The 72,089-nt window shown below is 41.9% G+C and overlaps 1 protein-coding gene across 1 annotated transcript; it reads left to right on the top strand.

Moving 5' to 3' along the window:
- Positions 1-43,551: 43,551 nt before the first annotated feature.
- Positions 43,552-48,737, top strand: LOC149185332 (uncharacterized). Its single transcript, XM_089415629.1, has 2 exons — positions 43,552-44,187; positions 48,687-48,737. Exons 1-2 carry the CDS (start codon positions 43,552-43,554, stop codon positions 48,735-48,737), a joined length of 687 nt encoding a protein of 228 aa, XP_089271755.1.
- The last annotated feature ends 23,352 nt before the right edge of the window (positions 48,738-72,089 follow it).

The raw sequence follows: 72,089 nt of genomic DNA, 5'->3' as shown, positions 1-72,089 counted from the left end.
ACCTTGCTCCTTTAGGGTATGAAACAACACTTTTAGGGACTTAGAAGCCCTTGGTTTATGGACATATGTGATTGGGGTTGCAATGCCCAAATATGTCTATAACAGTTGCCCCCTAAAGCATGAGGTCGTAAATCTTCTGATGTTGGGTGAAATGCTTTATCATGACGATCCGAGGTTTTTCGAACTGGAAGGTGACCTATAATAAGATACAATACAATACATTATCTTCGTAATATTTTCATGATCTAGCTGAGGCGGGCATTCCCATGCTCAGCTTTATAAATTCATTTTCATGTACATAGGACAGACAACCATCTATGTGGCAGACTGATGATTCTAGTAGAGCCATCATCCCTTAGCTTGGACAATTATCTATGCAGCAATGATGTACATTTGATGTCTTTATTTTCCTGAATATATCGCAACTTGGATGGATGAAACTAGATCTGGGGTCTTCAAAAATCGTTCAATCTTCGCCCGAAGTACAAGTCGATCCATGTGAAAAGATGTTCTGATGTCGAACATGGAAAGACATTGCCTGATTACCAGCCAATGATGTAAGCTGTTAACAGGCACGAGAGGAATCACCGATAAGGATAATGACCCTCAAGGTACTACAGTACAGTTCACGTGGTGTGAATACATGAGTCGATGTCGAACACCACGCAAAATCTTTCGGTCGAAGGCCATTGATGTAAACTTGTCGCCGGAAGTGAGAAACTTGCCATTGAGGCATGCAAGCTTCAAAGTACTGAAAGGGTTGTTCCTAAGTCAACTTCTTGGATAATGAGCTGATGTCGACAAGAAGTGACTTGTCATGGGAGGGCCTTAATGAATCCCACATCTACGACACGAAACAGAGAAAATGATTTTGTGGAGGTGAAAACGATCTGATGATACAAGGTTCAGGGTGGCGGTCATGAAAGAATGAAGCGTGAAGGTATTGCAGCAGATGAGACATAAGCTGGGTTGGTGAATTCTCTGAGCGACTTCTCTTGAACATATCGGTGACACTAAAATGGATTGGTAGCATTAACCCCAAAAATGGATGGTACGGAGGACCAATGGTGATATGACCGGTGAACGGAATAACCCAACCAGACTCAATCATGGTGATGAAGTGAAAGTGTCATGTTCAAGACCGACCTGCTACCAATAAAGTTTCTTCAAGTTTTCTTCCCAATTTTTCCCCAGTCATTGCTGACCAGTACCTCTTTATTTTTGTCAAGCTTGACGAGGATAACATATGCTTGTTCTATAATTTTCCCTTCGGGAAAACCCATCGCTATGTTTTAACGAGCCTAGCGACAGTGAAACTCGCTCTTGTCTGCATGGACAAGTTTGTCGCTATTGTTTTAACGAGTTTAACGACAAAGATAACTCGGTCCTTTTCAATTTTAGAGAGTCTGAAAAGAGACGGAAAGGAAACTCCACTATTCCTTTTTCGTAATATAATCCCTTAAGTCTGAAAAAGTTTAAAATAATACGAAAGGGATGACTTTTCGATAGTTTTAATGAGCTGAACAAGACAAGCGCTCGATCTTTTTGTGTAATGATCCCTCAGGTCCAAAAAGAATAAAATCTAGAGGAGGGATGGCACTTCCAATCACTTTAACGAGCTGGAGAGGCCAATTGCTCGGCAATCTTTTCATATTTTACGAGTTAGATGAAAAGAGCTTAAAGAAGACTCGTTTTTTGAGGAACGAGTGATGTTTTTGGATAGAAGTTGGTTCCAGGTAAGGATTGGAACTTTTTCAATCACGACAATGTAAAGAAGATGTCTAATAGAATCACTTGTCGCAGCTGTTCCTCAAAATGGGTAAACAATCAAATGGAGGCATATGATCAACTAAAAAAAAGTGGAGGTGATGGTAAGAACATGACCAAGGCTCAAAAGCTGATAATTATGTGCTCGCAATGGTTATTTACCAAGAGTGGGTTCATTTTTTAATGAGCTTAAACTCTGATGGAACATATGCTCATTGCTAGGTTTATTTTTTAATGAGCTTGAACTTCGCGTAAAACTGCTCATGCCAGTCGTATAATAAGGATGTCTCATCGATAGGTTCATTTTTTAGGGAGCTTGCCCCATTCGAAACTTTGCTCCGGAGCCTTTCGTTATGCAAGCTAGGAACGACCAACCTACGAGTCTAAAGGGTTAAGAGCCTACCAACTAAGAAAATAAATGGTCGCTTTTCACTTGCATGCAAAAAGGTTTGCATACCCCCAGGTATAAAGTAGAGTTTCGGAGGTCACCATATGGAAGTTCTTGCATTAGCAAGATTGCTTCCTCCGTGTTGCAGACAAAACACTTCCTTGGCGATGTCCATCGAAATGGACAAAGGTGACTGTTTTCAGTTCCAATCACATAACCTTTAACGAGGGAATCATTTTCCAGTCTAATCCCATTTTCTTAAATGGACAGGTGTGTCAGACTAGTCATATATCCTCCACGGAAACCTACCCTATACCTAAGGTTTTCCTGTCGAAGCAGACCAGGGCGCATGCCCCTTGGGTTTCAGTCACAATCACCGAATCACTCGCGCTCATCAAGTGGACGGACTAGAGATTGATGAGACATTCCTGGTCTACGAGCTGGACCACTCTGCCTTCATGCGGAAAACATCACTCGAAAGAGTGAGGAAACAATAGCTCCCATGCTATAAATGTAGTCATGCCCAAGGAGTACATTGTAATCTAAAGGTCCTTGGACTACCATCACATTTAGATGAACGATTTTTCTTCTCAAAGTTATAGGAAAATTTGGAAGGATCCCTAACGGTCGACTGGTTCCTTTGTTGAAGCCTGTCAGATTTCGAATCTCAGGCAGAAGCGATGGCGAACCAAGCGCTTTCCAAGCAGTTGAAGAAGGATACTCACAAAAGCCTCTTCATCTATTATAGTACCAACCATGATCATTTTGTAAGCTTGTACTATGATCCAGAATGGTACATTAGATGGTAGGCGGGGTCTGCCTAGCAGATTCCAATCGAAGGAAACGACTAGATTGCTTGGAGGTGGGACCAAATAAATGGCTGGATAAATCTCTAACAAACTTCCTTCCTGCGGTAAAGGGATGGGTAGATTTCCCCCATGTTCATCGGAGTCGTGTTTACGAAAAGAATTTGAACAGTGTCATTCTCATTCTCTTTGGTGATAGTATCATCTGAAGGTGGATCCTCTGAAGACAAGATGGAGTCGATTGCCGTCTCGACCTGTTGACTTTGGTCTGGTGTGGACTCAGAGGGTTTATCTTCAATGATAGGTGCTTTGACCGACAACAACGGTGCGTCAGTCGGATTTTCAACTAGCGATGGACTTGGCAAGAGTTTCTTGTATCCAGGAGGAAATCACTGCGGTGAAGCAGGATGGTTGTCTAAGACTCTTTTAGCTTCATCCAAGAAGGGACAACGGTGGAGGGCATGATCACCTTCACACATTTTATAGGGAAATTTAGATCTTCCTTTCTATCCATTGACTTCATTTTCACTAGTTGATGGTGTACTCTCAACATGATCGTCAGAGGTTGACGACAGCGGATTGTGCAAGCGGGGAGACCAGTCCCTTAAGATCTGTGGGATGCAAGGACAATCTCGATGATAGTGTTCCCCTTTGCAAATGACACATGGAGATTTAGGTTTGGACGGTGCAGTGTGTGGATTTTCACTAGACGATGCTTGGTTGCCCCCTTTTTCCATTGGCTTCTTCTTCTTCTTCTCCTCCTTCCCTTTCTTCTTCTTCTCAGTTACTTGGTTTTTAGTTTTACTAGCTTCACCAAGCGAAGAGGAAGAAGGAGAGGGAGAAATAAACGAAGCAGAAGGTTGGGGGGTAACTCTAGCATCATCCGGTTGCTGATTTGATTGCTCAGGAAACACGGCGTTTTGAACGACAGAGGTTGAGAAGAGCCATACTGGCAGGCCAATTGTCAGTCCTGGAAGGGACAATGTGGCCATATGAGGTGCACCAACATCTCCCCAAGAGGAGAAGGGACTAGGATTCCCCCCAAGGGGAAATCCTTGATTGGTGGACTCCATTTTCTCAACCTAAGACCAATGAGGGAACAGTGACATTATTCTGATTAAAATAAATTTTATGATGCTTTGACACAACTTGCTTTTTCAATTTTTAAGAGTCGAGAAAAAGCTAAAGGTGACTCTAGTCGCCTTCAATTTTTAATGAGCCTGAAGTGACAAGTGCTCAGATGGACCTTTTCTGTTAAGGAGTCTGAAAAGGAACGAAAGTGACTACTCTGGAAATCGAGACAGAGGGATTACCAAACTAATCGCAAAACTGTAGAATACTTTTTACGGTACAGCAGTCAATCTTCCCGAATGCTGTGTTCAGTGCATTGCGATCGATAGGGCGACAGACATGGCTTCCTAAGGATAAAGGATATAGCCTATTGTGGTCTCCCAATATATACTCGACGGTATGTGGGAGAACAAGTCCATACTGGCATTTGTCGTCTCAAAGAGGAGGAATCACCCAACCTACAATGAAAGCAATAGTTACCAGGATTTACGACGCCGGAATACGTCTCTAGCCTAGACTTCTAAATGTTGTGCGTTAGGTTCCAAAGCGTTTTTATGTTCATTGAAATTTATTTTACAGTTGATCTTTCTTAAGAAGTTTGCCTTTAAGTTTCACCGCGTGATGTAGATATACAATTCCTAAATATGCAATCTAAGATGATAAACAGTCATTTATTTCTCTTTTTGCAATGAAAATCCTAGCTACTAAGGAAAGAAAAGCAAAATTCTTTCAACATAGAGCAGAGAGCACACACTAAGATGCACTGTCCTAAATCAATCTCCACAAGTAGTCTAAATGCAAATGCACATGCATGTATTTGTTTTCCACTTTCTTAATGTGTGAATGAAAAAAAGAATGCTAAGTATAGATCTGAACTATTCTTCTTTCAAAGCGACAGTACTAACAATTTTCTTTTCGAAAAACGGAAGGAAGACTATGACGACACTTTGCGACTTCGAATTCAAAAATTGCTTTCGACACTTGAAATACTATTAATCCAAATCAAATACAATGGAAAAAGTGTAATCGACTATCAACAAGAGGAAGACTCTTTTCTTTGACTGAAAACGACACTTGCGACACTTTCAAATCAAAAGACGACAGTTCGATTAAGCTACTATTTGCAATGGAGAACTGTAAATGGAAAAAAATACATAAAAACATTCACAATTCTTTACCAATGGAGGTTGAATAATGCAAAGGAAGGGAGTTTCATCAGTGATATACTGATCACAGACAACAAAACTACTAAATAAAGCTGAAGACAATGAAGAAAAAACCAAAATGTGGAGGCAGAAACAGTCTTATCTGATCATCGCACCTGTAACACAGGGAAATAGGGATGCATCTCACCTACAACACACGGGAGGTGCGATGCATCCAGACTGCCAATGGGAGATAGTGCGATGGTCTAGGGATGAGACTGAGCTTGGGTTTTGCTCACATTTTGCAGCTAAGTTCAGGGGTTTAAGCTGAGCTAATGATAGGCAATAAACAAAAAGTATAGGGGCTGATCTAATGAGGTTACTAGAGCTACCACCAGGGCACTTAGGATGTTCGCAAGTCAGTTGTTCAGTTTATAAATAAAACCTGGAGATGGACTGAAGCAGCATTGATCTACTTTTCACTTGCATAGAAAATGCAGTTCGAAGGCTAGCTGGCTTAACTTCAGGCTCCGTTTGTAGTTTATAAAGAAAACAAATAGAAACAAGCAAACAAGCTATTCTCTCCCCAGCGGAGTCGCCATTTTGTTATTGGGAAAACTAGTGTCCATTCAGAGCTGTTAGTCCCACTAAGACGGGTAGCTATCTTAGAAACAAACAAACTAAAGCTACTTGTGTTTTCCTTTATGAGAGATAGATGAGAGAGAAGCAGAGAGTACCAACCTCAGTCTTTTGCTTGGCTCCTTGCTTGTTTCCTCCCTCCTTTGATAGAGCTTCGCCACTCTTTCCTCACTTGTCCCGCTTCAAATAACACCTGTAGAGTCAAAGCAGCATAATACCATCAAAACATAGAGATCTATCACCTCTTCACCTCCCAGCATGAAAGCCCTCTTCACCTCATGAAAAACTTAGATCACCCAACAATACTATGTTGCATAGAGAAACCAACAACACTTCCTTACAAAATACAAAATTCCAGCCTCTGGATCTCTAGGATGAGGGATCCATATATAGATGTTTGTAGGTGGGTGAGTCAGCTTTTGGGATTTTGATTAGTGTCATCTCTCTGATAGTTCTTGGTTCCACTTGGAGATTTCATGATCTCTTACTCATCCCTGGGCAAATTCAGAGAGGCAAGTATCAAATGGGCAGTTTCTAGAAGATTCTGTGGGTTTCCACCTAGCCAACTGCCTCTACCATTTGTCTGCTCTCACTCATCGCACCCTACAGAAGGGCTTTCCAGTATGCATCACACTTTTTGCATGTGGTAGGTGAGATGCATCCCACCCTTAGCACTGAGCAGTCTGTATGGTCCTGTTTTGACCATTGCTGAGTAGTTTTATAGGGAGAACTTCTGGGAGATGATGTAATCAGCTGACCTTGCTCCTTTAGGGTATGACACAACACTTTTAGGGACTTAGAAGCCCTTGGTTTATGGAAATATGTGATTGGGGTTGCAGTGCCCAAATATGTCTATAACACACTTGCCACGATTTTATAACACATACTCGGTGGTCAAGTTTACAACAAGATGGACACAATACTTCAGCTACGAAAACAAGGCCAACATATCATTGTTGCTTCAATAAGTGATGGAAAACACATCATCACTACAACACATGATTTACAAAGATAAGGCCAAACGTTATTGTTTCTTTGACAAGTGATGGAAACACGACATCACTTTCAGAGTTTAACATGCAACTCAAAATAATATCAAACATGATTGTTGCTGAACAAGTGATGGAAACACGTCATCACTTTTACATTTTAAAATGCAACAAATCATTTACAAAAGCACGACCATGACAAGATAACATATCCAGAAACCATTTTTCACATATCAATGTGAATGGGTCATCTCCTTGTGGTGGTTTTCCTTGTCGAACAACTGCTTCATCAGGTTCGTGCACCGACACTTTGTCCTTAAGGCGCTACTCTAGATGGAGCCTCCAACATGTGGCTCCTTGATGGTCACTTCTATCGCAATGACTGCAATAGGTCTTCTTCCTCTAGATCTATTTAACATGTTTCTTTACCTATTGTTGAGAGGGACTTTCACGCATCCTCCTTTTGTGTGCTGCCATTATTTCTCAACACTTAGAAAATGTATGGTTATGTAATCCACAAAAGGTACATTTTTTTCGATTCCATGTTTTACGTTCATCATTAAAAACATGATTATAACCAAAATGAACATTCAAAGGTTGAGACTAATTATACATTTCCTTGCTGTCTTTGGAGTAAGTATGGCAATGAGATCTTGTCTCAGCTTCTTCCCTGCCATGGGCACTGCCATGGGATGATGGGGATGTGTTCCCATCAGTCTCTTTCCTCGACGATTTTGACAATGCCTCGGAATATTTTGACACCTTTGAGCAGTTTCCCTTGGTGTATCTCAATCCTGCAAATTGAGGTCTCTGCTTAACCTTCAATTGTTGAGTTATGCCTTGGTTATTAACACCAAGTTCTTTTTCCTCCTCGTGCCTCATATTGGTAAGGAGCCTCATGTTTGTCCCTGTAATTGAGATCTCCACATCTCCAACAGAAATCATACTATGTGATGACGAAACCGAAAGGAAGTCAACGTATTTTACCTCCTTTGTCGATTTGGAAAGAACTAATGAGGACCTGTCATCATCTATTGTTGGTGGTTCGCTAGTTGTCTCGGCGCATTCCCCAACTTCTTTTCTGACATACCCAAGTCCTATCTGACGGGATAATTCCTCCACCTTGATGGGGTTGATAATGCCTTGGCCATGAACGCCCAATCCTTTTTCTTCACACCCAATTTTCTTCAATAGTTTGGAGCCAATTCCTGTGGTATGATTTTCAAAAATAGTGAAATCATCATCAATAAATATACATGAAGATGGAGAACTATATTTTACCTCACATGGGTCACACAACAACTTTTCCAAGGCCTCGTTCTTTGCTTGCAACTTTCGTACCAAACTATGTTTCTCCTCTTTCTCTTCATGTAGACGCATCTTCAATTCAGCGTTATCTGTTTGAAGACTTTGGTTGTTATGCTTCAGTTCTTCTAGGGCTTCTTTCGTGGCTCGCAACTGAAGCTGCAATTGCTCTTTTTCCTCTATCTCTTTCTGTAGATTTTCATACATTATCTCCACTCTTTTGGAAATTTTGATCATGGTCTCGTACATCGCTTTTTCATCCTCTGTCACTTTACGTTCCATTGTTCACACTGCAATTCACATCAACACAAAGACAGCTCTGATACCACTTGATCCAGGTCCGGGTGTGATAAAGGACGCTTCCAAGACCTTTTACTTTCATGACGTGTTAAATTTCATTTTTAAAAGAACATAAATGAATACATCTGCAATCTGTAAAGAAGAGGAACATGAAAATCATCAAAACACAAGCCGTTGATAACAGAGTTCATTCAGGAGGGACAACATCTCCGGGCCCTAGTGTCAAGATAGTGTAGGCCGCTGCATCAAGTGTTGTCAATAGTGATGATGTACATAAGAGGAGATGTTGCTGTCATACAAGGAGAATGCCCTCACACAGGAGTGGCTCGAAGAGATGTTCTGCTACAGGAACTCTCAGTCAAAAAGGACTCCTACCAGTATGACACAAACTCATGGATGATAAGCATCCCACCAACATGGCATAAAAGGGATCTCAATGCAAACATACATGAAGACAAAATGAGTATCCCATCAACATACAACAAAGGGATCTCAAAACATAACATGACGAATCATGAAAACAATTACATCACATAGATGATTCCGCATCACATCAAGCAGGAATCATGAAAACGAATAAGAAACAAGATCCCACATCAAGCATCAATAAGGATCTATACAACACAATGCATAGCAAACGAAGTACATGAATACACTGCATATACCTCACAACTAGGGGCCATCTGAAGAAGTGGATGTCAAACTGCTGAAGCTGTTTGTGCCATCGATCTCATGGCATGAATCGCATGGAAATGACTACTCGCACATGAATGCTGACACCTACACTCCACTTAGAAAAGTGGCCGAAAAATGAAATGAGCAAATGGAAAATCAGAACACACCATCAGATTTGTGGCATCAAATAGTGCAAAATCGATTGTCATATTTCTCAATTCTGAGAAAATGAAAGTCTGGGGCTCAAGGAATCTTTTAGATTCCCCTTAGATTCCTCAAAGATTCCCTCCTCTGAGTCCTCTGCAAATCTGCTGCTTAGATCAGGAAACTGACTATGCCATCAGGTTTGTGTCATTGAGAGGTGTAAGAGCGACATAAAATTTGTCCAATTTGGACACTGCAAAAATTTCACCCTGCTGAAAATTTCACCTAATCATGGTTCTGCCCGCCTTTTCTCTGGGCTCATGGTTCCACCTGCAATAAATTAATAAAAAAATGGTTGCCTCGAAAAACACACTAGTGTTTGGCCTCTGTTCTGTTCTGCATCACGTGGCTCTGTTCCCGTTCCACACCTCCATCCTCAAATCCTTCGTTTGGTCCTTTCTCCTCCCCGTGCAAGTAAATTTTAAGGGTTTTTATAGAAAAATATGGGTGGAGTTTACCAAGGAAACCCTGTGGTCCAATGGTCGGTGGATATATTTTGAGCGCGGAGGTCGGGGGATCATATCCGACCCCCGGCATGTATAACAAAACATTTTTTTTAAACATGCGTGGTTTGTTAAGTTGTTGATTCATTGTATTAATTGGTTGGTGTGCTCAAATGGTTGTACGTTGTATTCATGGTGCCACCCGCTTGGAGGCCAGCCATGTGGGCCAGGTGGGTTCGACGCCCACCGGCACCCTTACCAAATTCCGGAACAGTTGTGATTTTTGGGGGTGTGGTCTAGGTCCACCGGAGGTGGCCCGCCCACCCCATAATAATGTGGTTAAGTATATGGTGGAGGGCTCAGCGGGGTGATGGCCACCGAGCCATGTTTAATATTTTTGTTGCGGTTCCGGGGTCGGCGGGGTCATGGCCACCCCCCCTTTTTTAATATATTTGTTGGTTATATGGGTATGAGGGGTGGCAGGGTTGGTGGCCCGCCACCCCAAATTATAGGTTTTTTTGTTTTATTTAAAACAAATTTAGTCATTTTTGAAAATTTGAAAAAGGACCAAAGGAGGCAAATTAACTAGGCCACAAATTCACCTGGAATCCGGTGGCTGGGTACTGTCCAAATTGTGGCCTCCTTAAGCCTGCCCAGTCAGCAAAATTCAACCGAACTTTGACTGCTTCTAACTTTCACATACGGACTCGGTTTGACAAACCATTCACATCACCATGATTAGGACGATGAGATCTACGCTTTGGTCCTAGTCTGAAATCATTTTGATCACTTTGATTTTTGAGCTTCCATCAGCCCTCTTTGTCTTGTGTGTGTCTCTGGAGCCACCTGGATCAATCCTCCCCACCGAGGAGCTTTTGGTCCTCCAAAAGCATGACAAATAATTTTCAATTTCTTTGTACCTTGTCTGCACCACAAGCGTTCTGAAAGGTCTCGCTTCCATCTCCTTCACCTTTGTTCTTCAGAGCCTTAAGCAATGATTCGACTCCTGCAATCTGTAGTACATTGTTTTGCAAATTACATGCTTGTCTTAACTGACCAACTAATTACCCAAGCATCCCACACTTGCCACGATTTTATAACACATACTCGGTGGTCAAGTTTACAACAGGATGGACACAATACTTCAGTTAGGAAAACAAGTCCAACATATCATTTTTGCTTCAACAAGTGATGGAAAAGAAATCATCACTGCAACACATGATTTACAAAGATAAGGCCAAAGACTATCGTTTCTTTGACAAGTGATGGAAACACGACATCACTTTCAAAGTTTAACATGCAACTCAAAATAATATCAAACATGATTGTTGCTGAACAAGTGATGGAAGAACGTCATCACTTTTACATTTTAAAATGCAACAAATGATTTACAAAAGCACGACCATGACAAGATAACATATCAAGAAACCATTTTTCACTTATCAATGTGAATGGGTCATCTCCTTGTGGTGTTTTTCCTTGTCGAACATCTGCTTCATCAGGCTCATGCACTGACATTTTCTCTTTAAGGTGCTACTCTGGATGGAGCCTACAAAATGTGTTTCTTTGATGACCACTTCCATCGCAATGATTGCAATAGGTCTTCTTCATCCAAATCTGTTTAACATGTTTCTTTACCTGTTGTTGAGAGGGTCTTTCACGCCTCCTCCTTTTGTGTGCTTCCATTCTTTCCCAACACTTAGAAAATGTATGGTTATGTAATCCACAAAAGGTACATGTTTTTCGATTCCATGTTTTACGTTCATCATTAAAAACATGATTATAACTGAAATGAACATTCGAAGGTCGAGTCTGATTATACCTTTCCTTGCTGTCTTTGGTGTAAGTATTGCAATGAGAGCTTGTCTCAGCTCTTTCCCTACCATGGGCACTGCCATGGGATGATGGGGATGTGTTCCCATCATTCTCTTTCCTCGACGATTTTGACGATGTCTCGGAAGATTCTGACACCTTCGAGCATTCTCCCTCGGTGTATGTCAAGCCTACAAATTGAGGTCTCTGCTTAACCTTCATTGGTTGAGTTATGCCTTGGTTATTAACACCAATTTCTATTTTCTCCTCGTGCCTCGTCTTGGTAAGGAGCCTCATGTTTGTCCCTGTAATTGGGAGCCTCATGCTTGTCTCTTTCTATAGACTTTCATACAATATCTCCACTCTTTTGGAAATTTTGAGGGTGGTCTCGTACATCACTTTTTCATCCTCTATCGTTGCATGTTCCATTGTTCACATTGCAATTCACATCAACACAAAGACTACTCTGATACCAATTGATCCATGTTCGGGTGTGACAAAGGACCCTTCCAAGACCTTTTACTTTCATGACGTGTTAAATTTTATTTTTAAAAGAACATAAATGAATACATCTGCAAATTGTAAAGAAGAGGAACATGACAATCATCAAAACATAAGCCATTGATAACAGAGTTCGTCCAGGAGGGACTATGTCTCCGAGCCCTTGTGTCAAGATGGTGTAGGCCGCTACATTAAGTCCTATCAATAGTGATGATGTACATAAGAGGTGATGTCACTATCATACAAGAAGAATGCCCTCACGCAGGAGTGGCTCCAAGAGATGTTCTGCTACAGGAACTATCAGTCAAAAAGGACTCCTATCAGTATGACACAAACTCATGCATGATGAGCATCACACCAACATGGCATAAAAGGGATCTCAATGCAAACATACATGATGACAACATGAGTATCCCATAAACATACAACAAAGGGATCTCAAAACATAACATGACAAATCATGACAACAAGTACATCACATAGATGATTCCGCATCACATCAAGCAGGAATCATGAGAATGAGTAAGAAACAAGATCCCACATCAAGCATCAACAGGGATCTGTGTAGCACAATGCATAGCAAAAGAAGTACATGAATACACTACATATACCTCACAACCAGGGGCCATCTGAAGAAGCAGATGTCAAACTGTTGAAGCTATTCGTGCCATCGATCTCACGGCATCAATCGCATTGAAATGACTACTCGCACATGAATGCTGACACCTGCACTCCACTTAGAAAAGTGGCCTAGAAATGAAATGAGAAAATGGAAAATCAGAACACACCATCAGATTTGTGGCATAGAATAGTGCAAAATTGACTGTCAAATTTCTGAATTCTGAGAAAATGAAAATATGGGGCTCAAGAAATCTCTTAGATTCTCCCTAGATTCCACAAATATTCCCTCCTCCGGGTCCTCTGCAAATCTGCTGCTCAAATCAGGAAACTAACTGTGTCATCAGGTTCGTGTCGCCGAGAGGTGTAAGATTGACATAAAATTTGTCTAATTTGGACACTACAAAAATTTCACCCTCTTGAGAATTTTGCCCAATCATGGTTCCGCCTGCCTTTTCTCTGGGCTCATGGTTCCACATGTAATAAATTAATAAAAAATGGTTGCCTCGAAAAATGCACCAGTCTTTGGTCTCCGTTCTATTCTTCATCACATGGCTCTGTTCCCGTTCCACACCTCCGTTCTCAAATCTGTCGTTCGGTCCTTTCTCCTCCCCGTGCAAGTAAATTTTAAGGGTTTATATAGAAAAATATGGGCGGAGTTTACCAAGGAAACCCTGTGGCCCAATGGTCGGTAGATATATTTGGAGTGCAGAGGTCGGGGAATCAAATCCTACCCCTGCCATATATAACAAAACATTTTTTTTAAACATGCGTGGTTTGTTAAGTTGTTGGTTCGTTGTATTAATTGGTTGGCGCGCTCAAATGGTTGTACGTTGTATTCATGGTGTTGCCCGCTTAGGGGCCGGCCACGTGGGCCGGGTGGGTTCAACCCTCACAGGCACCCTTACCAAATTCCGACACCGCTGAGATTTTTGGGGGTGTGGGCTGGGTCCACCGGAGGTGGCCCGCCCACCCCATAATAATGTGGTTACGTATATGGTGGAGGGCTCGGCAGGGTGATGGCCGCCGAGCCATGTTTAATATTTTTGTTGTAGTTCCGAGGGCGGCAGGGTCATGGCCACCTGCCCATTTTTTAATATATTTGTTGGTTATATGGGTATGAGGGCTGGCCGGGTTGGTGGCCCGCCACACCAAATTATATTTCTTTTTGTTTTATTTAAAACAAATTTAGTCATTTTCGAAAATTTGAAAAAGGACCGAAGGAGGAAAATTAATTGGGCCACAAATTTTCTCAGAATTTTTCCCAGGTTGGCCGCAGTCTGGCGGCCGAGTTCTGTCCAAATTGTGGCCTCCTTAAACCTACCCAGTCAGCAAAAGTCAACCGAACTTTGACTGCTTCTAACTTTCACATACGGACTCGGTTTGACGAACCATTCACATCACCGCGATCAAGATGATGAGATCTACAATTTGATCCTGGTCTGAAATCATTCTGATCACTTTCATTTTCGAGCTTCCATTAGCCCTCTTTGTCTTGTGTGTGTCTCTGGAGCCACCTAGATCAATCCTCCCCACTGAGGAGCTTTTGGTCCTCCAAAAGCATGAAAAAAAATCTGAAATTTCTCTCTACCTTGTCTGCACCACAAGCATCCTGAAAGGTCTCGGTTCCATACCCTTCACCTTTGTTCTTCGGAGCCTTAAGCGATGATCCAACACCTGCAATCTATAGTACATTATTTTTCAAATTACATGCTTGTCTTAACTGACCAACTAATGACCCAAGTGTCCCACACTTGCCACGAGTTTATAACACATACTCAGTGGTCAAGTTTACAACAAGATGTACACAATACTTCAACTACGAAAACAAGGCCACCATATCATTGTTACATCAACAAGTGATGGAAAACACATCATCACTACAACACATAATTTACAAAGATAAGGCCAAACACTATTGTTTCTTTGACAAGTGATGGAAACATGACATCACTTTCATAGTTTAACATGCAACTCAAAATAATATCAAACATGATTGTTGTTGAATAAGTGATGGAAACACGTCATCACTTTTACATTTTAAAATGCAACAAATCATTTACAAAAGCACAACCATGACAAGATAACATATCCAGAAACCATTTTTCACTTATCAATGTGAATGGGTCATCTCCTTGTGGCGGTTTTCCTTGTCGAACAACTGCTTCATCAGGTTCATGCACTAACACTTTGTCTTTAAGGCACTGCTCTGGATGGAGCCTCCAACATGTGGCTCTTTGATGGCCACTTCAGTCACAATGACTGCAATAGGTCTTCTTCCTCCAGATCTGTTTAACATGTTTCTTTACCTATTGTTCAGAGGGTGTTTCACGCCTTCTCCTTTTGTGTGCTGCCATTATTTCCCAACACTTAGAAAATGTATGGTTATGTAATCCAAAAAAGGTACATGTTTTTCGATTCCATGTTTTATGTTCTGTTAGCGCTTGAAATTTCACCTCAGGCTAAGAAAGGTAAACCTCAAGGAAACATCAAACCGCTTAGCCTCGTAGCTAGCCCTACGGGGCAGGAGAGGGCTCTCTCCGGTCTATCTCGGTAAAGATCTTCAATGGGCGAGATAACCAATAGGGAAACACTGATTTTAGGCTAGTAAACTGATCAAGAGGTTTGATTTGGGATTTTTTGGGTTTTGGTGGAAAATTGGGGAATGGCAATTTCGGGTGTGGGGATTATACATAGTTTTCGCAGGGGGTTCTTTGGGGCAAGGTAGGAGACTGTATTGATGCCTTTGAATTAAGTGAATGGATAGGAATGACCGGTGAGGGGCTAAAGAGAGCAAGAAACCTTCAAGATTTCTCTTTAGACATATGAAAACATAAATATTAAGCAAACTTAAAAGCAGAGCATGGCAATCATGAATTCTACTTTAACACTTCATTTGCCTAATTTGCAGAAGGAAAAGTAAGGAGATGATTCACATAACAAACTTACAAGTACAAAGAGAAACACACCATCAATTCATGTAACCACAGGAATCCCAAAAAGGACTGCAAAACCCTGGTCTTTCTTCCTTTGCCACTATTGCAGAGATACAATGAGTAATACAATAGAGCTTTCTCCTTCAAGAGTCCAACCATGAAAATGACCAAGAAAGTACATAATATAGGCAATCTAACATATTTCCTTGCCTCTAGGGGTCTAGCTCATCATCCTAGGAGCTGTTTCAACCAATTCTAAACTGAGCACTACAATCTAGGCAGTCAAAACAACTTGCCTCTATAAGCTAGGAAACCAATTCATTCATTAAATGTTTACTATTTCATGAATGAATCTTCTAGAATAGGTAAACAAGTGTTATTTCAACATGAAAATACATTAATTACATCAAAGAGGGTGAAAAATCCCATCACAAGTCAAAACAGGTCAAAGCTGGGCGAATTCCTGAGCTGTAGATGAAAAATTGTGAAAATTGCCCAACAGGTCGCGCTACTTGGGAGCTACTTTTGAGGCACTTCTAGGTGTCAAAATGAGGAAAAAGTGGGCTTGTTGGAAAGTTCTGGATGTCTACGTTCCAACCCAAGTGGAATTTCTGAATTTGGTGGCCATTTGCCCCTCCACAATTGCAATCTCCCAAGACTGCTTCCTGTGTGTCAAAAAGGTGGCAGAAAGTCATTTTTTGCTTGTTTTTTGACCTTCTGGAGACTCAAAACTTGATGAAATCTCTTGGTAATTGCTGAGCAGGTGTATCTTTGCATGAAAAATCCAAAAATTCTGAGTTTTCCCGAAATGGAGTTGCCCATCGAATAGGTCGCGCGCGGCGCGCGACCTATTGGGGAAGAAAACCTGTGTTTGGCACAAAAAATTCACAAATGACAAAATTTTCTCCAAATTTCTTGAAATTTGGGCTGGAAGTTCCCAATCAAGTGCCATGCTTATTCAAAGAGGGTTTTGATCCAGGTGGATGTTGGTGGCCACCCACCAACCCATTTGGACCCCCACAACTGTCTCTTTCAGTCTTTTCAGTTTCCTAAATTACACCACAGTTTACTATTTTTAGCAGTTTTTTCGGGTCCCGAACTTCCGGAGCCGTTTTGAGGCCCTAAACGACGTTTTTTTGGGATTCTGGGGCAACATGGGTCGTAGACCAATGTTGCCTCCCAAAGTGGTAGTACTCGGATAGATCTTTCTAACGAGCTATCGTGCGCGTCAAACGGAGATCGTATGCCAAAGTTACGACCCCGGGAAATTGATGTACCAATTTACCCAAACGGGGCCCACAATTTGGCGTTTCATCTTCTAGGGTTAGGTTTCGGGATGTGAAGGGTTTTCCATTGTTTCTCAACAATAAATAGGCCTTCGAGCCTCATTGTAATACAGTTCGGAACAGTTCAGAGGCATGTAGCCGCCACATCTCTTCTCAGAGATAAGCTACCATCGCCCTAGCTGGTTTCTTTCCATTTCTGTTTGTAAACATATTTCAGTATTTTACAGTAATGAAATGAAGTATTATTTCCGCTGCATCTCTGTTTTTATGGTTATCGCATCTCTGTATTTATGGTTATCTCTGTAATCTATTGCGTTCCTGTTTAAATTCGGATCAGTGGTATCAGAGCGGTCTGCTTTTTCTCTGTTTTTTTTTGCATGTCCCCAACGAGGTCGGGATATAAGGAGTTAGGGCTTGAACTGGTCGAACCTTTGCAAGACCAGCCTCGCAAATCCCGACGGCCTCCCATGGCGGACGAGTAGAAAGACGAGGGGGCAGGAGATCCCATCAAAATCTTGCTCGAAGAAGCGCTCGAGCGGCAAAGGAACGCGATGATGGATAGCTTTGCACAGATTCTTCAGCGGCTACCCAGAGGCGACGCATCGGCTTCCAAAAGCGACTCTGGAAACGCCACACCCTTCAAGGTACAAGTTAATTTTGAAATCCCCATCTTCGAGGGTCAAATAGACGCAGATGCCGTAGATAAATGGTTAAATCTGCTAGATGGGTATTTTTCTGTTCATGAATTTTCAAGTCGGGAAAAGATTGTTTTCGCTCTTCTCAAAGCAGCCCCCCACGTCAAGGACTGGTGGGAAACCTACTGCGAGCAGAAGGATGAAAGTACAGGCTCACTATTTTCAGCCGCACCCACTTGGAATGACTTCCGAGATGCCATCAAGGAGCAGTATTACCCTGTCGGAACCTATGAGGACAAATACATCAAATGGACCACACTGCGGCAGGGGCGAGACCAAGATGTGCCGGAGTTCACAAACATTTTTCATACCCTTCGCACACAGTTGGGTATCAAAGATTCTGAGCTACATCTGGTACTCAAATACCGTGGCTGCCTGCACAAATACATCCAGGAAGAGATGGTGTTCTTGAACATCTCCTCACTCGGCACAGCATACCGATATGCTGTCAAAATCGAGCAAAAGTTCAAACAGAAGAAGCGAGACTTTGGATCTGCAAATCCGAAGCCCAAAGGACAAAGCCAAGGCGGGGTGACCCAAGACAACCCATCAAAGCTGCAAGAAAAGAACAACACCACGAAGCCGAAGAAGGACACAGGAAAGTGGTGTGAGTTCCACAAAAGTCCCACTCATAACACAAGTGAGTGTCGGACCAAGCAGTCGCTGGTGGCCGAGTTGAAGGCTTCCGAATCAGATGCATATTCTGATCCTGAGCCAGAACCCGACAAGGGGAATGGCAAAGGGAAGCAGATCATTGATGCGGATCCCAGCGCCACTGTTGCCACCGCCAAGATCCAGAAAGATGAGCCCGAAAATCCAGAGGAAGGGGAGCGTCTTTTCCACTCACAGATGTGGGTGAAGGGTTCGCCGCTACAATTCATTGTCGACAGTGGCAGCCAAAAGAACCTCATTTCAGCAGAGGTCGTGAAGCGGTTGGGCCTACCGACTACACCACACCCACAGCCGTACAGTATTGGGTGGCTTCATGAAGGACGAGATCTCAAAGTTCGCCAGCAGTGCCGCCTTCCCTACAGTATCAAACCATTCACAGACGAGGTATTGTGTGATGTTACACCTCTGGATGTTTGCGATGTATTATTAGGCCAACCATACTTATGGAGGCGACATGCTGTGTATGAGTCAAGGCCTCGTGCTGTCATTATTTCTTTAAATAATTCATTATACAGGATACCGGAGGTAGCCCCACCTACTGCCACATCCTTGATCACTACCAAGAAAGGCAGCAAGCTCATATCACAGACCAGGAAATTCATCTGTCTGGTTCACTCCCAAAGTAAGGGGAAGATCGTTGCTACATCCATGACCCCTGCAAAGGGTTCCTCCACGCAGCAGCAACAACAAAGGGATACGGTCATGACAAAACACAGGAACAACTTCTCCTCACGGACATGGGTACCACACAAGTTTCAGGTGGGCAACAAAGTTTGGTTACATCTGCAGAAAGAACGCCTTACAAGAACCCATCAGAAGCTCAGACCACTCCGACATGGTCCTTACAGTAGTACCAAGGCTATGGGGAACAATGCTTTGGAGCACAGCATTCCTCCATTCCTTCGCTTGCACCGAGTATTCAATGTGGACCATCATCGACCATGCTTCCCACCATCACTGGACACATCACAGATTGCAGGACAAGTTCAGCAGATGGAGGAACTCAACGCAATGGGGACCATTGCTTCCTAAGGGGGGAGGAATGATCCAGGTGGATGTTGGTGGCCACCCACCAACCCATTTGGACCCCCACAACTGTCTCTTTCAGTCTTTTCAGTTTCCTAAATTACACCACAGTTTACTATTTTTAGCAGTTTTTTCGGGTCCCGAACTTCCGGAGCCGTTTTGAGGCCCTAAACGACGTTTTTTTTGGGATTCTGGGGCAACATGGGTCGTAGACCAATGTTGCCTCCCAAAGTGGTAGTACTCGGATAGATCTTTCTAACGAGCTATCGTGCGCGTCAAACGGAGATCGTATGCCAAAGTTACGACCCCGGGAAATTGATGTACCAATTTACCCAAACGGGGCCCACAATTTGGCGTTTCATCTTCTAGGGTTAGGTTTCGGGATGTGAAGGGTTTTCCATTGTTTCTCAACAATAAATAGGCCTTCGAGCCTCATTGTAATACAGTTCGGAACAGTTCAGAGGCATGTAGCCGCCACATCTCTTCTCAGAGATAAGCTACCATCGCCCTAGCTGGTTTCTTTCCATTTCTGTTTGTAAACATATTTCAGTATTTTACAGTAATGAAATGAAGTATTATTTCCGCTGCATCTCTGTTTTTATGGTTATCGCATCTCTGTATTTATGGTTATCTCTGTAATCTATTGCGTTCCTGTTTAAATTCGGATCAGGTTTGGCCAAAATTTGGAGTGGATCGGGCCTTTTTCGTTGTTTTAGTGCCTTGGCCAACCGCCCTTGGATCTAGCGATTGTATTTTTGACATTTGTCTAAAACCATGACACCTGTGAAAAAAGTGAAGGAGGTTTTTCGTATCTGGTATGTTGTGGACAAAAACCTCTCTCCGTTTTCCAAAATTCATCTTTGATTTCTCTGAAACATCATTTGAGTGAAACTTATCCCGATGTGTGAAACAAGGAATTTTGTCGAAATGAAGCGGAATGAAGGGGATAAGGGGCTTCTAAATTCTTGGGGAAATTTTGGGGAGTAGGGAGGGATGGTAGGAAGTAGGGGAAAGTGGAATCGTGGAGATCGAGTGAGGGGAAGGGGTCCAAAAGGGTAAAACACAGGTCCAACCTAGAAAATTGCTAGGTTGTACCTCGAAACTAGGGTTTGTGCGAAAATGAGGAATTTGGGGAATCTCAGTGATGGGAAGCATTTGGTAGGGTAATTTAAGGATAGGGGAAGGTGTATGAACATCAGGATACAAGTTTTGCCGATGATTTGACCATCCAAGAGAAATTGGTTTCAAAACCCTAGGAGAGGGAAATGACCTTGCCTAGGCGCAACTGAAGCATAGATAAGCTGTAAAATGACCCTATGGAACTTGAAATGATGATGAAAAACCTCTGAATGATGATAGGCTCAGCTGAATAGTGACATAGATTGGCATTTGGGAAACTTTGAAAAGAGTGAGAGCAAACCCTAGATCTAATGTCTAGTGACCAAATTTTGCTTGAAGACTCACTGAAATGAAAAAATTTGACCTTGACACTTCAAAATCACTTTGTAAGAGCACGTTTGATCACTGGAGGAAGGCTGGAAAGACTGACACTAACATGTTCATCATTAGAAACATGATTATAACCAAAATGAACATTCGAAGGTCGATACTGATTATACCTTTCCTTGCTGTCTTTGGTGTAAGTATGGTAATGAGAGCTTGTCTCATCTCTTTCCCTACCATGGGCACTGCCATGGGATGATGGGGATGTGTTCCCATCATTCTCTTTCCTCGACGATTTTGACGATGTCTCGGAAGATTCTGACACCTTCGATCATTCTCCCTCGGTGTATCTCAAGCCTACAAATTAAGGTCTCTACTTAACCTTCAATGGTTGAGTTATGCCTTGGTTATTAACACCAAGTTCTTTTTCGTCCTCGTGATGGGATCTCCACATCTCCAACAGAAATCATACTATGTGACGATGAAAACGAAAGGAAGTCAACATCTTTTACCTCCTTTGTCGATTTGGAAAGAACTAATGAAGGCCTCTCATCATCTTTTGTTGGTGGTTCATTAGCTGTCTCTATGCATTCCCCAAATTCTTTTCTAATATACCCAAGTCCTATCTGATGGGGTAATTCCTGCACCTTGATGGGGTTGATAATTCCTTGTCCATGAATGCCCAAGCCTTTTCCTTCATACCTCATTTTATTCAACAATTTGGTTTCTTTGATGACCACTTCCATCGCAATGATTGCAATAGGTCTTCTTCATCCAAATCTATTTAACATGTTTCTTTACCTGTTGTTGAGAGGGTCTTTCATGCCTCCTCCTTTTGTGTGCTTCCATTCTTTCCCAACACTTAGAAAATGTATGGTTATTAATCCACAAAAGGTACGTGTTTTTCGATTCCATGTTTTACGTTCATCATTTAAAACATGATTATAACTGAAATGAACATTCGAAGGTCGAGTCTGATTATACCTTTCCTTGCTGTCTTTGGTGTAAGCATTGCAATGAGAGCTTGTCTCAGCTCTTTCCCTACCATGGGCACTGCCATGGGATGATGGGGATGTGTTCCCATCATTCTCTTTCCTCGACGATTTTGACGATGTCTCGGAAGATTCTGACACCTTCGAGCATTCTCCCTCGGTGTATGTCAAGCCTACAAATTGAGGTCTCTGCTTAACCTTCATTGGTTGAGTTATGCCTTGGTTATTAACACCAATTTCTTTTTTCTCCTCGTGCCTCGTCCTGGTAAGGAGCCTCATGTTTGTCCCTGTAATTGGGAGCCTCATGCTTGTCTCTTTCTATAGACTTTCATACAATATCTCCACTCTTTTGGAAATTTTGAGGGTGGTCTCGTACATCACTTTTTCATCCTCTATCGTTGCACGTTCCATTGTTCACACTGCAATTCACATCAACACAAAGACTGCTCTGATACCAATTGATCCATGTCCGGGTGTGACAAAGGACCCTTCCAAGACCTTTTACTTTCATGACGTGTTAAATTTCATTTTTAAAAGAACATAAATGAATACATCTGCAAATTGTAAAGAAGAGGAACATGACAATCATCAAAACATAAGCCATTGATAACAGAGTTCGTCCAGGAGGGACTATGTCTCCGAGCCCTTGTGTCAAGATGGTGTAGGCCGCTACATTAAGTCCTATCAATAGTGATGATGTACATAAGAGGTGATGTCACTATCATACAAGAAGAATGCCCTCACGCAGGAGTGGCTCCAAGAGATGTTCTGCTACAGGAACTCTCAGTCAAAAAGGACTCCTATCAGTATGACACAAACTCATGCATGATGAGCATCACACCAACATGGCATAAAAGGGATCTCAATGCAAACATACATGATGACAACATGAGTATCCCATAAACATACAACAAAGGGATCTCAAAACATAACATGACAAATCATGACAACAAGTACATCACATAGATGATTCCGCATCACATCAAGCAGGAATCATGAGAATGAGTAAGAAACAAGATCCCACATCAAGCATCAACAGGGATCTGTGTAGCACAATGTATAGCAAAAGAAGTACATGAATACACTACATATACCTCACAACCAGGGGCCATCTGAAGAAGCAGATGTCAAACTGTTGAAGCTATTCGTGCCATCGATCTCACGGCATCAATCGCATTGAAATGACTACTCGCACATGAATGCTGACACCTGCACTCCACTTAGAAAAGTGGCCTAGAAATGAAATGAGAAAATGGAAAATCAGAACACACCATCAGATTTGTGGCATAGAATAGTGCAAAATTGACTGTCAAATTTCTGAATTCTGAGAAAATGAAAATATGGGGCTCAAGAAATCTCTTAGATTCTCCCTAGATTCCACAAATATTCCCTCCTCCGGGTCCTCTGCAAATCTGCTGCTCAAATCAGGAAACTAACTGTGTCATCAGGTTCGTGTCGCCGAGAGGTGTAAGATTGACATAAAATTTGTCTAATTTGGACACTACAAAAATTTCACCCTCTTGAGAATTTTGCCCAATCATGGTTCCGCCTGCCTTTTCTCTGGGCTCATGGTTCCACATGTAATAAATTAATAAAAAATGGTTGCCTCGAAAAATGCACCAGTCTTTGGTCTCCGTTCTATTCTTCATCACATGGCTCTGTTCCCGTTCCACACCTCCGTTCTCAAATCTGTCGTTCGGTCCTTTCTCCTCCCCGTGCAAGTAAATTTTAAGGGTTTATATAGAAAAATATGGGCGGAGTTTACCAAGGAAACCCTGTGGCCCAATGGTCGGTAGATATATTTGGAGTGCAGAGGTCGGGGAATCAAATCCTACCCCTGCCATATATAACAAAACATTTTTTTTAAACATGCGTGGTTTGTTAAGTTGTTGGTTCGTTGTATTAATTGGTTGGCGCGCTCAAATGGTTGTACGTTGTATTCATGGTGTTGCCCGCTTAGGGGCCGGCCACGTGGGCCGGGTGGGTTCAACCCTCACAGGCACCCTTAGAAAATTCCGACACTGCTGAGATTTTTGGGGGTGTGGGCTGGGTCCACCGGAGGTGGCCCGCCCACCCCATAATAATGTGGTTACGTATATGGTGGAGGGCTCGGCAGGGTGATGGCCGCCGAGCCATGTTTAATATTTTTGTTGTAGTTCCTAGGGCGGCAGGGTCATGGCCACCTGCCCATTTTTTAATATATTTGTTGGTTATATGGGTATGAGGGCTAGCCGGGTTGGTAGCCCACCACACCAAATTATATTTCTTTTTGTTTTATTTAAAACAAATTTAGTCATTTTCGAAAATTTGAAAAAGGACCGAAGGAGGAAAATTAATTGGGCCACAAATTTTTTCAAAATTTTTCCCAGGTTGGCCGTAGTCTGGCGGCCGAGTTCTGTCCAAATTGCGGCCTCCTTAAACCTACCAAGTCAGCAAAAGTCAACCGAACTTTGACTTCTTCTAACTTTCACATACGGACTCGGTTTGACGAACCATTCACATCACTGCGATCAAGATGATGAGATCTACAATTTGATCCTGGTATGAAATCATTCTGATCACTTTCATTATCGAGCTTCCATTAGCCCTCTTTGTCTTGTGTGTGTCTCTAGAGCCACCTAGATCAATCCTCCCCACTGAAGAGCTTTTGGTCCTCCAAAAGAATGAAAAAAAATCTGAAATTTCTCTCTACCTTGTCTGCACCACAAGCATCCTGAAAGGTCTCAGTTCCATACCCTTCACCTTTGTTCTTCAGAGCCTTAAGCGATGTTCCAACACCTGCAATCTATAGTACATTATTTTTCAAATTACATGCTTGTCTTAACTGACCAACTAATGACCCAAGTGTCTGATACTTGCCACGAGTTTATAACACATACTCAGTGGTCAAGTTTACAACAAGATGTACACAATACTTCAACTATGAAAACAAGGCCACCATATCATTGTTACATCAACAAGTGATGGAAAACGCATCATCACTACAACACATAATTTACAAAGATAAGGCCAAACACTATTGTTTCTTTGACAAGTGATGGAAACATGAAATCACTTTCATAGTTTAACATGCAACTCAAAATAATATCAAACATGATTGTTGTTGAATAAGTGATGGAAACACGTCATCACTTTTACATTTTAAAATGCAACAAATCATTTACAAAAGCACAACCATGACAAGATAACATATCCAGAAACCATTTTCACTTATCAATGTGAATGGGTCATCTCCTTGTGGCGGTTTTCCTTGTCGAACAACTGCTTCATCAGGTTCATGCACTAACACTTTGTCTTTAAGGCACTGCTCTAGATGGAGCCTCCAACATGTGGCTCTTTGATGGCCACTTCAGTCACAATGACTGCAATAGGTCTTCTTCCTCCAGATCTGTTTAACATGTTTCTTTACCTATTGTTCAGAGGGTGTTTCACGCCTTCTCCTTTTGTGTGCTGCCATTATTTCCCAACACTTAGAAAATGTATGGTTATGTAATCCAAAAAAGGTACATGTTTTTCGATTCCATGTTTTATGTTCTGTTAGTGCTTGAAATTTCACCTCAGGCTAAGAAAGGTAAACCTCAAGGAAACATCAAACCACTTAGCCTCGTAGCTAGCCCTACGGGGCAGGAGAGGGCTCTCTCCGGTCTATCTCGGTAAAGATCTTCAATGGGCGAGATAACCAATAGGGAAACACTGATTTTAGGCTAGTAAACTGATCAAGAGGTTTGATTTGGGATTTTTTGGGTTTTGGTGGAAAATTGGGGAATGGCAATTTCGGGTGTGGGGATTATACATAGTTTTCGCAGGGGGTTCTTTGGGGCAAGGTAGGAGACTGTATTGATGCCTTTGAATTAAGTGAATGGATAGGAATGACCGGTGAGGGGCTAAAGCGAGCAAGAAACCTTCAAGATTTCTCTTTAGACATATGAAAACATAAATATTAAGCAAACTTAAAAGCAGAGCATGGCAATCATGAATTCTACTTTAACACTTCATTTGCCTAATTTGCAGAAGGAAAAGTAAGGAGATGATTCACATAACAAACTTACAAGTACAAAGAGAAACACACCATCAATTCATGTAACCACAGGAATCCCAAAAAGGACTGCAAAACCCTGGTCTTTCTTCCTTTGCCAAAATTGCAGAGATACAATGAGTAATACAATAGAGCTTTCTCCTTCAAGAGTCCAACCATGAAAATGACCAAGAAAGTACATAATATAGGCAATCTAACATATTTCCTTGCCTCTAGGGGTCTAGCTCATCATCCTAGGAGCTGTTTCAACCAATTCTAAACTGAGCACTACAATCTAGGCAGTCAAAACAACTTGCCTCTATAAGCTAGGAAACCAATTCATTCATTAAATGTTTACTATTTCATGAATGAATCTTCTAGAATAGGTAAACAAGTGTTATGTCAACATGAAAATACATTAATTACATCAAAGAGGGTGAAAAATCCCATCACAAGTCAAAACTGGTCAAAGCTGGGCGAATTCCTGAGCTGTAGATGAAAAATTGTGAAAATTGCCCAACAGGTCGCGCCCTAATCCTGAACAGGTCGCGCTACTTGGGAGCTACTTTTGAGGCACTTCTAGGTGTCAAAATGAGGAAAACGTGGGCTTGTTGGAAAGTTCTGGATGTCTACGTTCCAACCCAAGTGGAATTTCTGAATTTGGTGGCCATTTGCCCCTCCAAAATTGCAATCTCCCAAGACTGCTTCCTGTGTGTCAAAAAGGTGGCAGAAAGTCATTTTTTGCTTGTTTTTTGACCTTCTGGAGACTCAAAACTTGATGAAATCTCTTGGTAATTGCTGAGCAGGTGTATCTTTGCATGAAAAATCCAAAAATTCTGAGTTTTCCCGAAATGGAGTTGCCCATCGAATAGGTCGCGCGCGGCGCGCGACCTGTTGGGGAAGAAAACCTGTGTTTGGCACAAAAAATTCACAAATGACAAAATTTTCTCCAAATTTCTTGAAATTTGGGCTGGGAGTTCCCAATCAAGTACCATGCTTATTCAAAGAGGATTTGGCCAAAATTTGGAGTGGATCGGGCCTTTTTCGTTGTTTTAGTGCCTTGGCCAACCGCCCTTGGATCTAGCGATTGTATTTTTGACATTTCTCTAAAACCATGACACCTGTGAAAAAAGTGAAGGAGGTTTTTCGTATTTGGTATGTTGTGGACAAAAACCTCTCTCCGGTTTCCAAAATTCATCTTTGATTTCTCTGAAACATCATTTGAGTGAAACTTATCCCGATGTGTGAAACAAGGAATTTTGTCGAAATGAAGCGGAATGAAGGGGATAAGGGGCTTCTAAATTCTTGGGGAAATTTTGGGGAGTAGGGAGGGATGGTAGGAAGTAGGGGAAAGTAGAATCGTGGAGATCGAGTGAGGGGAAGGGGTCCAAAAGGGTAAAACACAGGTCCAACCTAGAAAATTGCTAGGTTGTACCTCGAAACTAGGGTTTGTGCGAAAATGAGGAATTTGGGGAATCTCAGTGATGGGAAGCATTTGGTAGGGTAATTTAAGGATAGGGGAAGGTGTATGAACATCAGGATACAAGTTTTGCCGATGATTTGACCGTCCAAGAGAAATTGGTTTCAAAACCCTAGGAGAGGGAAATGACCTTGCCTAGGCGCAACTGAAGCATAGATAAGCTGTAAAATGACCCTATGGAACTTGAAATGATGATGAAAAACCTCTGAATGATGATAGGCTCAGCTGAATAGTGACATAGATTGGCATTTGGGCAACTTTGAAAAGAGTGAGAGCAAACCCTAGATCTAATGCCTAGTGACCAAATTTTGCTTGAAGACTCACTGAAATGACAAAATTTGACCTTGACACTTCAAAATCACTTTGTAAGAGCACGTTTGATCACTGGAGGAAGGCTGGAAAGACTGACACTAACATGTTCATCATTAGAAACATGATTATAACCGAAATGAACATTCGAAGGTCGATACTGATTATACCTTTCCTTGCTGTCTTTGGTGTAAGTATGGTAATGAGAGCTTGTCTCATCTCTTTCCCTACCATGGGCACTGCCATGGGATGATGGGGATGTGTTCCCATCATTCTCTTTCCTCGACGATTTTGACGATGTCTCGGAAGATTCTGACACCTTCGAGCATTCTCCCTCGGTGTATCTCAAGCCTACAAATTAAGGTCTCTACTTAACCTTCAATGGTTGAGTTATGCCTTGGTTATTAACACCAAGTTCTTTTTCGTCCTCGTGACTCATCCTGGTAAGGAGCCTCATGTTTGTTCCTGTAATTGGGATCTCCACATCTCCAACAGAAATCATACTATGTGACGATGAAAACGAAAGGAAGTCAACATCTTTTACCTCCTTTGTCGATTTGGAAAGAACTAATGAGGGCCTCTCATCATCTTTTGTTGGTGGTTCATTAGCTGTCTCTATGCATTCCCCAAATTCTTTTCTAATATACCCAAGTCCTATCTGATGGGGTAATTCCTCCACCTTGATGGGGTTGATAATTCCTTGTCCATGAATGCCCAAGCCTTTTCCTTCATACCTCATTTTATTCAACAGTTTGGAGCCAATTCCTATGGTATGATTTTCAAAAACAGCGAAATCATCATCAGGAAATATACATGAAGATGGAGAACTACTTTTTACCTCACATGGGCCACGCTGTAGCTTTTCCAAGGCCTCATCCTTTGCTTGTAGTTGTAGTAGCAAACTATGTTTCTCCTCTTTCTCTTCATGTAGATGCATCTTCAATTTAGCGTTATCTGTTTGAAGACTTTGGTTGTTATGCTACTGTTCTTCCAGGGCCTCTTCCGTGGCTCACAACTGAAGCTGCAATTGCTCCTTTTCCTCTGTCTCTTTCTATAGAGTTTCATACATTATCTCCACTCTTTTGGAAATTTTGAGCATGGTCTCGTACATCACTTTTTCATCCTTTGTCGCTGCACGTTCCATTGTTCACATTGCAATTCACATCAACGCAAAGACCGCACTGATACAACTTGATCCAGGTCCCGTTATGACAAAGGACCCTTCCAAGACCTTTTACTTTCGTGATGTTTTAAATTTCATTTTTAAAAGAACATAAATGAATACATCTGTAAGCTGTAAAGAAGAGGAACATGACAATCATCAAAACATAAGCCATTGATAACAGAGTTCGTCTAGGAGGGACTACATCTCTGGGCCCTGGTGTCAAAATGGTGTAGGCCAGTGCATTAAGTGCTGTCAATAGTGATGATGTACATAAGAGGTGATGTTGCTATCATACAAGGAGAATTCCCTCACGCAGGAGTTGTTCCAAGAGATGTTCCGCTACAGGAACTCTCAATCAAACATGACTCCTATCAATATGACACAAACTCATGCATGATGAGCATCCCGCCAACATGGCACAAAAGGGATCTCAATGCAAACATACATGACAATAACATGAGTATCCCATCAACATACAACAAAGGGATCTCAAAACATAAGATGACAAATTACAACAAGTACATCACATAGATGACTCTGCGTCACATCAAGCAGGAATCATGAAAATGAGTAAGAAACAAGATCCCACATCAAGCATCAATAGGGATCTGTGCAGCACAATGCATAGCAAAAGAATTACATGAATACACTGCATATACCTCACAACCAGGGGCCATCTAAAGAAGCATATGTCAAACTGCTGAAGTTGTTCATGCCATCGATCTCATAGCATCAATCGCATGGAAATGACTACTCGCACATGAATGTTGACACCTGCACTCCACTTAGAAAAGTGGCCAAAAAATGAAATGATCAAATGGAAAATCTGAACAAACCATCCGATTTGTGGCATCGAATAGTGCAAAATCGACTGTCAAATTTTTGAATTCTGAGAAAATGAAAATCTCGGGCTCAAGGAATCTTTTAGATTCCCCCTAGATTCCTCAAAGATTCCCTCCTGGTCCTCTGCAAATCTTCTACTCAGATCAGGAAACTGCCTGCGCCATCAGGTTTGTGTCGCTAAGAGGTGTAAGATCAACATAAAATTTGTCCAATTTTGACACTACAAAAATTTCACCCTCCTGAGAATTTTGCCCAATCATGGTTCTGCCTGCCTTTTTTCTGGGCTCATGGTTCCACCTGCAATAAACTAATAAAAAATGGTTGCCTCAAAAAATGCACCAGTATTTGGCCGTTGTTCCATTCTGCATCACATGGCTCTGTTCCTGTTCCACACCTTCGTTCTCAAATCCACCGTTCGGTCCTTTCTCCTCCCCGTGCAAGTAAATTTTAAAGGTTTATATAGAAAAATATGGGCGGAGTTTACCAAGGAAACCCCGTGGCCCAACGGTTGGTGGATATATTTGGAGCGCGAAGGTCAGGGGATCAAATCCCGCCCCTGCCATATATAACAAAACATTTTTTTTTAAACATGCGTGGTTTGTTGAGTTGTTGGTTCGTTGTATTAATTGGTTGGCGCGCTCAAATGGTTGTACGTTGTATTCATGGTGTTGCCCACTTGGGGGCCAGCCACATGGGCCAAGCGGGTTCGATCCCTGCCGGCACCCTTACCAAATTCCGGCACCGCTGAGATTTTTGGGGGTGTGGGCCGGGTCCACCAGAGGTGGCCCGCCCACCCCATAATAATGTGGTTACGTATATGGTGGAGGGCTTGGCGGGGTGATGGCTGCCGCGCCATGTTTAATATTTTTGTTGCGGCTCCAGGGGCAGTGGGGTCATGGCTGCTTGCCCCTTTTTTAATATATTTGTTGGTTATATGGGTATGAGGGGTGGCAGGGTTGGTGGCCTGCCACCCCAAATTATATTTTTTTTTGTTTTATTTAAAACAAATTTAGTCATTTTCAAAAATTTGAAAAAGGACTGAAGGAGGCAAATTAACCAGGCCACAAATTCACTCGAAATATGGCCCAAGTTGGCTGGAATTCGGTGGTTGGGTTCTGTCCAAATTGTGGCCTCCTGAAGCCTACACAGTCAGCAAAAGTCAACCGAACTTTGACTGCTTCTAACTTTCGCATTCAGACTCGGTTTGATGAACCGTTCACATCACCGCGATCAGGATGACAAGATCTACGCTTTGGTCCTAGTCTGAAATCATTCTGATCACTTTGATTTTCGAGTTTCCATCAACCCTCTTTGCTCTGTGTGTGTCTCTGGAGCCACCTGGATCAATCCTCCCCACTGAGGCACTTTTGGTTCTCCAAAAGCATGAAAAATAATCTACAATTTCTTTGTACCTTGTCTGCACCACAAGCATCCTTAAAGATCTCGCTTCCATCTCCTTCACCTTTGTTCTTCGGAGCCTTAAGTGATGATCTAACACCTGCAATCTGTAGTACATTGTTTTGCAAATGACATGCTTGTCTTAACTGACAAACTAATGACCCAACCGTCCCACACTTGCCACGAGTTTATAACACATACTCGGTGGTCAAGTTTACAACAAGATGGACACAATACTTCAACTACGAAAATAAGGCTAACATATCATTGTTGCTTCAACAAGTGATGGAAAACACATCATCATCGCAACACATGATTTACAAAGATAAGGCCAAACACTATCGTTTCTTTGACAAGTGATGGAAACATGACATCACTTTCAGAGTTTAACATGCAACTCAAAATAATATCAAACATGATTGTTGCTGAACAAGTGATGGAAACACGTCATCACTTTTACATTTTAAATTGCAACAAATGATTTACAAAAGCATGACCATGAAAATATAACATATCCAGAAACAATTTTTCACTTATCAATGTGAATGGGTCATCTCCTTGTGGCGGCTTTCCTTGTCGAACAACTGCTTCATCAGGTTCATGCACCAACACTTTGTCTTTAAGGCGCTGCTCTGGATGGAGCCTCCAACATGTGACTCTTTGATGGCCACTTCTGTCGCAATGACTGCAATAGGTCTTCTTCCTCCAGATTTGTTTAACATGTTTCTTTACCTGTTGTTGAGAGGCTCTTTCACGCCTCCTCATTTTGTGTGTTGTCATTCTTTCCCAACACTTAGAAAATGTATGGTTATGTAATCCACAAAAGGTACATGTTTTTCGATTCCATGTTTTACGTTCATCATTAAAAACATGATTATAACCGAAATGAACATTCGAAGGGCAAGACGGAATATACCTTTCCTTGCTGTCTTTGGTGTAAGTATGGAAATGAGAGCTTGTCTCAGCTCTTTCCCTGCCATTTTGCACTGCCATGGGATGATGGGGATGTGTTCCCATCATTCTCTTTCCTTGACGATTTTGACGATGTCTCGGAATATTCTGACACCTTCGAGCATTCTCCCTCAGTGTATCTTAAGCCTGCAAATTGAGGTCTCTGCTTAACCTTCAATGTTTGAGCTATGCCTTGGTTATTAACACCAAGTTATTTTTCCTCCTCGTGCCTCATCCTGGTAAGGAGCCTCATGTTTGTCCCTGTATTTTGGATCTCCACATCTCCAACAGAAATCGTACTATGTGACGATGAAACCGAAAGGAAGTCAACATCTTTTACCTCCTTTGTCGATTTGGAAAGAACTAATGAGGGCCTCTCATCATCTATTGTTGGTAGTTCACTAGTTGTCTTGGCGCATTCCCCAACTTATTTTCTAACATACCCAAGTCCTTTCCAGTAGGGTAATTCCTCCACCTTGACGGGGTTGATAATGCCTTGGCCATGAATGCCAAAGCCTTTTCCTTCATACCCCATTTTCTTCAACAGTTTGGAGCAAATTCCTATGGTAATATTTCAAAAACAACGAAATCATCATCAGGAAATATACATAAAGCTGGAGAACTACTTTTTACCTCACATGGATCATGCTGTTGCTTTTCCAAGGCCTCGTCCTTTGCTTGTTGTTGTCGTAGAAAACTATGTTTCTCCTCTTTCTCTTCATGTAGACGCATCTTCAATTCAGCATTATCTGTTTGAAGACTTTGGATGTTATGCTTCAGTTCTTCCAGGGCCTCTTCTGTGGCTCGCAACTAAAGCTACAATCACTCCTTTTCCTCTGTCTCTTTCTATAGAGTTTCATACATTATCTCCACTCTTTTGGAAATTTTGAGTATGGTCTCGTACACTGCTTTTTCATCCTCTGTCGCTGCACATTCCATTGTTCACACTGCAATTCACATCAACGCAAAGACCACTCTGATACCACTTGATCCAGGTCCGGGTGTGACAAAGGACCCTTCCAAGACCTTTTTATTTCATGATGTGTTAAATTCCATTTTTAAAAGAACATACATGAATACATCTGCAAGCTATAAATAAGAGGAACATGACAGTCATAAAAACATAAGCCATTGATAACGAAGTTTGTCTGGGAGGGACTACGTCTCTGGGCGCCGGTGTTAAGATGGTGTAGGCCGCTGCATTAAGTGTTATCAATAGTGATGATTTACATAAGAGGTGATGTCTCTATCATACAAGGAGAATGCCCTCACGCAGGAGTGGCTCCAACAGATGTTCTGCTATAGGAACTCTTAGTCAAAAAGGACTCCTATCAGTATGACACAAACTCATGCATGATGAGCATCCCGTAAACATGGCACAAAAGGCATCTCAATGCAAACATACATGACGATAACATGAGTATCCCATCAACATACGACAAAGGGATCTCAAAACATAACATGACAAATCATGACAACAAGTACATCACATAGATGACTCCGCGTCACATCAAGCAGTAAATCATGAAAACGAGTAAGAAACAAGATCCCACATCAAGCATCAACAGGGATCTGTGCAGCATAATGCATAGCAAAAGAAGTACATGAATACACTGCATATACCTGACAACCAGGGGCCAGCTGAAGAAGCGGATGTCAAACTGCTGAAGTTGTTCGTGCCATCGATCTCATGGCATCAATCACATGGAAATGAAGACTCGCACATGAATGCTAACACCTACACTCTACTTAGAAAAGTGGCCAAAAAATGAAATGAGAAAATGGAAAATTTGAACACATCATCAGATTTGTGGTGTCGAATAGTGCAAAATCGACTGTCAAATTTCTGAATTCTGAGAAAATGAAAATCTCGGGCTCAATGAATCTTTTATATTCCCCCTAGATTCCTCAAAGATTCCCTCCTCTGGTTCCTCTACAGATATGTTGCTCAGATCACGAAACTGGCTACGCCATCAGTTTCGTGTGGCTGAGCGGAGTAAGATCGACATAAAATTTGTCCAATTTGGACACTGCAAAAATTTCACCCTCCTGAGAATTTCGCCCAACCATTGTTTCGCCTACCTTTTCTCTGGGCTCATGGTTCCACCTACAATAATTTAATAAATAAATGGTTGCCTCAAAAAATGCACCAGTCTTTGGCCTCCTTTCCGTTCTGCATCACGTGGCTGCATTCCTGTTCCACACCTCTGTTCTCAAATCTGTCGTTCGGTCCTTTCTCCTCCCCGTGCAAGTAAATTTTAAGGGTTTATATAGAAAAATATGGGCAGAGTTTACCAAGGAAACCCTGTGGCACAACGGTCGGTGGATATTTTTGGAGTGCAAAGGTCGGGGGATCAAATCTCACCCCTGCCATATATAACAAAACATTTTTTTAAAAACATGTGCAGTTTGTTAAGTTTTTGGTTCGTTGTATTAATTGGCTAGCGCGCTCAAATGGTTGTATGTTGTATTCATGGTGCCGCCTGCTTGGGGGCCAGCCATGTGGGTTGGGTAGGTTCGACCCCGGCCGACACCCTTACCAAATTCTGGCACCTTTGAGATTTTTGGGGGTGTGGGCCGGGTCCACCGGAGGTGGCCAGCCAACCCCATAATAATGTGGTTACATATATGGTGGAGGGCTCAGCGGGGTGATGGCCGCTGAGCCATGTTTAATAATTTTTGTTACGGTTCTGGGGGCGGTGGGCTCATGGCCACCCACCCCTTTTTAAATATATTTTTTGGTTATATGGGTATGAGGGGTGGCGGGGTTGGTGGCCTGCCACCCAAAATTATATTTTTTTTTGTTTTATTTAAAACAAATTTAGTTATTTTTGAAGATTTGAAAAAGGACGATAGAAGGAAAATTAACCAGGCCACAAATTCGCCTGGAATCTGGCCCAGGTTGGACAGAATCCGGTGGCTGGGTTCTATCCAAATTGTGGCCTCCTTAAGCCTACCTAGTCAGCAAAAGTCAACCAAACTTTGACTGCTTCTAACTTTCGCATCCAAATTCGGTTTGATGAACCATTCACATCACCGCGATTAGGATGATGATATCTACGCTTTGGTCTTGGTTTGAAATCATTCTAATCACTTTGATTTTCGAGCTTCCATCAGCCCTCTTTGTCCTATGTGTGTCTCTAGAGCCACCTGGATCAATCCTCCCCACTGAGGAGCTTTTGGTCCTCCAAAAGCATGAAAAATAATCTGCAATTTCTTTGTACCTTGTCTACCGCACAAGCATCCTGAAAGGTCTCGCTTCCATCTCCTTCACCTTTGTTCTTCGGAGTCTTAAGCGATGATCTGACACCTGCAATTTGTAGTACATTGTTTTGAAAATTACATGCTTGTCTTAACTGACAAACTAATGACCCAAGCATCCCACACTTGCCACGAGTTTATAACACATACTCGATGGTCAAGTTTACAACAAGATGGACACAATACTTCAACTACGAAAACAAGGCCAACATATCATTGTTGCTTCAACAAGTGATGGAAAACACATCGTCACTGCAACACATGATTTACAAAGATAAGGCCAAACACTATCGTTTCTTTGACAAGTGATGGAAACATGACATCACTTTCAGAGTTTAACATGCAACTCAAAATAATATCAAACATGATTGTTGCTAAACAAGTGATAGAAACACGTCATCACTTTTACATTTTAAAATGCAACGAATGATTTACAAAAGCATGACCATGACAAGATAACATGTCCAGAAACCATTTTTCACTTATCAATGTGAATGGGTCATCTCCTTGTGGTGGTTTTCCTTGTCAAACAACTTCTTCATCAGGTTCATGCACCCACACTTTTTCTTTAAGGTGCTGCTCTGGATGGAACCTCCAACATGTGGCTCTTTGATGGCCACTTTTGTCGCAATGACTGCAATAGGTCTTCTTCCTCCAGATATATTTAACATGTTTCTTTACCTGTCATTGAGAGGGTATTTCACGCCTCCTCCTTTTGTGTGTTGTTGTTCTTTCCCAACACTTAGAAAATGTATGGTTATGTCATCTATAAAAGGTACATGTTTTTCGATTCCATGTTTTATGTTGATCATTAAAAACATGATTATAACTGAAATGAACATTCGAAGGTCGATACTGATTATACCTTTCCTTGTTGTCTTTGGTGTAAGTATGGAAATGAGAGCTTGTCTCATCTCTTTCCCTGCCATGTGCACTGCCATGGGATGATGGGGCTATGTTCCCATCATTCTCTTTCCTCGACGATTTCGACGATGTCTCGGAAGATTCTGACACCTTCGAGAATTCTCCCTCGGTGTATCTCAAGCCTACAAATTGACGTCTCTGCTTAACCTTCATTGGTTGAGTTATGCCTTGGTTATTAACACCAAGTTCTTTTTTCTCCTCGTGCCTCGTCCTGGTAAGGAGCCTCATGTTTGTCCCTGTAATTGGGATCTGCACATCTCCAATAGAAATCATACTATGTGACGACGAAACCAAAAGGAAGTCAACATCTTTTACCTCCTTTGTCAATTTGGAAAGAACTGATGAGGGCCTCTCATTATCAATTGTTGGTAGTTCTCTAGCTGTCTCTGCACATTCCCCAACTTCTTTTCTGACATACCCAAGTCCTATCTGACGGGGTAATTACTCCTCCTTGATGGGGTTGATAATGCCTTGGCCATGGACACCCAAGCCTTTTCCCTCATACCCCATTTTCTTCAACAGTTTGGAGCCATTTCCTGTGGTATGATTTTCAAAAACAATGAAATCATCATCAGGGAATATGCATGAAGATGGAGAACTACTTTTTACCTCACATGGATCACACTACAACTTTTCCAAGGCCTTGTCCTTTGCTTGCAGCTGTCGTAGCAAACTATGTTTCTCCTCTTTCTCTTCATGTAGATGCATCTTAAATTTAGTTATTTGTATGAAGACTTTGGTTGTTATGCTTCAGTTCTTCCAGGGCCTCTTCTGTGGCTCGCAACTGAACCTGCAATCGCTCCATTTTGTCTGTCTCTTTCTATATAGTTTCATACATTATCTCCACTCTTTTGGAAATTTTGAGCATGGTCTCGTACATCACTTTTCCATCCTCTGTCTCTACACGTTCCATTGTTCACACTGCAATTCACATCAATGCAAAGACCACTCGGATAACACTTGATCCAAGTCCAGGTGTGACAAAGGACCCTTCTAATACCTTTTACTTTCATGATGTGTTAAATTGCATATTTAAAAGAACATAAATGAATACATCTGCAAAATGTAAAGAAGAGGAACATGACAATCATCAAAACATAAGCTGTTGATAATGGAGTTCATCCAGGAGGGACTACGTCTCCGGGCCCCGGTGTCAAGATGGTGTAGGCCACTGCATTAAGTGTTGTCAATAGTGATGATGTACATAAGAGGTGATGTTGCTATCATACAAGGAGAATGCCCTCATGCAGGAGTGGCTCCAAGAGATGCTCCGCTACAGGAACTCTCAGTCGAAAAGGACTCCTATCAGTATGACACAAACTCATGCATGATGAGAATCCCACCAACATGGCATAAAAGGGATCTCAATGCAAACATACATGACGACAACATGAGTATCCCATCAACATACAACAAAGGGATCTCAAAACATAACAAGACGAATCATGACAACAAGTACATCACATAGATGATTCTGCATCACATCAAGCAGGAATAATGAAAACGAGTAAGAAACAAGATCCCACATCAAGCATCAACAGGGATCTGTGTAGCACAATGCATAGAAAAAGAAGTACATTAATACACTGCATATACCTCACAACTAGGGGCCATCTGAAGAAGCGAATGTCAAACTGCTAAAGTTTTTTGTGCCATCGATCTCACGACATCAATTGCATGGAAATCACTGCTCGCACATGAATACTGGCACCTGCACTCCACTTAGAAAAGTGGTTGAAAAATAAAATGAGCAAATGGAAAATCTGAACACACCATCAGATTTGTGGTGTCGAATAGTGTAAAATCGGCTGTCAAATTTCTGAATTCTGGGAAAATGAAAATCTGGGGCTCAAGGAATATTTTAGATTCCCCCCTAAATTCCTCAAAAATTCCCTCCTCCGGGTCCTATGCAAATATGCTGCTCATATCAGGAAGCCGACTGCGCCATCAAGTTCGTGTCATTGAGAGGTGTAAGATCGATATAAAATTTGTCTAATTTGGAGACTGCAAAAATTTCACCCTGCTGAGAATTTCACCCAATCATGGTTATGCCTGCCTTTTCTCTGGGCTCATGGTTCCACCTGCAATAAATTAATAAAAGAATGGTTGCCTCGAAAAATGTGCCAGTCTTTGGCCTCCGTTCTGTTCTGCATCACATGGCTCTATTCGCGTTCCACACCTCCATTCTCAAATCCGCCGTTCGGTCCTTTCTCCTCCCCGTGCAAGTAAATTTTAAGGTTTTATGTAGAAAAATATGGGTGGAGTTTACCAAGGAAACCCTGTGGCCCAACCGTCGGCAAATATATTTGGAGCGCGAAGGTCGGGGGATCAAATCCCGTGCCCGCCATATATAAATATTTTTTTTTTAAACATGCACAGTTTGTTAAGTTGTTGGTTCGTTGTATTAATTGGTTGGCACGCTCAAATGGTTGTATGTTGTATTCATGGTGCTGCCTGCTTGGGGGCTGACCACATGGGCCGGGCGGGTTCGACCCCTGCCGGCACCCTTACCAAATTCTGACACTGTTGAGATTTTTGGGGGTGTGGGCCGGGTCCACCGAAGGTGGCCCGCCCACCCCATATTAATGTGGTTACGTATATGGTGGAGGGCTTGGCGGGGTGATGACCACCGAGCCATGTTTAATATTTTTGTTGCGGTTTCAGGGGTGGCGGGTTCATGGTCGCCTGCCCCTTTTTTAATATATTTGTTGGTTATATGGGTATGAGGGGTGGCGGGGTTGGTGGCCCGCCACCCCAAATTATATATATATATATTTTTTTGTTTTATTTAAAACAAATTTAGTCATTTTCGAAAATTTGAAAAAGGACCGAAGGAGGCAAATTAACCGGGCCACAAACTTGCCTGAAATCTGGCCCAGATTGGCCAGAATCTAGTGGCCGAGTTCTATCCAAATTGTGGCCTCCTTAAGCCTACCCAGTTAACAAAAGTCAACCGAACTTTTACTGCTTCTAACTTTCGCATACAGACCCGGTGTGACGAACTGTTTAATTCACCACAATCAGAACAAGGAGATCTATGCTTTGGTCCTGGTCCGAAATCATTCTGATCACTTCGATTTTTGAGCTTCCATCAGCCCTCTTTGTCCTATGTCTGTCTCTGGAGCCACCTAGATCAGATGATGAGGAAGTTTCGCACCGATGAGGTTTCGGTGCCTGTCATTGCGCTAGTAGCCCAATGCACCAAAGGAGTCTAGTTCAATTGGGCACACTATCTCTGTGGTGAGTTCCTTGCGAACTGCCACGAGACACAGGAGCTCAGCAAGATTTTCCACTACATGTGGCTCTTGTTGTCTATTGTACTGGCAGTGTGGGAGATGCCATAGGACAGTCAATTCCCTTCGGTCGGGCTAGACCTACCAGAAGCAGTGAAGTACGCTTCACTGTGGGAAACCAAGGATGCGCAACGCATCAGAGATAGTAATATATTTTGGATCTTGATGGAGATGAACATCTGCATGGCCATCAATTGCAAACCGCGGTTATTGCCTATGGTGTTTGCCAACCTGCAGTGGTACGTGGAGTTTAAGGTAGATTTTCACCATGTGTCCATCAAGGCACGAAAGGACCTTGCACAAACATGGTATGCCTTTCCTTACCTAGCAACCGACGACGCAATTTATGCAGTGTTGGATCATTGGCCGATAGAGTGGTGCACTACATCAGACTTGGTGGTAGGAGCGAGCAAGTTTTCCACGCAGTGCAAGAATGAGGAGGCCAATGAAAAGAGAAAGAAGGAGGCCGTTGACAAGGCCCACGCGGAGTGCAATTCCACTCAGCCGACGGAGAGGCAAACAGGTGGAACAGAGCGGGGCTTTGACAAAGGCGCAACGTCGCCTTCACCCGAGACAGAGGAACTGACGGACGGGAAAACCAAGCAGCATGGCACGGACCCACAGGCGACATCCACCCACATCAAGCATCCAAGGGTGCAAGAGAAAGGTGGGCTGAGGAAGAAATCCAAGGCCACTAAGACGTCGGTGGACCCAATCACCCTGATAGAGGGCAATTTACATGACATTGGAGACACGGTGCGGGATGTCACCGCGGAGGCCCTACAATAGTTTGAGCAACAACATCAACTAATATTGGGGGCCATCCAGACATGTCTGCAGGAGTTGCATACCCGCACGTCACAGGCTGGCATGGTGTCCACCAGCCTTGCTATTGGCACTTCAAAATCTGCTGAGATGCTGCGCGCGTAGGTCTCCACCATGATAGTGCTGCCCGATGGAGCACTGACCACGAAGAATGAAGCTGACAGGCCCACTGTCAGCACCCTCAATGGAGTAGGGTTGAATTTGGTAGCACTCCCTGTCAAGGCACTCCACCTATTACAGGATGGAGTGATTGTGGATCTGAGGGCTTGTGAACATCGCTCTCTATAGGTGATTAGTGAGCAGAGGATTAATAACAAACAGATGGCCCTATAGAGATACTCTGTTATCACTGCCATGACCAAGGTAACCACGCAAAACAAGCGAATAATTCAAGTCGTAGAGGAGGCATGCCGTATGGTCCCGGAGTTGGGCATCCCAGAGGAAGAACCGGTCGAGGTGTGCATCCGCAAGCTGGCTATAAGGGTATGCGATGCTCACACAGAGATGGCAAGGGTTCAGTTGGAGTTGAACCTGCAGATCACCGAACTACAGTTGAATGCCCAGCCTTCAACTCCGCTAGAAGTAAAGGAGTAGCATGCAACTACTGTCACAGAGGAAATAGTCACAGTCGACAGTGGAGTAACAGACTGCACACAACTTTCTGAACAATCGTTTGAGGTCCTGACGAGCTTGCAGGAGGACCCTAATGTACAGTGGCTGGAGACAGAAGCGTGCGAACTGCAGCAGCTCTATGATGAGGTAAAAGGCACAGCGCAAACTGTCGCGCTCACATAGAGACTGGAAAAGCTGCAGGAGGCCAAGCAGTTGAAGGAATAGGTAGATGCAGCATAGCACAAGGAGGCAAGGCTGAAGGCATGACTAAAGCCCTGGCTGGGTGAGGCTTACGCGGTCACAATCTCTATTGAAGGAAATCTTGCGACTCTGCAAGCAACTCAGCAGAAGCTTTAGGTCGACAGTTCAGGAGCAATGACCGAGCAGATCGTTGAAGAAGCAAAGCAAGCGGCCGCACAGTGCATTGCTGAGGTTGTGGTCATACAGGTTGAGCTGGGAGGTCTTCGCGCTAAGATCTCCGCACCCACAAAGTGACTTGAGGGAGAGTCACGATGTTTGTGTTGGGGGCTTGTTGGGAATGGGATCCCCCAAGGACAGTTTTGGGGCTAAAAGCTCATGTTTTGGGTCAAATTTTGTAATAAATTTGTAAAGTCTCCGCAATTTGTGGTTGCGAAGTGCGAAGGTGTCATGAGTCATAAAGGGTTGTCCGCCCTTATTTTGTAAAGTGTAAAGTTGGCTGTAAGGATCTACCCATGGTCCGTGGACCATGGGATTGTATAAAAAGAGCTAAGTAAGTAAGCTTGAAGTAGTCATAGAGTTTTGGTAGTAGAAGACAAGGCTTGGAGTCTTGGTAGAGAAGTCTAAGTTTCGGGTCCTAGCATAGGTAGAGGCTTTGCAACTGAGTGCACAAAGGCCTAGGGTGGAAGTCCATAGCTGAGTGCGCAAAACCCTATAGTTATGTGCACAAGGTGGATAGAGTCTGTAATAATATGAAGATATCAATAAAGAGAAGCATTCTACAAATTCGGTTTCTTTTCTTCCTGTTAATGCATCTAGTTATATTGTGTTTCAGGTTTAATTTATAATGTTTATGTAATGCGCAAATATATGTGATGATATGGGGTAAATGAATGCAAGTAAGCATATTAGATTATGCGGCGCTAACTGTGAATGTTTAGTAAGATAAGTAAAACACTTAAGATAACTTGGAAACTTGTTTAATACGTCATTGCAGCAGTGCAAAAGTACCTGAACCATAGGTTACAGCTGCGTGAAGGTCAATCGTACTCCTTCGCGAAGGTACTAAAGGCTGAAATAAAGGGCTAGACTGACAGAGCCCTAGATCTTAACGACCTGCACGAAAGCAGGAACATAGGGAATAATCCGACATCACGATCATCTTAGGGTGCGGAAACTTGGTTCCAGCATCCCCCCATACTGCTTCGGGTGAGACTTCAGTCCGCGCTCTGGGGGCTAATGCTGAAAGGGCCAGTAGTGTAGGGATTTTTTTGGCTAACTAACGTTGAACTTGGGTTAGGCCCCACATAGCCAACAATATTCATAAGTTAAGTACAAAGTTTCAGGAGCTGAAAATTCAACACATCTACAGGGAATACAACCAGGGCATTGATATGCTTTCCAAATAGGTGTTGTATTTACAATAAGGAAAATTATACTTTGGAAAAGGGGAGGGTGATTTAGTTTATGATCTGATAAATTCTTTGTTAGGAATAGTGAATAAGTTTGTCCTTTTGTAAGGGCTTGGTAGTTTTTTATTTTTTGGGATTTAGAAGTTAAGGATGATCAGTTGGTGATTAGTTGGTATTAGGATTTTATGTTAAGCCTTGTAATGTTATCTTTATATTATCTAATATAAGAAATTTTTGTTGTTTGAAAAAATAGATACGTGAGAAAATATAATTCTAAATCTATCTATATAGCAACATTCACGTAAGGAATAGCATTAACAAAGGGAGAAATCTTTTCCAAATATTTTGGAGACATTCGGGTCACTAATTTTCTAAAAAGAAGAGCTAAAAGCCAAAAATATTGGTTCTATGTTGGAATAAATGAGACTGTTACATTTAAGTAATGATGGTAAATATCCATTTTTCCACAAAAGAAAAAAAATACCGCATCTCAATCAAATCATTGATACCCCATTGGCGTAAAATTAGTCACCACTAGGCTTAAAAATAATGCGATCGCATAAAATTAATCAAAATATATTCTCACAAATCTTTGGAGATATTCTGATTGGCCAATTTCCTAAAGAGAAGATCCCATTCTAATAAATTAAATTTTCTTGTATGTGTCATTTAAGCAATGATGTTGAATACCAATTTTCCTGTCAAATTAAAAAAAAAAATTACAAATTTTGGTCAAAGTAATCACAAAGTATTGGTTGTACAAGAATAAACTAACATAAAATTAATCAGAAGGAAATCTCTCCGCCTATGACTAAATGAGAGTCTCTTTTAAACATTGAATTCAGTATGACCTAAATAATTTTAATAAATCTGATACTCCATAAAATAAATCGAAAAGCTCATAATTTTAGTTAATAAACTAAAAACATTGAAGTCAATATGACCTAAATAAATTTAAAAAATCTAATACTCGGTAAAATAAATCGAAAAGCTCGAAATTTTAGTTTAAAACTCTCATTGCCACTGACAAAAACATTTAAATTTTAAAGTTTCTCTCTCTCAACACCTTAGCCGAAGGATGAGCTAGGTTGCGTCGCTCTGCTCTGAGCCTGCGTCCTCCTTCGCTAGCGGCCTTCGGCCCTCCTGTTTGCCATGGCCCCTCCAGATGCAACCCCGGAGGTGGCAACTGCCCAAATGGCCTTCTCCGCCTTGGTAAAATCCCTTCCGCCCCAGCGTCCTCGTCCTGCAATTTCGAAATTTGTAAAGAAGTTGGATGGATTGCAAGAAGTAGTTCTTCCTCCTGTCCTTCCTCGTATAGCGGCTCTTTCTCTAGTAGAACGAGGCCTCATCGTGCAATTCACTGGCCTGTGGCCCTCCCCGAAGACAGTACAAAGGTGGAACGAGCAGAACTGGGCTGACAAAATGAGCGGCAAAATCTCTATTCGCTTCTGTGGGAAAGGATACTTCACCTTCCACTTTGAATCAAGAGAAGACAAGGATCTAATCTTCAGGAATGGATCGTATTTCATGGATTCCAGAGGATTGTATCTAAGAAAATGGACTCCGGACTTCGATCCCGAACTTGATGTCCCTAGTGCAGTCCCGGTCTGGTTCCGGCTTCCTCATCTCCCTCTCCATTGTTGGGGAGATGAATTAGTTCGAGCCATTGGTAATGTTGTTGGGAAGTTTATTGATCGCAGCGAGCCAAAGGATAGTATGCAATCTTGTGCACACATCTGTGTTGAAGTTGATCTCAGCAAGGGTCTTCCAGAGGCTATTAAGCTCAAAGTGGATGACTGGCCTCACATCCAGCAGCTGGACTATGAACAGATCCCATTTAAATGCAAGGTATGTCATGAATATGGCCATTTTTCCAACCGATGCTCTAAGTTAGTTGATGTTGAAAACGCTACACAAGATGAGCAATGGTAAACTGTAAAAAAAAAGAAGATTGCCTCTGTTCCTAAGGCAAACCCTGAAGCTGCTCCTCCCAAGATTAATCACTTAGCTCCCCCCTCCACCTCCTCCCTGGATCCTCTCCTTAACATTTCTGCCACTGCTCCTCACTTTGAGGCTCCTTTGGAATCATCTAACCGCTTTGATGCCCTTTCCCTCCTTGAAAATGACCCCCCATCCCCATCCCCCTTTTGTAAACTTCTCCCTCTTCATCTCATGACCCTCCCCTTACCCGCATAGCCAGGAGCTCCTCCAAAGAGCACGGTGTAAATCTGGAAATGCATAAAAAACAAGGACCAGGTAGAAAATCCATAAAGCAACAGAGGGATGAAAATGCCCAAAAATACATAGCCATGGGTACACAAAACCCTATAGAAACCTACATCCTGGGGCAAAATAGCAAAGAAGTAGCACACAAGGAGCAGGGAGGGCGAGCAACTCTCCGTATACCCCATACTCAATGATGAAGGTCTTATCCTGGAATAGTAGGGGACTAGGGCACCCCTCTAAAATTGCTGCCCTGAAAGACCCGATAACTCATGAGAAACCAAGAATCTTAATGTTTCAAGAAACAAAATAAGGACATCAAGAAATGAAAGGAATCATTGATCAGATCAAGCAGTATGAAGGTGACAATTGTGAATCAAGGGGCGCCTCAGGCGGAATCACCACCATCTGGAACAAAAGTACTTGGACATGCATATCCAATACAATCAGTCAGTATTGGATTAAAGTCACTCTAGAGAATCAATCAGATAACAAGAAAATAGTCATCTACAATATCTATGCACCAAATCACTTCAGAGATAAAGAGCAATGTTGGGCTTCTCTCAAAACAGAAATAGATGATGAAGATAATAGTAATATTATTCTTGGCAGAGATCTCAATCTCATACTCCACTCCAATGAGAAGAGAGGAGGTATTTTTACCCATGATCCCCACAGAACAAAGTTGGAAATTATCATGTAGGAACACGATTTAGTTGACGTTGTTCCAAAAAATCGCAGATTCACTTGGAACAACCACAGATTGGGCAAAGATAACATTATGGAGCGGCTAGACAAGATTATGATAAATGTCTCTCTTCTTTCTGCTTACTCCACTACTTACGCTGCTGTCCTTCCCTATTCGGCATCTGATCATTATCCTACAGTCCTAGTCCTTGAGGCCCACTACCCCTTGGGGCCCATTCCGTTTAAATTTAGCTCACTTTGGAGCAGCATTCCTGCTGCAAATCAGATTGTCAAACTCACATGGAGTCAGCACATAGAAGGATCGCCAGGATTCATTTGGGAAAGCAAGTTGAAGAGGACCAAATGTGCCTTAAAGGATTGGGCAAAGAATTATTACAAATAATTGGAGAAGGCCAAAACTGAAATAAAAATCGAATTAGAAAGGGTCCACAACAAAATAGAGGAACAAGGACTCTCCCAAGAATACAGAGCATTAGAAGGTGATCTCTATTTCCAGCTTTATCGTGCCAATAGAGATGAAGAACAAAAATGGAGAATAAAATCGAGACAGCTTTGGTTGCAAGGAGGGGATAAAAATTTTGCCTTCTTCCACAAGCAGGCCATAGTTAGGAAAATTAGGAATAATGTCACCTCCATCACTGATGAGGAAGGCCATCTCCAAACTGCTCAAGATGCTATTAAGAAGACTGCCTCAGACTATTACAACATCCTCCTAACTGAGACAAAAGCAGCAGAAGACTACTCAGATCTTCTTCAGCACTTGCCCATGGGAATTAGTGAGGAAATCAATGCAAGATTAATCAAAGAAATTGAAGAGGATGAAATTCAAAATGCCATCTGGACGCTCGAGCCAGACAAAGCCCCTGGGCCAGATGGTTTCCCCATTTGTTTTTACAGAACTTATTGGGGAACTATCAAAAAATACCTTGTCAAAATGATAAGATGGGCTCAGCGCAAGTGCAAAATCGGAGGATATACTAATGCCACTCATCTTGCCCTTATTCCCAAAGAGAATAGACCCTCATCCTTCTCTCATTGCCAGCCCATTTCTTTGTGCAACTCTTCTTATAAAATCTTGACCAAAATCCTTGCTTCACACCTCAAACCTTTCCTTCCCTCTCTCATTTCTGAAAACCAAGGAGGTTTCTTGGCCAACAGACAAATATCCGACTCCATCCTTCTAGTCCAAGAGGCCATTCATTCCATCCAAACTAGAAATTAAAAAGGCTTCATCCTTAAACTTGACTTAGCCAGTGCCTTCGATCAAGTTAGGCACTCCTTTTTATTTGTTGTTTTGGACAAATTGGGATTTGCCACACCCTTCATTGACCTTGTCAAAGCATGCATTACTGGCCCCTGGATCTCCCCTCTCATTAATGGTAGACCAGGGCCTTCCTTCCAATCTTCCCAAGGTCTAAGACAAGGCTACCCCCTCTCTCCTTACCTTTTCATCTTGATGGCTGAATCCTTCAGCAGGGCCTTGGACTACAATGGTCACATGGGACTTATTACTGGGATCAAATTTGGAAATGGAGTCAAGAACATAAACCATTCCCAATTTGCTGACGATACACTGTTAATGGGAGGAGCCTCCAACAACATAGCTCACCGATTCAAATCCCTCCTAGATAAATATATGAGCTACTTCGAAGGTTTGGTCAACTACCTCAAGAGCTGCATCTATGGCTGGAACACTTCTGCTCAAACTCTGCATAGCATTGCCAACACTTTTGGAGTCCCTTGCAAGTTGGATTGGGGGCACTTTTCCTACCTGGGCATGCCAGTGAGTGCTGGCAATCTAAAAGCTGCAGTCTGGGACACTATTATTGACAAAATGAAAAGGAAAGTGCAGCAATGGGGCACCTCTTGGCTTAACCTAGTAGGGCGCCTAATTCTTCTAAAATCAGGTCTCTCCTCCTTACCCTTATATCAATTCTCGCTCCTGCAAGCCCCAACTAATTTTCATCACAAAGTGGAGGCCATCCTCCATCACTTTCTTTGGAAAGGGGGGAAAAATGAAAGAAAGAAATATAACCTTCCAAACTGGAAATAGGTTATTCAATCTCAGGAGCAAGAAGGGCATGGAATTAGATCACCAAAACTCCTAAATCTAGCCTTTGGTGGCAAGATTATGTGGAGGCTCATTAATGGCAAGCTTGCTTGGTGGAAGAAAGTGTTAGAAACCAAATATCTCAATACCCCAAAGCAGAAACTCTTTGATCATGAGATCCCTAGCAGATCTTGTTCTAAAATCTGGGGGCTGTGTGAGAAAGCAATCCCCCTCCGTGCACAAAACATTTCCAAGGTTCCCAAGGGTGGCAATAACATTAGAATCAGAGCAGACAAGATAATGGGCCAACAACCCATTAACAGCAGACCTGGTACTCAGCAGATCTTATCCTTTCTTAACAGCATGGGGATTCATAATTTGGATCAGATATCTCAGTGGGACACCCAGTCTCAAATTTGGAAAGGATGGACCTTCCCAAATATACCCATTGAAATGGAAGCAAGCCTCACCAATCTTCAAACCAATCTTCATGGCATTTCCCCTACCCAAAAAAACAGTGATGATGGCTTTCATTGGGACCCCTCAGGCTCCAACTACACAGTCAAAGCCGCTTACCAACAGATCTGCAGCAATGAACACCCCATGCCCATTTGGACGTAGTGGAAAATAGCTTGGAAAACAGAGACCCTCCCAAAAATAAAATTCTTTATTTGGGTCCTCCTAAAAGGGAAAGTCCTCACCTCTGAGAATCTAGAAAAACGTGGGGTAATTGGCCCATCCCACTGTTCAAGTTGTCAAGCAGTTGAAGAAACCATTCAGCATCTGTTCATAGATTTCCCTTTTGCCATAGCCTGTTGGAGAGAAGCTTTCCGGAACATCAACCTACCTTGGGGTACCAACAGCTCTGTTGTTGAAGCCTTGCAACTATGGAAAAGAAACTACCCTTGGCAGCATAAGAAAAACAACGTTCCACGTAGAGTATGGAATTCTTTACCATGCTCTCTCTTGTGGAACATATGGCTAGCTCGAAATCACATGGTCTTCAAGGACAAAGAAAACAGCATCAGGAAGTTATACAATAAGGCATGGAGTCTCACATTGGAAGCAATGTCTGCTAAAAGTCAAGGGAATCTTAACACAACCAATCTCTATGTGGAAGAAAGGAACTTCATAGGGTATTTGTTGGACAAAAACAACAATGCCCACAGTAGGAGTAACACCAACAACAACAACAACTCTAGCTACAGTTGGAAAATTAGAATGAAAGGTGAGGAGTTTTCTTTATGGCTCAGAAACTGCAACACCCATTGTTTTTTCTTTGATGGTGCCTCTAAATCTAACCCAGGAATGGCCGGGGCTGGAGGAATCATCTGTAATGCCAATGGAGACATCATAAATACCTATGAATGGGGACTAGGCAATCTATCCAATAACAGGGCCGAAGTTCTTGCCCTCTATCAAGGTCTCCTCCAACTTCAAAAACTTGGCATACACACAGCAACGATCATTGGAGACTTGGTTATTGTCATTAGCCTGATGGTACACAACTGAAGTGCCTCCAATGTGATCCTACAAAAATCAATCAGTAGATGCCAAGCACTTTCCCATCAGATGAATGAAGCTCGATTCTATCATGTACTCCGCACTCTCAACAAGGAGGCAGATATGCGTGCAAACAGAGCCTGCTTCCATCCTATTGGCATTCTTCATTGTAACACCTCTGAGTCACAATGTTTTCTGCCATAATCAGAAATAAATCACCTCACAGATTATCTGCAGAGGTGTCCAGTTCCATCAGATCCCTCTTAGCTGACGTTTGTATTATTCTCATGATTGATTTAGCTCACGGGTCACCTAAAATCTCCTCCAAATCTATTGCAGAGGATATCAATGTCATAAAATCTTAGAATTCAACCCAAATACTCAACCTCCGTCTTTTCTCACAAGCGCTCCTGCTGTCTTCATACCATTCCCATGAACTATCTCTCAATTTTCATGTGAATCCATTTCCATACCTCCTCGATTCGCTGGCCAAGCACTTGTATTTAATCATGGTCCCCCTCGATCTGAATCACTCCTCCCTCTTCCCTCTTCTGCTCTTGCATTCCCCTTCTATGCCTTCGCTCTCCCTCATCATTCTTCATCCCGATCTTCCATCCCTTTGCTTTTCAAAGCCCCCTGCTACCACTCTATCCCAGATCTCTGCCCATTGGAGCTGTGCTTTTACAGGCTTGTGCTACACTCAGGTTCAACAAATTGCTCTAAAATCATGGCAAGAAGTGAGGATTGCTTCCATTGTGCTGATCTCCAGGTAGAGCTGGAGCAAATCCGCGCATAGTAGAAGATCTTGGATACCAAAATTAACACTCAGACTCAAATTAATAAGGAGAAACATGAGTCCAACCTCAATCTCTTCCATCACAGAGTGTCTTCACTCTAGGGATAGTTCAATGACCTCTCAAATAAGTGCAACCATGTCAAAGAGTCCGTGGATATTCTGAAGTATATGTTGGAAAAAAATAATGCTCCAAGTACCAGCTCAGCAAATGCAAGAAATAGAGATGCTGAAGGCAACCCTGAAGAATCCACAGCACGTCAAATCCACCACATAAGCATTGATTAAGCATGAATTTCAAATACTGTCTTTTGTTATTTCAGTTTGTTCGAGTCTACACTAGCTCAGTTTTGCATACAGTTAAGAATGACGAAAGCAAAAGGGATTTTGTTCTCAATGTCGTCCTCCCCTACTCTGCTTCTCATCTACACTTCCTTCTTTTTTGAATATAAACAACAACTGACTTTGTAAAAAAAAAAGCATTTAAATTTAAAATACGATACTTAAAATAAAAATAATAAAAATAAAATAAAATAAAAAACTTCAAAATCATCTTCACAGTGTATTTTAGCAAATTTTTATGTTTCTTTTTAATATTTTGTCAGGCCAACATTAATTATATGAATAACTTGTTTCATTTTCATTAAGATAGGATATGACTATATACAAGGAGAGGGAGACTATTGGGTTTCATCTCCCAATTTCTCTTCATCTTCCAACTTCTCTTATTTTTCTATTTACCATATTTACATTGGATTCATAATCCTAAAGATGAGGTGTTCAACATTCCCTCCCTTAATTTGAAGGGATGTTGGCGAGTCCAAGCATGATTTTGAATCTTTGAAACTTTTCCCTTCCACGTGCTTTGGTGAAGATATCTGCAATATGCTCATTTGTGGAATAATTTCATAGGTGGATTGTTTTAGCCTCAACATGATGCCGAATCAAACGATATTTTGTATTGATATGCTTTGTTCGATCATGGAACTTTAGGTTCTTGGCCAACTTTATTGTAGAAGTGTTTTCAATCAAAAGAAGAGTTGAATGTATTTATTTTTCCTTCAAATCTTCGGGAATGTTCTTGAGCCACACAATTTCCTTCATTGCTTCAGCTGCTGCCACATATTCTGCTTTAGTTGTGGAATCTCGTGGCACTGACTATAACATAACCTGAAGTGGATACTCTAGTTTATTTATCTCCATTGAAATCATAATCAGAGTATCCCATCAAGTTGAAGTCATCCACATGTGTATACTTGAGTCCAAAGTCTTAAGTTCCCTTCAAGTAATTTAGAACTATTTTTGCAGTAGACCAGTGACCCTCACAAGGCTTTTGCATAAACCTGGAGAGGATTCCAACAACAAATGAAATGTTTGATCTGGTAGTAGTCACGTAGTTGATACTTCCTACGAGTTGGCTCTACTTTGTTGCATCCTCAATTCTTTTTCCTTCATAGATGTGAGCTTTAAGTTATATTCTATTGGAGGAGTCAAAGGATTGCACTTAACCATGCCAAACCTATTCAAAAAATATCCAATGTACTTCTTCTGAGAGAGGAATATAAAATTTGGATGTTGAGTTACTTCAATACCAAGATAGTAGTGAACATAGCCCAAATATGTCATTTCAAAACTTTTCCTCAGTTCTTTCTTAATGGATGCAATGTAGCTCTCATTGTTCCTTGCCATAAGAATATCATCTACATACACCACAAGATATGCAACTATTTTTCCAGCTTTATTGACAAACAAAGTTGCATCATCAAGATCATAATGTTTGAAATTGAGTTTCAAAAGATGCTGAGTCAATTTCTCGCACCAAGCTCGCAGTGCTTGCTTGAGGCCATACAAGGATTTTACAATCTTGCATATTTTTTGTTCCCATCCCTTCACAACAAATCCTCCTGGTTGGTACATAACAACATCCTCTATCATATCTCTATTCAAGAAAGCAGTTTTTACATCCATTTGATGGAATTTCCAACTGTTCTGAGCTTCCAAGGCAAAGAGTGTCTGGATGGTAGCCCATTTTGATGTGGGGGAAAAACTATCCTCATAATCAACCCCTTCCTTTTGTGCAAAACCTTTTGCCACAAGCCTAGATTTGTGCTTGTCAAGTGAGCCATCTACTTTATACTTGTTTTTGAAGGCCCACTTGCAGCCTATTGGTTTGTTTTCCAATGGAGGATCAACCAACTTCCAAGAGCCATTCTTTATCAAAGCATCATATTATTTATGCATCGATTCTTTCCAATCATCATGAGAAGAAACTTATTTGAAGGAATGATCCGAATTGGATCCATAAAGAATGATTAACAGAGCCATGGCTGTACCAGGTCGGGACAGACTTCAAAGAATTTTAAACGACGATAAAAAACACCTCTAAACCAGTGGCAGTGGCAGCTAGCGTGGAACGACGAGGACCTCAGTCAAAGCGCACTGACCGAGGCCCATGGAGACTACGCAGGAGGCAAAATTAGCCCCTGGGAGGCCCGGATCGGGAAACAGAGGGAGTTTCTGATGCACAATTAGCGCTTAGTGCTTAGCACTAATCGTGCATCGCTGGGCAAAAACCCTCAAAATGGAGAAGCCCCGAGCACTCGGTCATGTGGGAGCCGGAAAAACCGTGGGACAAAAGGCTAAGCGCTAAAGGCGGGACCCGCTCCAAAACTGACGGTATTGATTGGGAGCATCAATGGGCGGTAAGCAGTTTTGATGAAAAAGGAGCGATTCCACTCAGCGCCCGACGCGTGGCAAGTAGAGGAGAGAGAAAACTGCTGCTCATCGCGCGCTAACGATCGAGCTAGTTAACCGCGTGGGATGAGCGAATGGCGTCAGATCTGGGGGATCTAGATCTAACGGCTGAGATCATGCCCGATGGAGAAGACACAATTGACAGAGGGTTAAGCCGCGATTTAGAAGAACTTGAGGTCCGCTTTGACCGCCAAGGTGGCAGAAGACTCATTCCAAGACGTAACCGAAGAATTGAACCGATGAAGTAGGCTGGCACAGTTCGTAGGAGGACAAGTGGCCATCCCTGAGAGCTTGATGATGGCACTGAAACAGGGAACTCCAAGCGCAGCTGCAAGTAGGCAATCTGATGGAGGCGGAAGAGGAAGCCAACCGCCATGAGCTCGAATGGCTTTAAAGCCATATACAGACCGGACAGAGGGCATGAGTCGGGAACCGAAAGACAGAACACCGAAGACAAAAGACAGAGAAAAGAAGGCCACCACTGAAGCTGGACCGGAGATGTAGCCCTGGAGGATAGGGTGAACTCCTTATTAATTTCTTGTGTTCTTGTATTTGCTTACTGTATTTCTATGTTGTTTTCCATTTTTAAGTGTCTATGTATTTGCAATCTGATCGATCCGTTGCTTAAATAACTTAGACACACCAGCACATGAGTCTGTAATACATTCATTTAATAAATCTTTAACTGGGGTCACTCATAGGGTGATTATCAGATCAAGTGGTATCAGAGCTTTAGGCTGTAAGGTTAGACAAGCTTATGTTGGTTTAGCTGTTGAATGCTCACTAGATCAAAGCTCAAATTATGAGAAGGAGAGTTGGTTGAAATTAATCCTGAAATTGAGAGAGTCTATCCTCGGAAGACAATGTCAGAGGAAGGTTCTGTGGGGCTAGACCCTCAACTCATAGAGAGTTCCTAGCTATAAAGTCTATGGTAGAAGAAATGTATAGGGACTTTAGAAAGCATAAGGATGAAGATTCATCAGGTTCTAAACAAGATAAAGAAGAAGAAGAATCTCATAACCGTGACCACTCAAAAGGAAAAGGGAAAGAGGAAAACTTTCTCACACCTCCTAATAGCCTTGTGCATAATAAGAAAGCATCTTTGATTAAGCTAGATGTTAATTCGATTTGCCTATATATGATGGAGAGCTAAATGCTGAAAAGTTGGACAATTGGATTAGACAAATTGATGTGTATTGCAGAGTGTAGAACATCGACTCAGACAAGAGAAAAATTCAGCTGGAAAGCCTACGCATAGGAGGCACTGCCTTGGTTTGGTGGGAAGGCAGAACCCAAGCTGACATGAAAAGACATGGTAAGACTATCTCTGTCTGGAGTGAATTTTTTTTTGCCATCAAGAAGCAATTCTATCCATTGGCCTACATGCAACAAGCCATGATGAGCTAGCAAACTCTTCGGCAGTTGAAAGGGAAAAGTGTGCAAGGGTACACTCAAGAATTTATAAAGAGAGCATTGATTCTAGGGATCTCATTAGACTCACCAGAGACTCTTTTGAAGTACATTGGTGGTCTACACAACTACATGAGGCATACCATCCTCATGTTTAATCCCACTAGTATAGATGAGGTATCTATACAAGCTACTCATCTAGAGGCTAGAGGAAAGAATGGAAATCCAGAAGTTCGGGGACCATCCCAACCCACTGCAAGCAAGAGGAGAAAAGAAAGCAGAAGTGGAAAGCAAGGAAGGCTAACACTGCATAGAAAGGAAAAGCTTCATGCACTCACTGTAAAAAGGATGGGCATGATGATGAGCTTTGTTGGATTCTGCATCCAGAGCTAAGGCCTAAGAAGTCCAAGGGCAAGAAGAAGAAGACTGCTGCAGCTATTCAGAAAGATTTGGAGTCAAACTTGGGAGATGAAACAACCATTGCAGCCACAGGTATGAAAGGTAAGAATTCTGCTCAAACTATTATTGATGAAGAACATGAGAGAAAAAGACATGAGCTTTTCCATATTTTAGTTATTTCCAAACATCAAAAGATTGATACTTTGTTTGATAGTAGTGTTAGAGTCGGTCTTGTAGCCCTCCATCAGCGATCAAAACTCTTTGCATTTGCATAGGTAGGTGTCTCATCAGTGTAAATTTTTGCATCCCATTAGGCATGCCATAACCCTGATGGAGGAGCTGGTGTATTTGTACCCCTCTTGGCATTGCTAGATTAGGTCATTTCAGTCACTAAGCTCTTTCAAGCTTGTCTTGTCTTGTCTTGAAGTCAAATTCCTAGGTCTAGGGTTTTGGTCAAGTATGCTTACAAGGTCATGTCTTTGAAGGTCAATAAGTGCTCAGCAAGCCAGAGGGAGGATTTTAAAGGTGTTTCTTCACAAATTTCTATCTTGTACAGTTAATTTTCACCTTGGATTTAAAAACTCTGTTTTTAAAGCCAAGGTCATTTTAAATTTTTGTAAAAAGTGATGAAATTTCAAAAGACTTCAAAGGGCAGCATGTAACCCTGGTCCCCTTGCCAAAATCCCTTAGATGATCTCCCTACAAAAAGAATCAAGCCAAAGCACTAAATGAGTCAATTTCAGGACAAAGGAAATCAAAAAGTCAGTTTTATAAAGTGTCAAAGAGAAACGTTAGAAAGTGGGTTTGAGCATGAAATTTTTTCAAATGAAACTTATAAAAACCCAATCTCCCTCCTTTCACTCTCATTGTGCATCCAAGACACTTGCAAGAGAAGTTTGAGGGAGTGATTGAGTGAAAGGAGCGAAAGCGGAGCAAGTTCGGGCGTTTGACAGGGGCGCGACCCGTCAGGCCAGGCGCGCGACCCGTCAGAGGGGTTCCCATAGTGTATTTTCGCCACGGGCGTGACTCGTCAGACGGGCGCGACCCGTTGGGCGTGGTGCGCGACCCGTCAAGCAATCTCCCTCCAAACTTATTTCAAATTTTCTCAAACGCCCTCCAAGCCATCAAATTTCTTGAGGTAGGTTCCCTAATCTTGGTTATGATTGCTGGTTATGGTTGATGGATATTATGAATGTGTTTTTAATGATCAAAATGTACAAGAGCAAGACCTCCATATGGCTGTATGTTACATTGTAAAAGTGTGCTAGGGTTTATTGCTGTTTCATGGTTTTTCCCCTTGTAATTATTTTCCTCATTCCCATTTCATTTTCCCTATATTTCCATGTCAATTTCCCTTTTAAATTTGTAAAGAAAATAAAACCTACCCCTTTTCCCTTTAAAAAATAAAAATGAAATCCTAACCCTACTTCTCCTTATGCCCATGTAAACATATGAAATTGATGATGTATATGCAATGATGTTTGCAGTGTATTTCCCTAAATTCCCTGTTGTATACATGTATTCCCATTTTCCTTGTAAAAATGTCCCTCCCCTAACATTTCCCTCATGTTCCTTGTCCCCTTGAAACAACATATAAATCAACTTTTTACAGGCAGAAACAGCAACACAGTTTGTCCACTTTGCTCCTTAAACAATGTCAGAAACCGAAACTTATGAGCAAAGTGATGACCAGCCATCATCTTCAGAGATTGAGGTACAGAGGAGGCCACATAAGGGTGGAAAGGGTGGACATCATAGGCGAGAGGAGCCCACATCTTTAGCAGAATTACAGACTGTCCTATGGCAGTCTCTTGCTTTCAGTATATGTCCTGTTATGAGTTTTGTGAGAGGATCTCTCGTATTCAGCACCACAGAGAGTTGGTTCGCCTGTTTGTTTTACACTTGCATGATGGACATGTCAACCTTGCCGGGGTGGATTTCACATTGACACCTGAGGTGATTGCACAGGCCACAGGGATACCTAATGTTGGAGAGGTATGGAATAAGCGCAAGGTGCTGGACAGTGTTCATTTTGAGCCTTTTGTTAGACCAGCACTTATGAGACACTTGACAGGAGTGTTTCCCTTCAGATTTCTCAGGAGTGAGTATGCTCCCATCATGAGGCTCATCATGCACTATTTTACTTGTGAGCGCAAATTTTTACAAGTATGTTCATACCATATTCGCCTCTTGATGCATTTCACCCAAGTGAGGATGATGAACATCCATGTTTTCTTCTACCAGAACATTGAGAAGATGGTGTCCATGATGCAGAGAAAGAGCCCGACACAGTAGTACAGGAGCCTTTATCATTATGGTTTGATTCAGCTAATGGTATTGCATCAGTTGGCTCAGCAGGGCATCTCATGGGAGGAGGTCATCTCTCGTGATTTTTTCACAGCACCACCCTCACCACATCATGAGGTTGTTCACGAGGAGGGAGGACCATCACAGCAGCATGACATCCCTGTCACTAGACATGTCAGCTCCTCACCTTTGGTTACCTATCAGAAAGGCCCGAGGGCCTTATTTGCAGCAGCTAGGCGGGTACTATCTCCACAGCAGGTGGAAGGGGTCTCGCTTCATCATCAACTCAGCGAGTGTTATCTCCACATCAGGTGGAAGGGTCCTTGCTCTCTTCAGCAGCACAGGCAACACAGGGGGGCAAGCAGCCCATGATTTATGAGGGGCCATCAGGAGTTCCCGAGATTGAGCTTGTTGATATAGACGCTAGTTCTCCGAGCCAAGAGGCAAAGGAGACCATTCAGCACCTTAGAGCTGAAAATGAGGTATTGCAAAAGAGACTAGAGGGTGCACAATGGACAATCTCATCCCTGGAGCAGTGCAACAAACTGTTGGAGGATGAGAAGCTTCTTGATGAGTTGTGGAGGATTCAGAGTGACCGAATCTTGAACCGAAGAAGGCCCGGTGATCTAGTGCCAGTGGAGCGGGAGACCATGCTCATCCAGGTCAATGCACACTTGGAGAGGCTGTTGGCTAAGGCCAACCAAGACAAAAAGTTGCTAAGAAATATGAAGAACCATTATTGGGCACGGATGCATGTGTGCAAAGAAAAAATGAAGGTGCTTCTAAGGCGGTTGGCGAAGGCACTAAAACGGAGAAAGAGGCCCGATCCCCTCCACATATTGGCCGAGGCCTCACTCAAGGATCAAAGCACTAAATAGCCTTGCGACAGCACAAATCCCAAGAAATTTTGAGAATTTTGGGTGAATTTTGCCATTTTCAGGCAATTTGCAGGTTTTTCCCATTAACGGGTCTCACCCCCCGCGCGACCCTTCATCATGGCAACTCAGTTTGGAAAAAACTCAGCATTTCCAGATTTTTCATGCAAAGTTACATATGCCCATGGATGGAATTGAGATTTGGTGAAGTTTTAGGCCTCCAGAAAGTCAAAAAACTAGCAAAAAATGACTTTCTACCACTTTTTTGAATTGCAGAAAGCAGTCTTGGGAGATTTGATTTTTGACATGGCAAATGAACTCCAAATTCAAAACTTCCAGTTGGGTTGGAAGTTAGACTCACATACCTTTCCAACAAGCCTACTATTGCCCAATTTGGACACCTGCAAGTGCCCCAAACATGGCTCCAAAGGCGCGCGACCTGTCAGGCACGGGCGCGCGACCCGTCAGACAGATTTTGCCAAAATGCACTGTACAACTCAGAAAACGCAGATTTGACCCAGTTTGACTTTTTGGGGTGAAATACGATTATCTTTGATGTAATTATTGTACTTTTAAGACACTTTTACTCTCATGTAACACTTCTAGAAGATTCATTCATGTAAAGGGTAAATATTAAATGAATGAATTGGTTTCCTAGCTTATAGAGGCAAGTTGTTTTCACTGCCTAGTTTGTAGTGCTTAGTTTAGAAGTGGTTGAAATAGCTCCTAGGATAGTGAGCTCGACCCATGGAGGCAGGGAAAGAGGTTAGATCATCTATATTATGTACTTTCTTGCTCATTTTCATGGTTGGACTCTTGAGGGAGAAGCTATCATTGTATTATTCACTGTATCTCTGCAATTTTTGGCTAAGGAAGACCAGGGTTTTGCAGTCCTCTTTGGGATTCTTGTGGATTCATGTGTTGATGGTGTGTTTCTAAATGTATTTGTAAGTGTGTTATGTGAATCATTTCCTTTCTTTTCCTTCTGCACATTAAACAAATGAAGTGTTAAAGTAAGAATTCATGCTTGCCATGCTCTGCTTTTAAGTTTGTTTAATTTCAATGTTTTCTACTGTCTAAAGAGAATTCAAAGTTATTGTTTTCTCTCTTTAGCTCCTTACCTTTCATTCCTGACCATCCACCTCAATCAAAGGCATCAATACTGTCTCCTACCTCGCCCCAAAGAATCCCCTGCAGAAACTGTGTCCAATCCCCGCACCCAAAATTGCCCTCTCCTCAATTTGCCACCAAAAAACCCAAAAAACCCCAAATCAACCCTTTTGATCAGTTTACTAGCCTAATATCAGTGTTACCCTATTGGTCATCTCATCCATTGAAGATTTTACCCAGATAGACCGGAGAGAGCCTTCTCCTGCCCCGTAGGGCTAGCTACGAGGCTAAATGGTTTGATGTTGCCTTGAGGTTTACCTTTCTCAGCCTGAGGTGAAACTTCAAGCGCTAACATACTGGTGACCATACTGGGGAGAACAAATTGTTTGCTCATTGATGTGTTTAATTCATAAGCTTAGACGGAGTCTGAAGATACGCCAAGTAGCCTTCGAAAACGATCTTGTTTTACATCAGCGTAAGTAGATAAACGCTGCTTTAGTCGACCTTCGTGAGCTAGTGAATGTAACATGACAATCTGCATCTTAACCCCAGTTCGTTTGTAAACTCTAAACTTTCGGATGATTGAGTTAAGAGTTTTCATAGGCTGATTAGTTATTTGTTCCTTGATTTCCAAACTGGCTTCCAATTCTGGTCGTACATTCAAATCTCATTCATGCCCAGCTATTTTTGATTATCTCGACGATATTGATTTTGATGAAAGCTTTGAGATGTCCTTGTTTAAAACTAAGTCTGAAAGTGCGCTCGATTCTCTAGTCCTTGACCCTGATTTTGCAACTGCTATTGAATTTGAGAGACATAACAAATTGGTTGAAAATTTCATCTTGAGACATCTCCAGACACGTGTTCAAGCTACTACCCTTGCTGATTTTGTTGAGAATATCTCTGATCATATTGGATCCACTATCACGGCTCACGAAGAATCTTATCCTCCTTATGTTTCCGTTTCGCCTATAATCACCTATCCTGAATCCACAGTCGGTTCTCCTTCTACACCTCCTACCCCTCCAACTCCCCCAACTCCACAAAATACAACTCCTCTTATTACATTTCCAGCTATCACAGCTCCTCCTCCTCATACTCATCCTACTCCCCCTCCTAAAGCAATGGCTGCCCGGTTTGCCCCACTTGCTTTGCCCGCAAATCTCCATGACATGCCAGCTGATTATCAAAGTAAAATTCCCATGTTCGATGGCACTCCACAAAGTATTACTGCTCAGCAACATATTGAAAAAATGACCACTTTCTTTGATCTATATGAGTTAGATGAAGAAGATGTTACCATGCGGTTGTTCGTTCAAACATTTAGAGGAGAAGTTAGAAAGTGGTTCAGAGGGTTGACAGCCGGAAGCATTGCCACCTTGGAAGCACTTCAAAATCAGTTTTTAGATCGATGGGAAATCAGAAAGGATCCGCTTCAGATTAATGTCGAATACAACAACCTCAAGCGTAGTCCGGGTGAGTCAGTTCAAGATTACATAATCAGATTCAATACAGTTTACAATGTTATTCCCGATGATTTGAGGCCATCTAGAAAATCAGCACTTCTTAAGTTCCTGGATGGCTTTGATCTGGAGATGGCCTACTCATTGAGAGACAGAGATCCACCTACCTTGGAGGATATGCAGAAAATTGCTGTTAGTGTTGAAGCAAATTTGAATGATAAAAGAGCAAGGATGAAGGCCGAAAAGCGAGTTACAATCAAAGAGGAAGCATCTACTTCGAATCAGCTTCTTCGTGAGGTTGAGCAACTTAAAAGAGCATTTGAAAATGTTCAGATTGTCAAGACGGAACCGCAAATTTGTAATCCAAATTTCAGAGGTCAACAGCAACAACAATATAGAATTAAGCAGCGTGAAACAAAGGCACAAGAGGGAGCAGTTCAGCAGCAAATGAAACCTCCTTTTCAGTAGAATTTTGTTAGCCAAGAATCAGAGGATGAAGGTGATACAGTGGGAGAAGAGAATCACTTCTTCACTCTTGATGATCTGCCCACTTATGTTACAGAAGAAGATGAATTGGTAAGTCACTCCATCATCCCTGAGGATGAAAATTATATCTTGTCACATGATGCAATACTTGAAGAAGAATCTGAAGAGTATCAAAGAGGATATTTGCATGCTTTATCAGCTCAACAAGGCCAGCAAAGACAATTGAGAAACCGAGTTGTTCCCATAAATCCCATTCAGAAAAAGAAAGATACTTTAGCAAAGAATGATTCGGTTTCCTCAAATACAAAAGGAAAAGACATAGTTGGTCCTTCAACAAGTCAATTATCATCAACAGCCAAGATGGACCAGCCATCAAATGCACAAAGGGATAAAGCTGAAAAAAGAGATAACCCGGCTAAAGAAGGTGAGAAGGGTTCAGTTTTCAGTTTGGAGAATGAGATTGCAAAGTTGAAAGTGCCCATTCATTTGACAGAAATCATGAAGAATAGCACCTACCAAGGCCAGCTCTCCAAGATGTTGAATTTTGATCCAATGCTAGACACGGTGAATGTACAAGATGATCAGCCGGAATTGATTTTTGGGCCAGCTTTAAATGGTGAGTCTCCTGAAAGTGATGTTCCTCCATTTTATATCAGTTTGCGATTGCATGAGTATGTGCTGCACAATGCCATGTTCGACTCGGGAGCTTCACATAATTTGATGCCGAAAACGATTATGGAGAAGCTGGGACTTGACATCACAAGGAAGTATCATGATTTGTACTCGTTTGATTCTAGCCGAGTAAGATGTATTGGTTTGATCAAAGACTTGGTGGTGAGCCTAGATCAAATTCCAGTGAATAATGTTTTGATGGATGTGGTGGTGGCAGACATTCCTCCGCGGTTCGGCATGTTGCTTTCGAGATCTTGGGGAGCTAATCTTAAGGGTACACTCCAGCTTGATTTTTCATATGCCACAATTCTAGTTTTCGGTCAAATGAGGAAGTTATATCGGGAACAAAAGATGAAATACATGATCACTAGTAAGGAAAAGCCAGTCAATCATCCTGTAAATTATGTACAAACATATTTAGAATCCTTTGTTTTGTTTGCGGATAATTTCAATGAGGTAGATAGTCAGTTAGTTCAAGTAGAAGATATACCAGACATTTCAGAAAATTTCAGAGAAGTTTTGAGAAAGGGAAGTGAAGAAAGGTCTACTGTCATAAAGCCAATTGCTGAAACAAATGGACAGCAAACAAAGCATGCATCAATATCACATTTGCAGCACTTAGAAGATGATGAGGATGGTCTTTGGACCATGGATTTTGATGGCGCAGTGGGCAGCGATGGTGTTGGTATAGGTGTGTGGATTCGAAGCCCATTTTCTGTCCAAAACCAAGTTCCAAGCAAGGTACAGGTATGTACTTATAAATTGGCTTTTTATTGTTCAAATAATGAGGCGGAATACGAAGCTCTTATTGCTGGTCTGAAAATCCTTCAGAAGTTGAAAGCAAAGAAGATAGCGGTATATGGCGACTCCGAGTTGGTTATCAAGCAAGTCAAGGATGAATTTCAGGCCAAACATCCTCGTATGCGAGCATATCGGAATGCTGTCCTAGATATCTTAAAGCGGTTTTCAGAACATACTTTGACATGTGTGCCCCGGATTCAAAATGGTGTTGCAGATGCATTGGCAAAGGCAGCAAGTAATCTGAAAATACCCATGAATTCCAGCAATAAGTTTGAGATATATGTAAAGCATCGTCCTACAGTTCCATATAATCAAAGGTGTTGGCAAGTTTTCCAAGATGACGAAGAAATCAAAGATTTTCTGCAAATTGAAGGTAAATTCGAAGACATTTCAATAGATACGGAAGCTGAAGGAGTAAATCATATGGATGTGTTGCAGCTCAAGGACAATTACATTCCTAAAGGATTAATTCCTTTGGAAGAATTGTTCGATCAAGATGATGTGGCCCGCAAGCCAACTTTGAGGCCAACAGACGAAGGTGTTGAAGATGTCAATCTTGGGACAACCGAAAATCCAAAGATGGTGAAGCTATCAAAAGCATTGTCGCCCAAGGTAAAGAATGAATATATCAGATTGTTGTCTTCATTTTCTAATGTTTTTGCATGGGATTATTCAGATTTGAAAACTTATGATACAAGTATCATTCAGCATACTATTCCCATAAAGCCAAATCAAAAGCCTTTCCGACAAAAGTTGAGAAGAATTAATCCTAAATTGCTGCCACTAATCGAGAAAGAAGTCAACAAGTTGTATAAGTCTGGAATTATAGTGCCAATCCGATTTTCTGATTGGATTTCTAACTTGGTGCCCGTGAGAAAGAAGACCGGCGAGATTCGCTTGTGTATAGACTTTAGAAATCTAAACAAGGTGTCACTAAAGGACAATTATCCACTGCCCAAAATGGACCATATATTGCAGCGGGTAGTGGGGGCATCGAGGATGTCATTGCTTGATGGTTATTCCGGGTATAATCAGATTTTGGTGCACGAAGATGACCGTGACAAGACAGCATTTACTACTCCATGGGGAACATTCCATTACGCCAAGATGCCGTTTGGATTGAAGAACGCGGGTGCCACTTTTCAGCGGGCAATGGATATGGCCTTTGCTAATGAGAAAGATGTATTTTTGGTTGTTTATCTTGATGATCTGACCGTGTTTTCTAAATCAGATGAGGAGCATTTGTTTCATTTGACTAAAGTGTTTCAAAAGTGCAGAAAGTATGGCATCTCGTTGAATCCAAAGAAGAGTCTTTTTGCTATGAGCGAAGGTAAGCTGCTGGGCCACATTATTTCTAAAGATGGCATTCGTATAGATCCTGCACGAGTGGAAGCAATTCAGCAATTAGAGCAGCCCCGAAGCAAGAAAGAAATTCAGTCCTTCAATGGCAAATTGAATTTTCTGCGTCGCTTCATTCCTAATCTTGTCGAACATCTTAGAGGGATAACCAAAATGCTCAAGAAGGACAACGAGCTCAAATGGACTGAAGAGGCGGTAAAGTCTTTTAATTTGGTAAAGGTAATCTTATCTTCAGCCCCAAATTTGATCAGCCCAGATTATACACAGGATTTTATTTTATTTTCATTTGCTTCGGAGCATACATTGGCAGCCGTGTTGATGCAAAAGAGAGATGGGGTTGAGAGGCCCATCGCTTTTTTCAGCCACATCATAAGGGACGGAGCGTTGAATTATAATATTATTGAAAAGCAAGCATTGGTGCTGATCAAAGCCTTGAAATATTTCCGGGTATACATATTGAATTCTCATATTTTGGCATATGTTCTGAATGTAGCTGTTAAGGATGTTTTAGTACAAATGAAACCAGAAAGAAGAAGGGGTAAGTGGATCGCTGCACTATTAGAGTATGATGTAGAAATTAAGCCTACCAAGTTGATTAAAGGTCAAGGTCTTGCTAAGTTGATGGATGAACCGAATCTTCACGTCCTTGACATCAATTTGATTGATGCCTTATCCGATGAAGACGAAGAAAATTCAGCTATACAGGTATCCGATATCTTTGTTTCGTCTCCGTGGTATGCTGATATAGTTTATGTGCTTCAAAATTTTTCCGCGCCCCCTGGGATGTCTAGAAACAAAGCTAGAACATTGAAGCTAAAGGCTGCCAAATTTTGCATCATCAAATCTGCACTTTATTGGAAAGATCCCGGTGGCATATTGCTAAACTGTTTGGTCGAAGAAGAAGCTAAGGCAACAGTAGAAGATTTTCACAAAGGTGACTGTGGGGGTCACTTGTTTTGGAAGACCACGACTAATAAGATCTTGAGAGCTAGTTTCTATTGGCCTTCTTTATTTTCTGATGTGTATAAAGCGGTAAAGAGCTGTCATGAATGTCAAATTTTTCAAGGAAAGCAAAAGTTACAGCCGTTGCCTCTCAAGCCCATAGAAATCAGCGCACCATTTCAGCAGTGGGGTTTTGATTTTATTGGCGAAATCCACCCAGCATCTTCCGAGCAGCATCAATGGATCTTGACTGCCACAGATTACTTCACAAAGTGGATTGAAGCCATTCCTACTCGATAGGCCACAGATTCGGTAATTATTTCTTTTCTTGAGAATACACACAAGTTTATTACAGATAATGCAACAGCGTTTAAATCGAAGAAAATGGTTTATTTTTGTTATAAATATAACATCAGCTTGGGGCATTCAACCGCCTATCATTCGCAAGGAAATGGGCTGGCCGAATATTCAAACAAATCTCTAGTGAACATCATAAAGAAATTGCTGGAAATCAATAAGAAGAGCTGGCACAAAAAGTTAGTAAATGCATTATGGGCTGATCGGGTATGTCAAAAGAAGTCAATTGGTATGTCACCCTTTGAATTGGTCTACGGAACAGATGCAGTTTTCCCTACTTCACTTAGTATACCGGTAGCAAAGTTACTTCAAGAAACTGGTGGCGAGGAGGATCCTATGCAACGGCAGATCAGTCAAATGATTCATTTACAGCAGACACGAGAGGAGGTTCATCAAAATTCCTTGAAGTTGCAAGAGCGCATCAAGAAGATCTATGACAGAAAAGCAAATCCGGATGATTTTCAGATAGATGATGTTTTTTTGAGATGGGATGCCCGAAATGAAGACAAAGGGAAACATGGTAAGTTCGACAACTTGTGGAAAGGTCCCTACAAAATTGCAGCATACCGTGGTCCAAGTGCCTTCCTTCTCAAAGAAATGAACGGTGATGAATGTCCCGATGGGTCGGTAAATGGCCGGCTGCTCAAAAGGTATCATGCTTGAGCATTTTTTTCTCTAATCACTCTCATTGTAATTACCATTTTACTTTCATTCTGCAGCAAGTGTGAAACTGATCTCCTATCTTCAGTTTGGGGCCCGAGGTGAAGGCTATAATTCTGAAAATGGTGATTAGTTGGTGTGAATTTTTTTTTTTTTAAGTTGTTTTAGTCGGTCTATTTTCTGCATAAAGTGAGTAAAGTTAGTGTCAAAGTTAGTCTAAGATCTCAGTCAATTGTCCAAGTCAAATAAAGTTGTTCAAATTTGGTCACATGTGTAAAAGTTGACTCCATTGCCCAATGTTAATAAAGCACTGTTCTGCTCTCCCAGAGGTCTAAGGTTCTTGGTACCTCCAAGGAGCTACCATCCCCATTGGAGCCAATGTTAGAGTCGGTCTTGTAGCCCTCCATCAACGATCAAAACTCTTTGCATTTGCATAGGTAGGTGTCTCATCAGTGTCAATTTTTGCATCCCATTAGGCATGCCATAACCCTGATGGAGGAGCTGGTGTATTTGTACCCCTCTTGGCATTGCTGAATTAGGTCATTTTAGTCACTAAGCTCTTTCAAGCTTGTCTTATCTTGTCTTGAAGTCAAATTCCTAGGTCTAGGGTTTTGGTCAAGTATGCTTACAAGGTCATGTCTCTGAAGGTCAATAAGTGCTCAGCAAGCCAAAGGGAGGATTTTAAAGGTGTTTCTTCGCAAATTTCTATCTTGTACAGTTAATTATCACCTTGGATTTAAAAACTCTGTTTTTAAAGCCAAGGTCATTTTAAATTTTTGTAAAAAGTGATGAAATTTCAAAAGACTTCAAAGGGCAGCATGTAACCCTGGTCCCCTTGCCAAAATCCCTCAGATGATCTCCCTGCAAAAAGAATCAAGCCAAAGCACTAAATGAGTCAATTTCAGGACAAAGGAAATCAAAAAGTCAGTTTTATAAAGTGTCAAAGAGAAACATTAGAAAGTGGGTTTGAGCATCAAATTTTTTCAAATGAAACTTATAAAAACCCAATCCCCTCCTTTCACTCTCATTGTGCATCCAAGACACTTGCAAGAGAAGTTTGAGTGAGTGATTGAGTGAAAGGAGCGAAAGCAGAGCAAGTTCGGGCGTTTGACAGGGGCGCGACCCGTCAGGCCAGGCGCGCGACCCGTCAGAGGCACGCGACCCGTCAGAGGGGTTCCCACAGTGTATTTTTGCAACGGGCGCGACCCGTCAGGCGCGCGCGACCCGTTGGGCGTGGTGCGCGACCCGTCAAGCAATCTCCCTCCAAACTTATTTCAAATTTGCTCAAACGCCCTCCAAGCCATCAAATTGCTTGAGGTAGGTTCCCTAATCTTGGTTATGATTGCTGGTTATGGTTGATGGATATTATGAATGTGTTTTTAATGATCAAAATGTACAAGAGCAAGACCTCCATATGGCTGTATGTTACATTGTAAAAGTGTGCTAGGGTTTATTGCTGTTTCATGGTTTTTCCCCTTGTAATTATTTTCCTCATTCCCATTTCATTTTCCCTATATTTCCATGTCAATTTCCCTTTTAAATTTGTAAAGAAAATAAAACCTACCCCTTTTCCCTTTAAAAATAAAAATGAAATCCTAACCCTACTTCTCCTTATGCCCATGTAAACATATGAAATTGATGATGTATATGCAATGATGTTTGTAGTGTATTTCCCTAAATTCCCTGTTGTATACATGTATTCCCATTTTCCTTGTAAAAATGTCCCTCCCCTAACATTTCCCTCATGTTCGTTGTCCCCTTGAAACAGCATATAAATCAACTTTTTACAGGCAGAAACAGTAGCACAGTTTGTCCACTTTGCTCCTTAAACAATGTCAGAAACCGAAACTTATGAGCAAAGTGATGACCAGTCATCATCTTCAGAGATTGAGGTACAAAGGAGGCCACAAAAGGGTGGAAAGGGTGGAAATCATAGGCGAGAGGAGCCCACATCTTTAGCAGAATTACAGGCCTGTCCTATGGCAGTCTCTTGCTTTCAGTATATGTCCTGTTATGAGTTTTGTGAGAGGATCTCTCGTATTCAGCACCACAGAGAGTTGGCTCGCCTGTTTGTTTTACACTTGCATGATGGACATGTCAACCTTGCCGGGGTGGATTTCACATTGACATCTGAGGTGATTGCACAGGCCACAGGGATACCTAATGTTGGAGAGGTATGGAATAAGCGCAAGGTGCTGGACAGTGTTCATTTTGAGCCTTTTGTTAGACCAACACTTATGAGACACTTGACAGGAGTGTTTCCCTTCAGATTTCTCAGGAGTGAGTATGCTCCCATCATGAGGCTCATCATGCACTATTTTACTTGTGAGGGCAGATTTTTACAAGTATATTCATACCATATTCGCCTCTTGATGCATTTCACCCGAGTGAGGATGATGAACATCCCTGTTTTCTTCTACCAGAACATTGAGAAGATGGTGTCCATGATGCAGAGAAAGAGCCCGGCACAGCAGTACAGGAGCCTTTATCATTATTGTTTGATTCAACTAGTGGTATTGCATTAGTTGGCTCAGCAGGGCATCTCATGGGAGGAGTTCATCTCTCGTGAGTTTTTCACAGCACCACCCTCACCACATCATGAGGTTGTTCACGAGGAGGGAGGACCATCACAGCAGCATGACATCCCTGTCACTAGACATGTCAGCTCCTCACCTTTGGTTACCTATCAAAAAGGCCCGAGGGCCTTATTTGCAGCAGCTAGGCGAGTACTATCTCCACAGCAGGTGGAAGGTGTCTCGCCTTCATCATCAGCTCAACGAGTGTTATCTCCACATCAGGTGGAAGGGGCCTCGCTCTCTTCAGCAGCACAGGCAGCATAGGGGGGCAAGCAGCCCATGATTTATGAGGGGCCATCAGGAGTTCCCGAGATTGAGCTTGTTGATCTAGAGGCTAGTTCTCCGAGCCAAGAGGCAAAGGAGACCATTCAGCTCCTTAGAGCTGAAAATGAGTATTGCAAAAGAGACTAGAGGGTGCACAATGGAAAATCTCATACCTGGAGCAGTGCAACAAACAGTTGGAGGATGAGAAGCTTCTTGATGAGTTGTGGAGGATTCGGAGTGACCGAATCTTGAACCGAAGAAGGCCCGGTGATCTAGTGCCAATGGAGCGGGAGACCATGCTCATCGGGGTCAATGCACACTTGGAGAGGCTTTTGGCTAAGGCCAACCAAGATAAAAAGTTGCTAAGAAATATGAAGAACCATTATTGGGCACGGATGCATGTGTGCAAAGCAAAAATGAAGGTGCTTCAAAGGCGGTTGGCGAAGGCACTAAAACGGAGAAAGAGGCCCGATCCCCTCCACATCTTGGCCGAGGCCTCACTCAAGGATCAAAGCACTAAATAGCCTTGCCACAACACAAATCCTAAGAAATTTTGAGAATTTTGGGTGAATTTTGGCATTTTCAGGCAATTTGCAGGTTTTTCCCATTAACGAGTCTCACCCCCCGCGCGACCCTTCATCATGGAAACTCAGTTTGGCAAAAACTCAGCATTTCCAGATTTTTCATGCAAAGTTACATATGCCCATGGATGGACTTGAGATTTGGTGAAGTTTTAGGCCTCCATAAAGTCAAAAAACTAGCAAAAAATGACTTTCTGCCACTTTTTTGAATTGCAGAAAGCAGTCTTGGGAGATTTGACTTTTGACATGGCAAATGAACTCCAAATTCAAAAATTCTAGTTGGGTTGGAAAGTAGACTCACAGACCTTTCCAAAAAGCCTACTCTTGCCCAATTTGGACACCTGAAAGTGCCCCAAACATGGCTCCAAAGGCGCGCGACCCGTCAGGCAGGGGCGCGCGACCCGTCAGGCAGATTTTGCCAAAATGCACTGTACAGCTCAGAAAACACAGATTTGACCCAGTTTGACATTTTGGGGTGAAATATGATTCTCTTTGATGTAATTATTGTACTTTTAAGACACTTTTACTCTCATGTAACACTTCTAGAAGATTCATTCATGTAAAGGGTAAATATTAAATGAATGAATTGGTTTCCTAGCTTATAGAGGCAAGTTGTTTTCACTGCCTAGTTTGTAGTGCTTAGTTTAGAAGTGGTTGAAATAGCTCCTAGGATAGTGAGCTCGACCCATGGAGGTAGGGAAAGAGGTTAGATCATCTATATTATGTACTTTCTTGCTCATTTTCATGGTTGGACTCTTGAGGGAGAAGCTATCATTGTATTATTCACTGTATCTCTGCAATTTTTGGCTAAGGAAGACCAGGGTTTTGCAGTCCTCTTTGGGATTCTTGTGGATTCATGTGTTGATGGTGTGTTTCTCAATGTATTTTTAAGTGTGTTATGTGAATCATTTCCTTTCTTTTCCTTCTGCACATTAAACAAATGAAGTGTTAAAGTAAGAATTCATGCTATGCTCTGCTTTTAAGTTTGTTTAATTTCAATGTTTTCTATTGTCTAAAGAGAATTCAAAGTTATTGTTTGCTCTCTTTAGCTCCTTACCTTTCATTCCTGACCATCCACCTCCATCAAAGGCATCAATACTGTCTCCTACCTCGCCCCAAAGAACCCCCTGCAGAAACTGTGTCCAATCCCCGCACCCAAAATTGCCCTCTCCTCAATTTGCCACCAAAAAACCCAAAAAACCCCAAATCAACCCTTTTGATCAGTTTACTAGCCTAATATCAGTGTTACCCTATTGGTAATCTCATCCATTGAAGATTTTACCGAGATAGACCGGAGAGAGCCTTCTCCTGCCCCGTAGGGCTAGCTACGAGGCTAAATGGTTTGATGTTGCCTTGAGGTTTACCTTTCTCATCCTGAGGTGAAACTTCAAGCGCTAACAAGTAGCTCACAAGTAAATTTGATTTCTGAAGCAACTGTAAAGAAATTGGGATTAGCAACTACACCTCACAAGAAACCATACCCATTAGGATGGTTGAATGATAAAGCACAACTACAAGTGACTAGACAATGAAAACTCAAGTTTTCTTTTGTGTCAGCATTTGTAAATGACGTTGAGTTAGACATAATTACTTTGGATATATGTGGAATGGTTTTAGTAAGTCCTTATTTGTATGATAGAAAAGTTATTTTCTATAGAGCTAAGAACAAGTATCTACTTGTTAAAGATGGAATCGAATACTTTGTAAGAGCTCATAAGCTCAAGAATAATTATACTCTAATAAACTTAGGGCAGATGAAAAGAATGATAAATTCATGCAAAAAATTCTTACTAATGGTTGTAAAAGAAAAGAAACCTGATAAAACCAATGTATTTGAGGGCTGTAATGCTAAGCAGCAAGTTGATATAGAAAATATTGTTTCAGAGTATGATGTCCTGTTTCAGGAACCTAAAGGTCTGCCACCCAAAAGGGAAATAGTACATGATATTATTTTGTAGCAAGATGTTCCATTGCCTAACTTTGGAATGTACAGGTTGTCTGCTTTATAGAATGCTGAAATCAAGAAGCAGGTGTAGGAGTTGCTCGAGAAGGGGTTTATCAGGCCTAGCACATCACCATGTGGGTCACCAATTGTTTTGGTGAGAAAGAAAGATGGCTCGTGGAGAATGTGCATTGACTACCGAGCACTAAATAAGATAACAATAAAAAATCGTTATCTCCTTCCTAGCATAGATGATCTTTTAGATCAATTAAAGGAAACTATTTATTTCACCAAGCTGGATTTGCACAGTGGATACCATCAGGTCAGAGTTGCAGAGAAATATACATGGAAGACTACTTTTAAAACAAAGCAGGGATTGTATGAGTGGCTGGTTATGCCTTTTGGCTTGACCAATGCCCCTGCTACTTTCATGAGATTAATGAATGATGTACTCAGGCCTTTTCTTGATGATTTTATTATTGTGTATCTAGATGACATTCTGATTTTTAGTAAAACATGGGAGGAACACTTAAATCATGTTAAGCAGACATTAGATGTTTTGAAAGGAGAAAAACTTTATGTTAAACTCTCCAAGTGTGAATTTGGCAAAACCTCTCTAAATTATTTGGGTCATATAGTAGGGGGTAGTGAATTGAAAATAGATCCCTCTAAAGTGGCAGTCATTGTAAACTGGCCTAAACCCAAGTCTGCTACAGAAGTGAGAAGCTTCTTAGGAGCAACACAAAATTGGAGGAAGTTCATCTCTAACTTTTCCTCAATTGCAGCTCCCTTACATGCTTTGACAGGATTGAACAAGGTGTTTTAGTGGGGAGGCAAACACCAGAAAGCCTTCGACACCTTGAAAGAAAAGATTAGTACAACACCTGTACTAGCACTGCCTGATCTACAAAAACCATTTGAGATCCAAACAGATGCCAGTGACTATGCCATGGGAGTAGTGTTGACACAGCACGGTAAACCCATATGTTATCATTATGAGACTTTTAATTCTGCAGTAGTTAACTATCCTACATATGATAAAGAATTGTATGCATTAGTTCAAAGTGTGAAAAAGTGGAAACATTATTTAATGTGCAAAGAGACAGTAATACATACTGATCATCAACCACTTCAATACCTACACTCCCAAACTAAATTGCAGCAATCAAGACATTACAGGTGGATGGGTTTTCTACAACAGTTTCATTTAGTCATCAGATATAAAAAGGGCATACATAACAAAGTTGCAGACATGTTATCTAGACCCATTATAAATGCATCTACTATACTTAAGCATAATTCTATACTACATGAAAGCTACATTGAACAATATGCTCAAGATGTAGACTTTAAAGATGTATTTGCAACTTTGGGTCAAGGAAAAAGAGTAGAAGAATTGGATTATCATATGAAGGACCGACTCTTATATCATTGTGGGAAACTCTGCATTCCACA

This window comes from Pinus tabuliformis, chromosome 3_2 (genome assembly GCF_031772625.1).
Source record: "Pinus tabuliformis cultivar Carrire ecotype Pingquan chromosome 3_2, CPIR1, whole genome shotgun sequence".
Taxonomy (NCBI): Eukaryota; Viridiplantae; Streptophyta; class Pinopsida; order Pinales; family Pinaceae; genus Pinus; species Pinus tabuliformis.
The sequence above is the reverse complement of the archived record's forward strand: the minus strand, read 5'-3'. Positions and strand labels throughout refer to the sequence as shown.

Bases quoted from the DNA above. Each gene is read 5' to 3' on its own strand.
- LOC149185332 (XM_089415629.1), top strand. From the start codon at position 43,552: ATGGCCCCTCCAGATGCAACCCCGGAGGTGGCAACTGCCCAAATGGCC. The intron at 44,188-48,686 runs GTGGATGACTGG...AATCTAACCCAG, and splicing joins CAGAGGCTATTAAGCTCAAA to GAATGGCCGGGGCTGGAGGA.